Source organism: Petromyzon marinus, unplaced genomic scaffold, assembly GCF_048934315.1.
Source record: "Petromyzon marinus isolate PM22_M1 ecotype Great Lakes invasive population unplaced genomic scaffold, UKy_Petmar_22M1.pri1.0 PM_G_Scaffold_24, whole genome shotgun sequence".
In the NCBI taxonomy this organism is placed as follows: domain Eukaryota; kingdom Metazoa; phylum Chordata; class Hyperoartia; order Petromyzontiformes; family Petromyzontidae; genus Petromyzon; species Petromyzon marinus.
The window spans coordinates 1,364,123-1,435,648 of NW_027422806.1; the positions used below are offsets into that span (position 1 = coordinate 1,364,123).

A 71,526-nucleotide genomic window follows, 5' to 3' on the forward strand; every position below is an offset into this window, starting at 1 on the left:
CTATCCAGCTGGGTGGTGCTGAAGGTTGGAGCGTTGAGCTAAGCATGGGAATGTTGCGAGTTCGAGCCTAAGCTGAGGTTCAACTCAGCCCATTAACCATCCTTCATCGGTAAAATGAGTTTGATTTCATGGGAAATCAGCAGTGGTTATGTAATAAAAATGCTTGCTCCTTCCATAAGAATGTGGAATGTGTGACCACTATTTCAGAGCTTCCAACATAATATGAGCTTGTTTTGGGGGGGAGGAATGCTGCCATCATCATTATCGTCATTATCATCAGTTGACAAGACTTTATTGCATTACATCTCTCAGTTCATTAAGCTTTGCTCACTGTGTGATTAGCTTTCAAAGTAAGGTGGAATATCACAACTATGAGACTTAATACATGGACATGGCCGATATATAGTAATAATAGATATATGATGGTTCTGTTGTTGGTGGCGTTTTAGACAGATATAATATTTGGACATGGCCGATATATAGTAATAATAGATAAATGATGGTTCTGTTGTTGGCGGCGTTTTAGACAGATATAATATATGGACATTATATGTCTAAAACGCCGCCAACAACAGAACCATCATCTATCTATTATTACTATATAATCGGCCAGTTCCATGTCTTATATTGTCTAAAACGCCGCCAACAACAGAACCATCATATAACTATTATTACCATATATCGGCCACGTCCATGTATTATATTGTCTAAAACGCTGCCAACAACTGAACCATCATCTATCTATTATTACTTTATTTCGGCCACGTCCATGTATTATATTGTCTAAAACGCCGCCAACAACAGAACCATCATCTATCTATTATTACTATATATCGGCATCGTCCATGTATTATATCTGTCTAAACCGCCGCAAACAACAGAACCATAATCTAAATATTATGTCTATACATCGGCCATGTCCATGTATTATAGCTGTCTAAAACGCCGCCAACAACGGAACCATCATCTATATATTATAACTATATATCGCCCATGTCCATGTATTACATCTGTCTAAAACGCCGCCAACAACAGATCCATCATATATCTATTTTTACTATATAACGGCCATGTCCATGTATTATATCTGTCTAAAACGCCGCCAACAACGGAACCATCATCTATATATTATAACTATATATCGACCATGTCCATGTATTACATCTGTCTAAAACGCCGCCAACAACAGATCCATCATATATCTATTTTTACTATATATCGGCCATGTCCATGTATTATATGTCTAAAACGCCGCCAACAACAGATCCATCATATATCTATTTTTACTATATATCGGCCATGTCCATGTATTATATCTGTCTAAAACGCCGCCGAAACGGGACCATCATCTATATATTATAACTATATATCGACCATGTCCATGTATTATATCTGTCTAAAACGCCGCCAACAACAGAACCATCATCTATATATTATGTCTATATATCAGCCATGTACAAGTATTATGTCTAAAACGCCGCCAACAACACAACCATCATCTATCTATTATTACTATATATCGGCCATGTCCATATATTATATCTGTCTAAAACGCCGCCAACAACAGAACCATCATTTATCTATTATTACTATATATCGGCCACGTCCATGCATTATATCTGTTCAAAACGCCCCCAACAACAGAACCATCATATATCTATTATTACTATATATCGGCCATGTTCATACATTATATCTGTCAAAAACGCCGCCAACAACAGAACCATCACCTATCTATTATTACTATATATCGGCCACTTCCATGTATTATAGCTGTCTAAAACGCCGCCAACAACGGAACCATCATCTATATATTATGTCTATATATCGGCCATGTACAAGTATTATATCTGTCTAAAACGCCGCCAACAACAGAACCATCATCTATCTATTAGTACTATATATCGGCCACGTCCACGTATTATATTTTCTAAAACGCCGCCAACAACAGAACCATCATATATCTATTATTACTATATATCGGCCATGTCCATGTATTATATCTGTCTAAAACGCTGCCAACAACAGAACCATTATATATCTAATATTACTGTATATCGGCCACGTCCATGCATTATATCTGTCTAAAACTCCCCCAACAACAGAACCATCATATATCTATTATTACTATATATCAGCCATGTCCATATATTATATGTCTAAAATGCCGCCAACAACAGAACCATCATCTATCTATTATTACTATATAATCGGCCAGTTCCATGTCTTATATTGTCTAAAACGCCGCCAACAACAGAACCATCATATAACTATTATTACCATATATCGGCCACGTCCATGTATTATATTGTCTAAAACGCTGCCAACAACAGAACCATCATCTATCTATTGTTACTTTATTTCGGCCACGTCCATGTATTATATTGTCTAAAACGCCGCCAACAACAGAACCATCATCTATATATTACTATATATCGGCATCGTCCATGTATTATATCTGTCTAAACCGCCGCAAACAACAGAACCATAATCTAAATATTACGTCTATACATCGGCCATGTCCATGTATTATAGCTGTCTAAAACGCCGCCAACAACGGAACCATCATCTATATATTATAACTATATATCGACCATGTCCATGTATTACATCTGTCTAAAACGCCGCCAACAACAGATCCATCATATATCTATTTTTACTATATATCGGCCATGTCCATGTATTATGTCTGTCTAAAACGCCGCCAACAACAGAACCATCATCTATATATTATGTCTATATATCGGCCATGTACAAGTATTATATCTGTCTAAAACGCCACTAACAACACAACCATCATCTATCTATTATTACTATATATCGGCCATGTCCATGTATTATATCTGTCTAAAACGCCGCCAACAACAGAACCATTATATATCTATTATTACTATATATCGGCCACGTCCATGCATTATATCTGTTCAAAACGCCCCCAACAACAGAACCATCATATATCTATTATTACTATATATCGGCCATGTTCATACATTATATCTGTCAAAAACGCCGCCAACAACAGAACCATCACCTATCTATTATTACTATATATCGGCCACTTCCATGTATTATAGCTGTCTAAAACGCCGCCAACAACGGAACCATCATCTATATATTATGTCTATATATCGGCCATGTACAAGTATTATATCTGTCTAAAACGCCACCAACAACAGAACCATCATCTATCTATTAGTACTATATATCGGCCACGTCCATGTATTATATTGTCTAAAACGCCGCCAACAACATAACCATCATCTATCTATTATTACTATATTTCGGCCACTTTCATGTATTATATTGTCTAAAACGCCGCCAACAACAGAACCATCATATATCTAATATTACTATATATCGGCCATATCCATGTAATATATCTGTCTAAAACGCCGCCAACAACATAACCATCATCTATCTATTATTACTATATTTCGGCCACTTTCATGTATTATATTGTCTAAAACGCCGCCAACAACAGAACCATCATCTTTCTATTATTACTATATATCGGCCATGTCCATGTATCATATCTGTCTAAAACGCCGCCCATCATCTGTCTATTATTACTATATTTCAGCATCCTCCATGTATTATATGTCTAAAACGCCGCCAACAACAGAACCATTATCTGTCTAAAACGCCGCCAACAACAGATCCATCATATATCTATTATTACTATATATTGGCCATGTCATGTATTGTCTGTCTAAAACGCCGCCAACAACAGAACCATCATATATCCATTATTACTATATATCGGCCATGTCCATGTATTAAATTGTCTAAAACGCCGCCAACAACGGAACCATCATATATATTACTATATATCGGCCATGTCCATGTATTAAATCTGTCTAAAACGCCGCTAACAACAGAACGATCATCTATCTATTATTACTATATATCGGCTACTTCCATGTATTATATTGTCTAAAACGCCGCCAACAATAAAACCATCATATATCTATTATTACTATATATCGGCCACGTCCATGTATTATATTGTCTAAAACGCCGCCAACAACAGAACCATCATCTATATATTATGTTTATATATCGGCCATGTCCATGTATTATAGCTTTCGTGACTGCAGGAATTCATATTCTTTGGTTCTTTCGGTAAAGTCACGTAGGTAGAAAAAATATAATAGATCACGACGTTTCGATCGCAACACAAGCGACCATCTTCAGGTGTGAAACAAACACAGGCGGACTGCTGACGTAGGAGAAAGAGCCGCTGCAACAAGAGGTTATATAGGATATTGGTGGGCCCAACCCACTGATAAGTGGGTGGAGCTAGAGAAGGAATTTGTACCTAAATGTAAATGTGGGAGATTAGCATGTCAACGTGAGATGGCCCAATGTCAGAGAGCCGGGCAACAGGAACAAAAACCCCTAAGAGCAAGAGGTACACATGATGAGAGACACACAGAGAGTCGGAATAACAGCTGACATAGGCTGGTAGGAGGGAAAGATCACAGTCAGTTAAGAATTTACTTGGTTAATAAAGTCCTTCCAATGATTGCTCAGTTTGTACCCATCTTCTCGGTTGAAGTTGTTTGTGTTTATATATCTGGATGGCTTCATGAGCAAATCTCTGAAGGTAGCCGGTAGGTTTGCAGAGTAACTCCGTATTGGAAAAATATATTTCGTGTGAGCCCACAGCGTTAAAACAATGATCGGCAATGGCAGAGGTATTGGTCCTACCGTGTTTCAGATCTGCCTTGTGTTCACGAACACGGTCCGAGACATGTCATTTCGTTTCCCCAATGTAACTGCTGCCGCAACCATAACTCCGTTTCTAGACAACAGGCTATTGCATGTCAGGAATCACATCCTTTACAGATGGGATTAAATCACACACACAAACTGACACACACTGACACACACAGAGGATTTATAATGGTTGTCTCTCTCTCTCTCAGGGGATTCATAATAGCGCTCTCTCTCTTTCTCAATGGATTCATAATGGCTGTGTCTCTCTGGGGATTTGCAATGGTTAAGACGGAGACATCGAGATGCTGGGTTTCCAGCTCTGGGTCCATGTGTATCAGCATCTCCTTTGGCCGCGCGTCTCTTCAAGGAGGGTCCTGGCGGCATGGCCTCGCAGAGACAATCAGAACACCCAAGGCAACGAAATCAACAGGACGCAGCAAACAAAGACAGCCTGGTCAAGATGGGGAAGCGTTTTAATGTTTGCATTCACGCTCTCGAGCATCCCGGCGGAAGCGGCGAGAAGAAGCGATTCACGGACCGCCCTTAAAAGCTGGGGGTTATGATCAAGCGCTTGGAGCCAACGGAGAAAAACAAAAAACCGGGGGTCCAAATTGGTCAACGGTGGCTTCCCCTAATACAGGTTTTGTATTTATTTTGGTGTTAGATCCCTTATCAGTGACTACACTCAGACCTGTCAACCCCTTATCAGTGACTACACTCAGACCTGTCAACCCCCTATCAATGCCTACACCCAGACCTAACAATCTCTAATCAATGGCTACACCCAGACCTGTCAACCCCTTATCAGTGCCTACACCCAGACCTGTCAATCTCTAATCAATGCCTACACCCAGACCTGTCAATCTCTAATCAATGCCTACACCCAGACCTGTCAACCCCTTATCAGTGCCTACACCCAGACCTGTAAATCTCTAATCAATGCCTACACCCAGACCTGTCAATCTCTAATCAATGCCTACACCCAGACCTGTCAACCCCTTATCAGTGCCTACACCCAGACCTGTCAATCTATAATCAATGCCTACACCCAGACTGTCAATCTCTAATCAATGCCTACACCCAGATCTGTCAATCTCTAATCAATGCCTAAACCCTGACCTGTCAACCCCTTATCAGTGCCTACACCCAGACCTGTCAATCCCTATTCAGTGCCTACACCCAGACCTGTCAACCCCTAATCATACAAACTCCACTCACTCTCACTGTAGAATAGGGGGAGATAGAACAGGGGGAGATTATACAAATTATCAGACAAGCTACTTCACGTGACTTTCAGCCACGGATTATTCAATGCGCATAACTGTAGTTTGCGGCTACATGAACCAACTGTTCGATCAATAAAACACAGACACAAGACCGTGTATTATTAGGCCCACCCTAGACTTACTGGACGTGTGCGACCCACTCGGCCCAAACTCAGTCCGCTGGTCGTCTGGACCTTCATTGGTGTCTACGCCTTGGTAATTGAGACGTTAACTACCTTACCTGATATACAGGAGGTCGTGGTTGTAATTACTGGTAAAAGCATCTCAGTGTCTTGGGGTTCCCTCCCAGTTTCTTGCGTTTTTCTCCCGGCTTCCAGAGGGGCTCTGCGTCGTTCTGCTGGGCTCGCCCCGCATCGCCTCCTTCACCCGCGCGGGCAGCGACTCGAAGAGCTCTTCCTCCACCACCAGCCCCCCGCGCCTCAGCTCCGCGCACTCCCCCAGCTCGGCCGGCAGCTCCGTCAGCCGGTTCCCCACCAGCTCCAACCTGCGCAGCCTCCTCAGCCTCCCCACCAGGCCGCTGAGTTCGCACAGCTCGTTGTTGGCGAGCGCCAGCGTCCGCAATCCCTCGCACCGGAACAACTCATCGGGCAGACGCCGCAGGGCGTTGCCCGACAGAAGGAGGGTGCACAGCTGAGTCAGCAGCCACACGTCGGGCGGCAGGGCAGCGATGGCGTTGCGGCTCAGGTCGAGGACGCGCAGGTCGTGCAGGCGGAGCAGCCCCGCGGGCAGCTCGCCCTCGATGAGATTCCCGTCGAGGAAGAGCGAGCGCAGGGCCGGCGACCCCGCCCCCGCCGCGAACCGTGGGACGCTCACGAGGGCGTTGTCCGAAAGGCGCAGGACGGCGAGGCGCTCCCAGGCGGCCGCCGGCAGCGACGCGTCATCGCCGTCGCCCAGCGAGCGGAGGCCGTTGCGGGACAGGTCGAGGTCGCTCAAGCGTCCCAGCGCCAGCAGGGGCCGCGGAAGCTCGGCGGGCTCCAGGCCGCAGCGCGTCAGCCGCAGCGTCTCCAAGCCGCGCAGCTTGCTCAGGGGCGCCGGCGACTCGAGGCGCACGCCGCCGTTGTCGAGGGCGAACGAGCGCAGGCCGCCGCCAGCGACGGCGGCCAGGCCGGGCGGGAGGCGGGCGACGCTTGTCGTCAGGCGCAGGCCCCGCAGGCGCCTGAGGCCGCCCAGCGGCTTAAGGAGCGCGGGCGTCAGGGGCCCCTCCAGGGACAGCTCCTCCAGGTGGCGCATTTCACGCAGCCAGCCCGGGACCTCCGCCTTGACCGCAAACTTCACCTGCAAGAGGGCGCGGGGGGGGCGGACGCCGCGAACGGCAACGGTGAATATCGGTCCCCGACACTGCGACTTAAATAAATTTGGTGGGGGAGGTGACTTTTTGGTGATGTCACGGCCGGGTCAGTGGAGCCGAATGGACCGCTCCGACCGACCCACCCTCGCGCCCGCCCGCCCATCCACCCACCCACGCACCTCCAACTGGTGCAGCTCCTCGCTGAGGAAGGCGAGTGCGCGATTGTCAACGCTCACGGTGCAGTTCAGCAGCCGGAGTTGGTGCAGGTTCACCAACTGCACCACCGCCGCCCCCAGCGCCACCCCGTGCATCGAGTCCAGCGTCAGCACCTTCGGTGGGGGATTGGGTATGAGGGTGAGTGAGTTGGTGGGTGAGTGGGTGTGTGGGTCAGTGGGTATGTGGGTGAGTTGGTTGGGCGAGTGGGTGAGTTGGTAGACGAGTTGATGTGTGGGTGAGTGAGTTGGTGGGTGAGTGGGTGTGTGAGTTGGTGGGTGTATGGGTGAGTGGATGGGTGTGTGGGTGAGTGGGTTAGTGAGTGAGTGGGTGTGTGGGTGGGTGTGTGCGTGGGTGGGTGTGTTGGCGAGTGAGTGGGTGAGTGAGCAAGTGGGTGTGTGCGCGAGTGGTTGGGTGGGTGTGTGGGTGAGTTGGTGGGTAAGTGGGTGTCTGGATGAGTGGGTGGGTGTGTGGGTGAGTTAGTGGGTCAGTGGGTGTGTGAGTTGGTGGGTGTATGGGTGAGTGGGTGGGTGTGTGGGTGAGTGGGTTGGTGAGTGAGTGAGTGGGTGTGTGGGTGGGTGTGTGCATGGGTGGGTGTGTTAGCAAGCGAGTGGGTGAGTGAGCAAGTGGGTGGGTGTGTGCGAGAGTGGTTGGGTGGGTGTGTGGGCGAGTTGGTGGGTAAGTGGGTGTCTAGGTGAGTGAATTGGTGGGTGAGTGAGCAGGTGGGTGGGGGGGTGGGTGCATGGGTGTGTCCACGGGCACCTGTATCTGAGTGAGGCGGTATGTGTCCACTGGCACCGCTGCCAGCTTGCAGAGGCGTAGCTCGCTCTCGCCCTGCGCGTTGATCTCCAGTAGCCCCGTCAGATGCGACAGGGTCCACGCTTGATCCACGTTGACCTGCCTCAGCTTATTTTCGCTCACCTGCAGCAGCAGCAACAGCACCAGCAGCCAAGCGTGGATGGATTTTATTTGTTTCAGCAGCGAGGGCCCAATGAGCCGTACCGCCCCATGTTATACATATGTAGTGAGCAGCTTCCGAGACACATCGCGTAGAGGCCTTCTTATTTATTCTCACACTGGACGATACGTATATGTAAACATCTCTACGTAGCTACACAACCCCATCGTCGGCGTCCAACTACACAGTTACTTGACTTAGCGCAGCCAGGACTCAGGACCCCCTCATGTACACCCCGGTGCGGCCAAGCCCCGCCTCCGGCCACGTCCCCTTCCAGAATCTTCAAGCAGGTTCCCGGAGCTTGCGGTCTGACTCAGCCTTTGACCTTTACTACCGATACGCCCCCCCCCTTATAATTAGTCATTACATAACTTGCCCATAACTATAATTACCCCTCCAGGCCGACAGGTGGCACCCTGTCATTACACATAGACTAACACGGCCCATAGACTCAGACAGAGACCCAAAGACTCAACATCCCCCCGTATAGCCTCGATGGACTGTTGGGGCAAGTGCTGTTAGCGAGCACCGATGCAGGCCAGGCCAGAACGGCACACGAGGGGGTGGGTGGCCAGCACCACGCTCACCACACAGAGACCCACAGTTTGTTGTCCTAACCCCGCATCTCAGATCAGCGCGGTCGGCTCCGTCCAGTGTACGGCGTGCGTGCAGCGCACAGCGTGCTCTGCGAGCGGCTTCTCCTCACCTCGGACAGGAAGACGGAGAACTTGGATGCGTAGCAGGGGTCGTACTTGTCCACTAGGTGCAGGAGGAAGGCGAAGTCGTTGCGCACATCCGGAATGTCGTCCACCCCCGTCTCCTGGCGCGTCTCCGCGAAGCTGTACTCCTTGAGCCTGCAGTGTCAGCGCCCCCCCCACCCCCCAGCACAGAGAACTCAGTGCCCGTCGACCCTTGTCCCGACGCGGAAGATCTCCCACGAAGCCAATAGTAAAACGTTACATTTAGATCTTTGTTGCAGTGTCGCCGTCCGCGCTAACCGCGTCTCCACGATCGCCGAAAAGCCCGTAGGCCAAAGCCAGAAGGCTGCCAGACGGCGATCCGGTGCCACACAACCGCTCTGCGGCAGCACCGCCGCCCCCCCCCCTCTCACCTGCAGGTCACCACCCAGTAGACGACGTAGGCACAGGTGAGCGCGTAAACACACATCGTGGTCGCGTAGGCCATCCACATCATGCGGAAGATGCGCCACAGCCCGTGGACGCAGTAGAAGTTCCCGTAGCCCGTGATGTACTCGCCTTCCACGCAGTGGATGTGGTAGCGCATATTGGGGCAGGCGTAGCCGGTGTACGCGAGCACCACCAGCGCCTGCAGCAAGCGGGCCGCCGTCTGCAACACGTATATCCTGTGGAGCCCGCCGCCCGCCTCCGTGTGAGCGCGGAGTTTCTTCACCTTCTCGAAGAGAGCCTTGGCCTGCTCGCCCTCCTTCTTGTCCAGGATGCGATCATCCGATGGCGTCCGCCGGTCCTCGCTCTGCCCCGGGGGGGACCGGTCGGGTGGTGCGGCCTCGCCGGGGTCGACAAACTGGACGGAGGGCCGGGGCGGTCCCGGCGGAGACTCAGGAGGCAGCTTCTCCATGGGGATTTCGCCGGATCTCGGGTCGCTGCGTACGTGGGATTGCGTGGACATCGGGCAACGCGTCATGACGCAGAGAAGCACAGAGACCCATAGAGACTCACAGAGACCCTTAGAGACTCAGAGACTTATAGAGACTCACAGAGACCCGCAGAGACCCACAGAGACCCATAGAGACTCACAGAGACCCATAGAGACTCAGCGACCCATAGAGACTCAATGAGACCCATAGAGACTCACAGAGACCCATGGAGACTCACAGAGATCCTTAGAGACTCAGAGACCCATAGAGACTCACAGAGACCCACAGAGACCCACAGAGACCCATAGAGACCCACAGAGACCCATAGAGACTCACAGATACCCGCAGAGACCCATCGAGACTCACAGAGACCCGTAGAGACCCACAAAGACCCATACAGACTCACAGACACCCACATCACACACGCACACAAAGATCCCCTGTATAGCCTTAACAGACGGTAGGGGCAAGTGCTGTTAGCGAGCACTTATGAAGGCTGGAATTGTACAAGAGGGGGTGGGTGGCCAGCACCACGCCTGGTCGCCTTTGTCTCCCCAGTGGCGATGTTTACCAGGTACTCATTTGAGACCGAGTCGACCTAGGGGAGGCCCAGAACTGGTTCAGATAATCGTCGCTGGTCTTGGCCGTGAGCGGGAATCGAACCTGGGTCGCCGGGTTCATAGCGCAGGTCGCTAACCGCTTCACTACCGCTCCCCACAAAAACAAAACAAAGATCCCCCGTATAGCCTTAACAGACTGTAGGGGCAAGTGCTGTTAGCGAGCACCTATGAAGGCTGGAACGGTATACGAGGGGGTGGGCAGCCAGCACGACGCCCGACCGCCTTTGTCTCCGCAGTGGCAATGTTTTTATTCACCACACCAGGTACTCATTTGAGGCTGAGTCGACCTAGGGGAGGCCCAGGACCGGTTCAGATAATCGTCACTGGTGTTAGCCGTGAGCGGGAATCGAACCCGGGTCGCCAGGTTCATACCACAGCAGCGCGCTAACCGCTATACTACCGCTCCCCACACACACGTCACACACACGTACACACACACGCACACCGCCAACCGTAAGCCAAACCGGTTATGAAACGCAGGGGGATAGAGATATGTGTGAACGGGCTCGCTGCCCCAAACCCACGCGGGGTCCCCCTGCAGGGAGAAAGGGGAACTTTTTAGGTTTTTTTTACTTAAGGGGGGAAGGAATGACAAAGGCAAGAGAGGGGATAATAATAACCAGGAAGGAGCCGTGGGCCGTCTCTCCGTCAGCCCCCTTCTGACCTGCAGCTCCCCGCCGTGGCGGGCAGCGACGGCCGCAACGCCGCCGCCGTTGTTGCCACCCCATCAAGCGCGGCCTCGTGGACGGCGTGCGTGGTCCACTGCGAATCCATGCACTTGCCCAGCACGGACACAAAGTGCTCAATCTTGGAGCTCGTCTCCGGGAACCTGAACCAGAAGTTTCTGGTGGCCGTCAGGACGAGCGTGTGCAGCACCACGAGGTGCGGGAAGTACTTGCTGATCCACAGCACCGCGTTGTCGTAGCAGAACTGGTTGATCAACCGGTACTGGTACTGGTCGAAGCCGGTCTGGGCGAGTGTGGGAACGCACGCAGAAGGGCAAAGTGAACTGGCGTGGCGGTGATATCGCATGCCCCTCCCTTGCAGGGTGACAGAGCTGGCTCAAATCTGGCTTTCGCCTGATGATGCCGGTTGTAATTACTGGCAAAACGTCACCGTACTCAAGATCGTCAATGTTGTGGCTTTGCTCTCCAACACACTGGTGTGCTGTACTAGGATATTACACTATACACTACACTATACACTACACTATATATTACACTATACATTACACTATCACGTACATTACAATATACACTACACTATAAATTACACTATACACTACACTACTATACACTACACTATACATTACACTATACACTACACACCACACGTTATACTATACACTACACTATACATTACACTATACACTACACTATATATTACACTACACTATACATTACACTATACACTACACACCACATTATAGTATTCACTACACTATACATTACACTATACATTACACTACACTATACATTACACTACACTATACATTACACCACACGTTATACATTACACTACACTATACATTACACTATAATGTACATTACAATATACACTGCACTATACATTACACTATACACTACACTACTATAGACACTATACATTACAGTTTAACACGTAGGCTTTCGCGACCAATATTATTCTTAATAAAGGTTTTTGGGTTAGATCGCGTTTATTTTAATGTGTCGTAACCCTCCACCACCCGACACGGCCAATCAGCAAAAAAAAGTGTCACGTTGACAAAAGACAAATAATTCACTACTTTAGCCCACCGGTGTGTTGAAGAGTGAATCCACATTTACAGATTGAGTACGACGTTTCGCTGGTAAATACATCCAGCATCATCGGGCAATTCGCCAGAATAGTAAAGCCCTCGCTTGCTCCCGGTTTTATATAGAGCAGCAGGATGACGTCATCACTTAAATCATATCAGGTGCAGTGATTAGAGGCGGAGGGGGGGGGGTATTGTAATTATATAATCGATTAGTAATCAGTCATTGGTTATGATTAGTAATGAGTTGTAGATTAGTAATTCTTTAAATCAAAATGTAATGTGTATTATTTAATAATACGCTTCCAGGCCGCACTAAGCCGGTAGCTGTCAGAGCGATTAAAGTTATTCTTGTTCCTCTCAATTTCAATGGATTCTATAATTAGTCTTTGCCAGTAATAATTAGTTTTACACACCACTGCAACATTGTCAAAATCAATTGAGTGTCCTTGTTGACAAGCATGTTCTGCCACTGCCGACAGTTGTGTTTGAGATAATTTAATATTTCTCTGATGTTCTTTTAGTCTTACGCTGATGTTACGTCCCGTCTGCCCAATGTAGCAGCTGCCACATGAACAATTAATCCGATATACACCTTCTGTTGATAGTTTAGGTAATGCGTCTTTAGTGCAAGATACTAGTTTTTGAATATTGTGTACTGTACCAAATCTTACTGTAATGTTTTGCTTTTGCAAAACAAGGGCTAATTTGTCAGTTACTCCTGAGATATATGGAATTTTTATTGTTTTAACAATCTGGTCGCTTTCAGCAGTATTGCTTTGCGATCGTGATTTGGCATTCAATGCTCTGTTAATTTGAGCATTATTGTAGCCATTCTGTCGTAGTGCGTCTTTAACGTGTTTAATCTCTCTCACTAGACTCTCACCATCTGACACTGTTTTAGCCCGATGTATGAGCGTCTTGATAAGAGAGGATTTCTGAGCTGGATGATGATGTGATTCTGCATTCAGATAGGCATCAGTGTGCGTTTGCTTTCTGTAAACGCTGTGTGTTATTTTACCGTTTAGGCCATGTCCAAGCAAAATATCTAGGAATGGGAGTGTGTTATTCACCTCCATTTCCATGGTGAACTGGATGGCCGGGTTTTGTGCATTGAGATGATTTAGAAAATCATTAAGTGTATCTTTACCATGTGGCCAGACAACCAAAGTGTCATCCACATATCTAAACCAAAAGGATGGTTTTAATGTGCTCGAGGCAAGTGCTCTTATTTCAAAGTTTTCCATGTACAAATTTGCTATAGCAGGAGATAAAGGAGAACCCATTACTGCTCCTTCTTTTTGTTTAAAGAAATCCCCTCTCCATAAGAAGTAAGTGTTATTTAAACAATGGCCAGCAAGTTTCGGAATATCTTTTGGTAAACCGGTTTTCTTTACTAGTGTATCAAGTAATTTAAGCGATTCGTCCACTGGAACCTTAGTGAATAGAGAAATCACATCAAAACTTACCAGAATATCATCAGGAGTAAGTTTAATATCTTTAATCACATTCACAAGATGTTCTGAATTTTTTATGAATGAAGATGTCTTACCGATGTAGGGCTGTATTTGTTTGGTTATATATTTTGCTAATTGATATGTGGCAGAGCCAATTGTACTGACTATGGGTCGTAATGGGATGCCGATTTTATGAATCTTTGGTAGCCCATAGAGTCTAGGTGGTTTTGAGGCCCTTGGCTTAATTAGGTATTGCTCATTTTTAGGGATTAATGAATTTGCAATTATTGCAGTGGTCTTACGTTCTAAAGTATTAGTTGGATCTCGTTTAATTTTAATGTAAGTACTTTCCTCTAGTAAATTTCTAATTTTATTATCATAATCGGCTCGTGACATCACTACAGTAGTGCGGCCTTTATCAGCTGCTAGGATTTGGATATCCTTATTTACACGCAGCTCTCTTAAGGCTTTTGCCGTTACCCCACGCACAATTCCAGTGGATGAGATAATTGCTGAGGTAGAATCAGCAGTTAGACTCCTTCCACATAATGAGGCAGAGATAACTAGACATGAGGTTGCTAAAATAATTGGGAATAGCAAAGTTCCAAAAGTAAATATTAGCTCTACCAGCGAAACGTCACAGTACTCAAACTGTAAATGTGGATTCACTCTTCAACACACCGGTGGGCTAAAGTAGTGAATTATTTGTCTTTTGTCAACGTGACACTTTTTTTTTTGCTGATTGGCCGTGTCGGGTGGTGGAGGGTTACGACACATTTATAAATAAACGCGATCTAACCCAAAAACCTTTATTATGAACTATACATTACACTATACACTACACTATACACTACACTACTATAGACACTATACATTACACTATACACTACACTATACACTACACTATACATGACACTATTCCTCGGGCAACTGTCGGTGGCGCAGCCGGCCTTTCCGCTGGCAACCAGCGGTTCCCCCCCTGCACGGTGGTGCCGAGCCGGCCCGAGGGGGACCCTCACTCACCCTGTGGGCCCTGGGGTTGGCCACGAGGTCCCTCAGCACGGTCTCGTTCCACTCCTTCAGATCCACGTCGAAGCCGCTCGGCACCGGCACACACAGGATGCGCTCGTTCATGTTCTGGGCGGAGGCGGGGGAAGTGGGTACCGCGTGACCGTGAGGAGCGGTCGTCATGGTCACGTGACGCTGTGTGGTCTCCTGGAGGACGCCGCTCCACGCAGGTGGTTCACTTTGCGCGATTCCCGGTGTGTACGGGGGGGGGGGGCAACCCATATCGACCCAAGATTCGCTCTCTAGCCAGCGCTTTGAGTTAGCTCGCACGCAGAGTTGGAACCCACGACCTCCTGCGTGCCAGGCGAGGTAGTTAACATCTCGCGGCCACCGTGCTGATGAGACATACGCAGAGTCCGAATATGCAGCAGGGGTCGGGGATGGAACCTATGACCTCCTACATACCAGGCGAGGTCGTCAATATCTCCCGGCCACCGTGGCGCGATGTTATACAATATCCATGAGCAAGGCGGCGACATTGATGAATGTGCGTGGGGGGGCTCTCTGGAGCGTTGTTGGAACGACGCACCTGCAGCATCCCGGCAAAGATGCCGATCATGAACATGGGCACGGAGAGCATGTCGCACAACACGTCCCACCAGGGCTGAAGGATCTTGAGGTCCTGGTGACCCTCCAATGAGAAGGAGGAGGTCAGGGCTCCGATGGGAATCATGACTCGGGCCGAGACTGCACACAAGCAGACATCAGGCGCGCAGAAACACGCACAGAGAGACACTCGCACAGAGACGCGCACATAGAGACGCACACAGAGACACACACAGAGACACACACACAGAGACACACACACACAGACACACACAGAGACACACACAGAGACACACACGCAGACATCAGGCGCGCAAAAACACGCACACAGAGACACTCGCACAGAGGCGCGCACACAGAGACACACACACAGAGACACACACACAGAGACACACACACAGAGACACGCACACAGAGACACATACACAGAGACACACACAGAGACACACACGCAGACATCAGGCGCGCAGAAACACACACACAGAGACACGCACACAGAAACACACACACAGAAACACACACACAGAGACACACACAGAGACACGCGCACAGAGACACACACACAGGCAACAAAGACACACACAGAGACACGCACACAGGCAACAGAGACACACACACAGAGACACGCACACAGACACACACAGACACACACACAGACACACACACAGAAACACACACAGAGACACGCGCACAGAGACACACACAGGCAACAAAGACGCACACAGAGACACCAACACAGGCAACAGAGACACACACACAGAGACACGCACACAGAGACACTCGCAAACAGAGACATTCGCACAGACACACACACAGGCAACAAAGACAAAGATCCCCTGTGTAGCCTTAACAGACTGTAGGGGCAAGTGCTGTTAGCGAGCAACTATGAAGGCCGGAACGGTACACGAGGGGGTGGGTGGCCAGCACCACGCCCGACCGCCTTTGTCTCCCTAGTGGCAATGTTTACACACCGCACCAGGTACTCATTTGAGGCTGAGTCGACCTAGGGGAGGCCCGGGACCGGTTCAGATAATCGTCACTGGTGTTGGCCGTGAGCGGGAATCGAACCCGGGTCGCCAGGTTCATAGCGCAGCGCGCTAACCGCTACACTATCGCTCCCCACAAGGCAACAAAGTCGCACACACAGACACGCACACAGAGACACACACAGAGGCAGACACACACAGGCAACAAAGACGCACACAGAGACACACACAGGCAGACACGCACACAGAGACACGCACACACAGGCAGACACACACAGAGGCGCACACAGAGACACACACACACAGACACACGCACACAGAGACACACACACACAGAGACACACACACAGACACACGCACAGAAACACGCACACAGACACTCGCACAGAGACACACAGAGACACGCACACACAGAGACACACGCACACACAGAGACACACACAGAGACACACACAGAGACACACAGAGACACAGACACACACACAGACACACACACAGACACACACAGAGACACACACACACAGAGACACACACATACACACACAGACACAACACAAATGTCTCCCCGTGTAGTCTCCCTGACGGGCTGCGTGAGGCTGACAGACACACACAGACACACACACAGACACACACACAGAGACACACACACAGACACACACAGAGACACACACAGACACACACACACAGAGACACACACACAGAGACACACATACACACACACAGACACACACACACAGACACACACACAGAGACACACAGAGACACACACAGACACACACACAGAGACACACAGACACAGAGACACACACACAGAGACACACAACACACACAGAGACACAACACAAATGTCTCCCCGTGTAGTCTCCCTGACGGGCTGCGTGAGGCTTACAGAGACACACACACACAGAGACACACACACACAACACACACAGAGACACAACACAAATGTCTCCCCGTGTAGTCTCCCTGACGGGCTGCGTGAGGCTGACAGAGCCCGCGCGTCTTTGTGGGCCTCAGGCTGTGAGGGCGAGAGGTCGGCTCCACTCTCTCACTCACCGCCCTCGTTGTTGTGTCGCTCGCTCTCGTTCACGTTTTTGTTTTATTATAGTCGTAGTAGTTGTTGATGTTACAGTATTAGTTATTAAAGCAGTTCATGTTTTTATTACTATTGTAATTGTTTATATTATTGCTGTTGTAAGTTGTTGATGTTATTATTGTTTATATTATTGCTGTTGTAAGTTGTTGATGTTATTATTAGTGTTATAGTTATGATTGTAGATGTTGTTGTTATTATAGTAGTAGTTATACTTATGATTATAGATGTTGTGATGGTGGTGGTTGTTAGTCTCCTCAGAACACACAGCCGCCTTCTCCCGCCAAAACGCGACACTTTGGTGGTGGAGGGAGAGGGTCGTGGGCGAAACCAACGCGAGCAGCGGGCGAGGAAGGGGTGAATGTAACTGGCGAACTTAAATTGTTTTAATTTAGGGGGGTACACAGCAAACCCCACCGTTCACTAACGCTAGCGAGCCCCTCTTGCTTCTTGTCGCTATGGATGAAATAATTAAACATCAAACAAATTCGCTACATTTATTCAGCGCGTCTTGAGTTTTGATGCTTTTCATACCCCTCCCCCTCTTCCGGGCTATGCTTGGTATAGTCTGAAACGCAGCAGCGCCTTATCTAGTCTATGCTATTTACCATGGGCCTTAATCGGGCTATGAAATAAAGTTAATGTCACGTGCAATGGAGCTGACCAATTAAAAAAAACACCCACAAAATATCAACACCACGTGACTCGTGGTGGGAGGGGGGTTGCCATCTTGATAAGGGAGAAGCCACCACACACCCCCCTACCCAAGATGACCGCCCAAACGTTGTTTGACTGGTTGTTGGGGAGAACCTCTGATAGCCAATAGCGACTATTAGGCGACTATTCACACTCGACTATTGCGGAGCTGTAGAAGCCCATCACGCTTTTACCCCGTCGTGGTCTTTGCGCAGGCAAAGTGAGTTCTCAGGCCCGTACGGGCGTACAGCCGTTTCAATACGGGCAAACAACAATACAAATCCGTGTCGATTTGTTTGTGTTTCTTCCTTGTGATGGGACTTTGTAGGATTAACGTTGGGATTTATAAGGGGCACGGGGTGATCAGTAAGGTCTGAATTGGTCTGTAATAAGGTAGGACACTGATAAAGGGTTGACAGTTGTGTAGTGTATAGTGTAGTATAATGTATAGGATGAACGTTGAGATTTATAAGGGGCATGGGGTGATCAGTAAGGTCTGAATTGGTCTGTAATAAGGTAGGGCACTGATAAGGGGTTGACAGCTGTGTAGTGTATAGTGTAGTATAATGTATAGGATGAACGTTGAGATTTATAAGGGGCACGGGGTGATCGACAAGGTCTGAATTGGTCTGTAATAAGGCAGAGCGCCGATAAGGGGTTGACAGCTGTGTAGTGTATAGTGTAGTATAATGTATAGGATGAACGTTGAGATTTATAAGGGCCACGGGGTGATCAGTAAGGTCTGAGTTGGTCTGTAATAAGGTAGGGCACTGATAAGTGGTTGAGAGTTATGCTACTGACACTAACGGTGTGACTATGCATACGTAGTCGTTCAGAGTGTTCAACGTCGGCCTGGGTGCTGCGGTCGTCCAGGCGGGCACCGTTCTGGCCCACGCAGTGGCCGCGTGTCGCGGGAAGGCCGGCGAGGCGACCACAGATGTCTCGTGGCCACGGTGAAGCGGAGGAGCGAGCCGGGCGAATCATGGATGGATGCGCTGCGTTGCAAGAATTCCGATTTTATCCGGCGAGCGGCGGGGCGAATTTTCAAAACATTTTCAGTCAGGGTAAATATTACACTTTGGCCGCACGTCCCTGATGGCAGCACCGCATTGACACGGGCAACGCCGCTTCCGTACGCCAGAATTCACACGGGCTCAGTCGTCAGGAGGAGGACCACGTTCGCCACTGCGGTCGACGAGGGGAGCTCACGTTGTTCCCGTTAAGAAACACGATGGGAGTCTGCGGCTTCGCGCGGATTTCTGCCAATTGAACAAGGTCTCCGTGGCAGATGCACACCCGCTCCCACGGTTGGACGATTCATTGGATGCCCTGTCGGCTGTGTGGGTTTTCTACCACACTTGACTTGTCGTCGGGGTGTTGGCAGTTGCCTCTTGATGAGAGCTCTAAACCAAATCCTGTGTTCTGAACACCTCGGGCTCTAAATTTTGATTTAAAGCTTTCGTGACTGCAGTGATTCATATTCTTAGCTCTTTCGGTAAAGTCACGTTGAAGGGAAACAATAAAATAATAAAATATATATAAAAAATAAAAATTCTCACGATGTTTCGACCATAACGCAAACGGTCATCATCAGTTTGTGTTATGGTCGAAACGTCGTGAGAATTTGTATTGTTTTATATATATTTTATTGTTTCCCTTCAACGTGGTGACTTTTCCGAAAGAGCTAAGAACACCTCGGGCTCTGTTCCAGTTTAATTGTCTCCCGATGGGACTCCACTCGGCTCCTGTCACGTTCCAGCGACTCACGCTGCTGGTCCTAGCAGGCCTCCAATGGGACTCGCGCCTCGTTTATTTGGACGACGTGATCGTCTTCGGACGCACGTTCCAGGAGCAGCTGCAGCGGCCGCGATCGGTGTTTGTTCAAAGTTCGGGCAGCCAATCTTACGTTTAAACCACAGTCAAGTGTCACCTCCTGCAGACATCGGTTCGCTACTTGGGGCGCGTCGTCAGCGAGTCCGGGGATAGCCACGGACCCCAACAAAACTGCGTGCGTGCGCAACATGGCCAACCCCCACGTCGGTGGGTGACGTTTGCAGATTTGTCGTATTACCGCCACTTTGTGCCCAAATTTTGCAAAAATTGCAAACCGCTCCATGCTCTCACCGCGAAAAGGCCAAAGATTTCGGTGGGGGGGGGGGGGTGGAGGAAACCTCGTTTGTTGCGCCGGGGGACGGCCTCGTGACTGCTTTGTGATGTCATACACCAACGTGCATTGAGGCCCTTGTAAGGACTGCTTTGTGACGTCATACACCAACGTGCATTGAGGCCCTTGTAAGGACTGCTTTGTGACGTCATACACCAACGTGCATTGAGGCCCTTGTAAGGACTGCTTTGTGACGTCATACACCAACGTGCATTGAGGCCCTTGTAAGGACTGCTTTGTGACGTCATACACCAACGTGCATTGAGGCCCTTGTAAGGACTGCTTTGTGACGTCATACACCAACGTGCATTGAGGCCCTTATAAGGACTGCTTTGTGACATCATACACAAACACACCACATCCGGGGGCTCGCTCTAATGAGTTGAAAAACATTCCAAGGGGCAATTCAGTGGCCCTGTATGTACACAAGTTTTTTGGGACGACCTCCGGAGGGAGAATACTAGCGGGGGGGGGGGGGGGGTTGATGACATTAAACGCCAGGAGGTCCGTGGAGCCAGAAGCAAAGATGACCCAAGGCTGGCCCCATGAATCCTCAGGAGGCGTGAAAGTGGCAGGAGCTTTGAGCTTTTGATGCATCTAAGAGAATTAATGAAGCAAGGTAGAAATTCCTACATAACAGGTACCATGTACAAACTTCACATTCGTCAGTCCTGCACAGATTCCGAGTAGTATTCGCAATCAGCCTTAAGTTGAGATTTGCAGAAGCAAAAGCTCTGATAAATTAAGAGTTCAGTTATTGCTCAAGCAGATGAAGTATCACTGAAAGTTTTATTTTATTTTTTTTCTTAATATTTCGAGTCACTTGCAGAGTCAAGGACCTCAAGAAGGTGTACTGCACTAAGCTAAGAGTTTGTGATAAAGTTAAGACTCGTGACAAATGGAGACTTGAGTCGCACACCGATAACAAGTGCGCATTAACTTATTGTCCAAGGGATAGGCTGACCGGGTGTTCAACTCCCCCCACTCGCCTCGGCACTCTCGGAGGCCAATGGCAATTTCTGGTTCGGACTGCTGAAGGTTGGAATCGCACCACCAGGAGCAGGCAACAAGCAGCAGTGGTAGTGGTGGATGGATGAATTTTTATTATGAACGGGTGTTGATTTACCTTGCATCAACACCATCATCAACATCACTAACAACATTTAAAACATCATCAACATCAAAATCATTAACACCATCTTCAACATCATCAACATCGTCTCTCTCTCTCTCTCTGTCTCTTTGTGTCTCTCTGTGTATATCTCCCCGTCTCTTTCCCCATGCCTCTCCCTATCCATCTCTCTGTGTGGCCATGTATCTCTCTGTCTCTCTGTGTCTCCGCTGTCTCTGTGTCTCTGTATTTCTCCCCGTCTCTTTCCCCATGCCTCTCCCTATCCGTCTCTCTGTGTGGCCATGTATCTCTCTGTCTCTCTGTGTCTCCGCTGTCTCTGTGTCTCTCTCTCTATTTCTCCCCATCTCTTTCCCCATGTCTCTCCGTCTCCAACTCTCTCTCTCTGTCTCTCCATGTCTCTCTCTGTCTCCCTGTCTGTTTCTATCTCGCTTTCGGTTTGAGCGGTCGATGTCCCGCAGAGGGCGGTGGAAATGATAAAACATTTTTTTTTTTACAATGAACATTAAGTAAATACAATTAAACATCCCGGCATCGAGTTGCAGTTTGTAAAATTAACTCTCAAATTACAATTCTCGCTACGCATCATCACACGGCGGATATACGCACAATCGTCGTGTTCGGCAAAGGAATGACAAATCCTCTTCAAGTCAAAATATTAAAATATGATCGCCCGTGAAGAACCAACGGTGAACGAGCAGTTAACAATGAACACCGGCAAAGTGGCTCAGTGGAAAAGGGGGCCAGATTCAATCCCTGGTTGACTCAGCCCATCATCATCACAACTAAAGTGAGCACCACTCTGCAGGGAAGTGAACCTGCAGTGTGCCACAGCTACCGCGCTCCTTTCCTCTCGCACATCCAGCCCTCTCACTCTCTCCTTCATTTCTACCCCACACCTCTCCCTCCCTCCCCCCCGCTCACCCTCTCCTTACAGCACCCCGTGTCCCTCTCACTCTCTCCCTCCCTCCGTCTCCTGGCCTCCCTCAGGGCTCCTAATCGGAACGAATCTCCCCAACAATCTCAACAGACCCCTCTGCCTCTCTCCCTCTCCACCTCCTCTCCCGCCCTCCCTCTCTCCACCTCCTCTCCCACCCTCCCTCTCTCCACCTCCTCTCCCGCCCTCCCTCTCTCCACCTCCTCTCCCACCCTCCCTCTCTCCACCTCCTCTCCCGCCCTCCCTCTCTCCACCTCCTCTCCCGCCCTCCCTCCCGCTCTCTCCCTGTCGGTTCCTAATCGGCACGACCCTTCCCGGCAGCCCCACGGCGCCCACGGCCGCGGCGATCTGCCGCAGCGTCCGTCTCTGCTCCGCCGCCGCCCCCGTCTGCGGCCGCCCCCCCTCCACGTCCCGGCGGCCTCCCTCTCTCGCTCTCCCCACCTCTCGCCTCGTCGCCTCCACCGCCCTCTCCACCAGTCTGTCGACCGTCCTCTCGTTCTCCCTCGCGGCAATATCAAACCGAGCTTGCTGCGCCTCGGTCCTTGGCCGCGAGTCGCCGACCCTCTGATCCACTCGCCTCCTCGCGTCTGCCTGTCTGTCCCACGCAGCCCTCTCCGCCTCCAGCCTCTCTCTCCCCGCCTCCTCCCTGTTGAGCGTCCTCTCTTCGCCAATGGCTCGTCTCACCCACGCCGTCAGCAGCCTGGCTCTCTCCGCGTTGGGCATCGCCATCTCCACGTCCTCCCCGCGGGGCACCGACCGGTTCACCAGCCTCCTCACGGGCATCTCTCTCCGCCACTGGTCCCTGTCTGCGATGAGCCCCTGTCGGGCCCGCACGCCCGCAGCAGCCGGCTCTCTCCTCGGCTCCCTCTCGACCCCCCTCTCTCCCCCTCGCCTCGCTTCCTCCTCCCTGCCGCGTCCTCTCCTCGCTCCCCCTCCCCTCTCCATGGCGCTCCTCTGGATGCTGCTTCGGCCCACACACGCTTCCCGTACCGTCACAAACATCGCCATCATCGTCAAAACACACGTACACACACAGATACACATGCAGATACATACACACACACAGACACACACACAGATACACACGCAGACAAACACATATAACAATAACCGCCATTCACCACTAAGTGGCGGTGATGTCACCACGACGCTTGTGCCAGGCAATGTACACCCTGAGGCCACGTGAAGTGTCGAACGCCCGCTGGCAGGAGGTCACGGGGCAGACCCAGGTGCCACGGGTCGACTGACTGAGATGACTGGCTGATGCACCACCTGTGCCCCCTACTGTGTCAACCCGCTGTGCTTTAGCCACCCGGCGCTCCGCTCGTTGTTGTGAGCGTCGCTCCTCCGCCCTCCGTTGTTGTTGGAGGGCGACTGCCTCCAACTGCCCAGTAGCGTCCTTCACGAGCCTCCTCCACAGAGGCCGATCTTGACACCGCTGGTACCGGTCATCAGCAAGTCCACTCAGCTCCACGTCCTCCTGTACCACATCACTCCATCTCTTCTCTAGCCCGTGCCGCGCCCGCTTAGCCCCCTCAATCCGGCCGAACAGAAGCTGTTTCGGCATGCAGTGGCTGGGCATGCGGGCTACATGACCCAGCCATCGCAGCCTTGCCCGCCGGAGGAGCTCACCGATGGGACCTTGCCCAGATCTTTCAAGGATTTGTGAGCTCCTCACACAATCCAGTCTGGTTAAACCCAGGATGGATCGCAGGCAGGCCAGCCTAAATGTTTCTAACCGGCGAAGGTGTTCCATTAGGGGGGTCCACGTTTCGCAAGCGTAGAGAAGGGAGGGAATGACCGTGGCCGAGAAGACCTGAAGCTTAGTGCGGAGCGACAGACCAGGTAGCTTCCACACAGTGTTACGCAACCGATGAAAAGATATTGCCGCGCGACTGATTCGGAGTGAGACCTCTGCTGTTAAACTGGAGCCAGTCATAAGCACACTGCCCAGGTATGGGAAACTCTCCACTCTCTCCACAACTGCCCCATCACCGATTGGGAGTTGTGGGGGTGATAGTGTCCGATGGTACAAAATACCCAGGCAGGTGCTTAGTTTTGGTGGGGCTGATGGTAAGGCCCCACCTCTTAGTGGCACGCTCCAGTCCCAGCAGCAGCGTCTCCAACTCCTCCTCTGACTGAGCAGCTATTACCAAATCATCAGCATACATAACGTGGTTGAGCAATAGGGAGCCATATCCACACCATCTACACGTCAGGTACAGAGGAATGCACACGTGACTTACACGTCTATACTTATTAATATATTCATGATGTAGTGAAAATTTTTCTCAAATTCATCAGATTTGATGAACGTGCAAATGCCTTCTCGCACAGAGTGCACCTGAAGGGTTTCTCTCCACGGGCTGTTATGGCACACAATGAAAGGGCAAATGTCATAAATATGCCTGGAAGCATTCATATCTTCCAAGATGAATGTTAACTCAAAACTCCGAGCACACAATTTCGGCTGTCTGACTACAAAATGAATATTTATGAGAGCTAAATTCAGCTGACATAGCAAAGGGTGTTGAAAACAATACTATTTGTGTTATGCAGAAATGCAGAAATGAATGTTCAATCGCAAGTTAGAGGTGTGAATCCAGGCGCAGATGTCCTTGAATGCTGGGATGAACAGTTCCGACTTCAGCTGCATGTGTGTGCTGTGTTCACCTCCTGTTTCCATTCTTATAAAGAGTCCCAGAGGAAAACAAAAATAAATTATTGTTTTGATATAACCTCCGTGTGCAATAGTTAATAGACTTTACTGCAAACACAAACTTGACACTGTCACACACTGCCATGAGTAAACAGGTGGCGGTGTGACCAGAACCATGCCTGGCTACCTTCATCTGCTCAGCATTAATTCTTCCTCACTCCACCAAGTAATGAATCGAGGATCAATCAACATAGCCGAGGCTATCCGTGTCTCTGTCTCTCTCTCCCCGTGGTGAAGGTGTTCCCCTCCACACATTCAGAGTCAACAGCGGCACGCGCTTAGCGTCTTTGACCGATAGATACATTGACGCACGTATTGTTGGTTCTTTCAGTAAAGTCACGTAGATAGAAAATAAAAATAACAGATTAAATTTAATAAGATAAAGACCACTTGTGTTGCGATCGAAACGTCGTGGGTTTTTTTGCTTTATTTTAAATTTTTTATTTTTCATTTATTTTTATTATTTTATTTTCTATCTACGTGACTTTACCGAAAGAACCAAGAATATTAATGCCTGCAGTCACCAAAGTTTTAAGTCAAAACATTCACACACGTTGACAAAGCCTCACCTTGTGTTGTTGTGGGCAGGTCGCTTCTGATAACAAGAGCGGTATAGCAGCTCAAGCGGGCTTGGCCTGGTAACAAAAGAACGAAAATAAAAACTGCGTGAATATTTACAATAAAACAAAGTTACAAAGTGGCGAGCCGGGTGAAGACAAATTAAACTTAAGCGAGATAATGAAAGTGAATGCAATCATCTTCTTTGGTTCTTTCGGTAAAGTCACGTAGAATGATAATAAAATAATAAATTGATAAAATAAAATAACACAATATTCTCACGACGTTTCGGCCACAACACAAGCGGCCTTCATCAGGTGAAGGGGGCGAGACTGTCTGGTAGGACAGCGCTGGAGTGAAAGAGCCACGTTCAGATACGGCCTTTAAGCCTCAAATTTCAGCACCAGGCTTAAAGGCCGTATCTGAACGTGGCTCTTTCGTGGCTCTTTCACTCCAGCGCTGTCCTACCAGACAGTCTCGCCCCCTTCACCTGATGAAGGCCGCTTGTGTTGTGGCCGAAACGTCGTGAGAATATTATTGTGTTATTTTATTTTATCAATTTATTATTTTATTATCATTCTACGTGACTTTACCGAAAGAACCAAAGAAGATGAATCATTGCAGTCACGAAAGCTTTAAATCGAAAATTGAATGCAATCAGGCGAGGGCAGGAGGCAAGGCCCCGCGTGGCTAGGCCCCGCGTTGTAAAGTTCCAACCTGGACATCGATTCCCATGCTCGCTGCTACTCAACTGACATCCCTACGAGAGAGAGAGGCTCTACCTTGGTAAACAACAACAACCACCACCATGAGAATTTCTCACCTCGGATTTCAGTGCAAGCGTGGATCGGCAGCCTCCTGTTACCTCATGACGTCACGCGTGTAAGCAGGTAACAGAACGTCACTTCCGGGGTAAGAGACACGCCCCTCTCGTAAAGAGCGGCTCTGTAACTGAATAAATTATGTTAATGTTAACTGGCCATATGTCGAGGGATGGGGCATGGCTGCTGAACCCGACGGCTTCAACGAATACATTATGTTAATGAACCACAGTCACTGGGCGTAGCTTTGCTCAAATAAGGATTGCCACTGGATTGATATCGGCAGTGACCCAGGCGGAAGTGACATCACGCTCAAGAGCGCTGTGGACGGGGTTGGGGGAGTGTGAATACCTTGGTGACATGACGTCACTAGCGAGGTACTCTTCCCGCTGGCACTTCTTGCCGATGAGGTCATGCTGAGTGGGGACATCACAGAGCGGGGAAGGAGTTTAAGTTGATTTAGCTTCATTTTACATTGCCCCTCCCTTGTGTGCGTTAACTCAGCAACAACAACGTGGACATTGTTGTCTATACTGTGTGTGTGTACACACTGTGTGTGTATGTACACACTGTGTGTACGTGCACACACACACTGTGTGTACGTACACACACACACTGTGTGTGTGTCTAGTAGGGGGCAATGGCGGTGCATTGTCCAGTCATCTCAGTCAGTCGACCCTCATAGGCCAAATCGCTTCTGTAAAATAAGTGAATAGCAGTTCAGTGGGCTTTGCCTGGTAGGACGGGGATGGTTTAGTTGCGTGTGTGTGTGGGCGATTTATTTACCATTGTTGTACTTTGCACTACCATCACGTGTTCTACTTTGTGTTGTTTTAACGTTCTCACCCCGTGCGCCTACTGGACATCTGAAATCATCGGATTTCTCCAGTGTAAATAAACATTCTGCTTCCGAGGTGCTCGCTAACGGGCACTTGCCCCAACAGTCTGTTAAAGATTACCACGGGGGGGATCTGCGTCTTATGTTGGCCGGGCAAATGCTACGTTAATTCCCGATGCTTCAGAGACATTGCACACGAGGTTTCTTTGCTAGTGGGAGTCATCAAGTGAGTACCTCTCAGTCAAGCGTCTCAGCCGTGCCGCTGCAAACTGCAAGGGAGGTCCCCACCCCCCCACAAGACTTGTAGGGTTCATGTTGCTGTGTTGAAGGCCAGGAGCATAGACGTGGGTTCAGTTTAGTTTATTTTGGTATAGCCCTGTGAGCCTTCCGGCTCTTGAATCGGGTGCAACCACAACAAACAACAAAAATAAGAACAAAAAAAACCCGTCTTATTACAATGGGGGAATTGTAATAAAAAATAATTGACATTTATAATGCACAATTCGTCCAGGAATCACTTTACAACAATGGATTCTACGACATGTAATTGCTCGTTATTTGGTGCTGCTGCACCGGCAGTGTGGCAGTGACACAATCGTGTGACGTGTTGCTTTCTTGTTAATGGCTCGACACGGGGCTGCGACGTGACTGTGCCGGACGTGTCACGTGACGGCAACACAATCGTGTATCCGCGACGGCCCGTGTGTTCCAATGACACGCGGGCCTTGTTAGACTGATGGCCTTAATCTTAGTTGTCTTGTTGTTGTTGTTTGACTTGCATCCCACTGGGATTTTTGCACACAGCGTTGGTGGTGTACGGTGCTATCTCCGGAATATTTTGATGGTTTTTTCCTGGATTTTCTGTTTGCACAGTCAACACAAAGTCACTGTAAGATGTTTTTCTTGTTCGTGTTTTTGTTTGTTGTGGTTGCACCCGATTCAAGAGCCGAATGGCTCACAGGGCTACACCAAAATAAATTAAACTAAAACAAACCAGGAGAGAATGTCACGTGATTATGTCTTTGACGACCCAACGGGGGCGGTGACGCGACCACTTGCACCCTGTCATCCCCCACAGCCACCCCACCCTCCCGTCGTGCTACACGATCTGCCCGTCCTGACAGGGCCTCCAGCCAATCCCTTCTCGACCTTTAAGCTCGGCGGGTGGCGATCGTGGCAGGGGCGGAGCCAGGATTTTCAGCCCGGGGTGACATTCAACAAATGTAAATTTCAAGAATGATTTTGAGAGAGTCGGGCTGTTGAACCGGATGCCATCGGTTAGCGACACGCTCTGACTGGCTCCGCCTCTGAATCGTGGTATATGCAAATCTTGGCCATGCGCACAAGACACCGGGGTCAGCCCTTACCACAGCCACCGCGTCTCCCCCGCCTGCAGGCCCCAGACTTGATTGGCCGGTGGGACGTGCTGCTGGGTGGACGGCGATTCTCAAGGCCCGCGCGGCACAGGGAAGGGTGGCGTGGCCAACTCCATTCCCGTTTGCCGCCTTTGTCTCCCCATGCCGAGTAGACCCAGGGGAGACCCAGGACCGGGACGAACAGAATCCCTCACTCGTGTTAGCCGTGGCCGGGAATGGAACTGGGCTCGCTGGGGTACATAGTGTAGTTGTCTCGCTACTGCACCCACCACTCCCCCCATAATAGATACACACAAGTATCCCTTGTACAGCATTAACACACTCTAGGGGGAAGTGCCATTGTCGAGTGGCGCCGATGAAGGCCGGCACATCACACGAGGGGGTGGGTGGCCAGCACCACGCCCGGCCGCCTTTGTCTCCCGAGTGGTAATACACCCCTGCATACACACACACAACAACAACCTCGTTGGACATGTTTTGTTTTGTTGTAGTGGTTGTTGTTGTTGTTTGACTTGCATCCCACTGGGATTTTTTGCACACAGCGTTGGTGGTGTACGGTGATTTTTTCAGGAATATTTTTGCTGGTTTTTGTTTTCCATGGATTTTCTGTTTTGCACAGTCAACACAAAGTAGTCACTTTAAGATGTTTTTCTTGTTCGTGTTTTAGTGTTTTTGTTTGTTGTGGTTGCACTCCGATTCAAGAGCCGGATGGCTCACAGGGCTATACTCTTTGGTTCTATTCAGTAAAGTCACCACGTAGGTAAAAAATAAAACAACAAAAATCACGACGTTTCGGCCACAACACAAGCAGCATTCATCAGGTGTGGCCGAAACGTCGTGATTTTTGTTGTTTTATTTTTTACCTACGTGACTTTACCGAATAGAACCAAAGAGTATGGATCCTTACGAAAGCTTCAAATCTAGAATTCACAGGGCTATACCAAAATAAACTGAAACTGAATAAAACTGAACTGATGACGACCGTTTGTGTTATGGTCGAAACGTCGTGAGAATTTTTATTGTTTTATATATATTTTATTATTTTATTGTTTCCCTTCAACGTGGTGACTTTACCGAAAGAGCTAAGAATATGAACCGAACCTACTATTGAAGGCACAGCTTTGTCTGATGCCCAATCCGTTTTCGCCCCCTGGCGGACTGAATGTGAAACCACTGGCAGGTAGTCGGTGCGCCCTCTCACACCTAAGTGGAAATTCCACACTCGCGCGGCAGGGACGAGTGTTTCTAAAAGGACAAACGCCGTTGACCTCTCACCAAGTCGTTTTTTTTTGTATCGACGCCGCGGAGACGACGCGCCAAGGCGATTGTTGCCCGCGACGATTGAACCATCCACGTGACGATCGCGACGCAGTCCCCGTGTCAGTCGCTGATGGATCAATTCGGGTGCGCATCGGCCTGGTGGTGTTCTGATGCGGTTGTCGATGAAACAGGTGTCTTCCGAGGAACGCCAAAGCCAGGAGGGTTGCCATGTTTTGGGGTTTTTGAACGAGTTGGTTTTTTATTCTGGACGTCCGCGCTAATAATGGTTGTGATGGTTTTTTTCCTGCATGCCGCTCGTTCGGCCCGCGTGAAGCCTGGAAGAGTTTCGATTTTAAAGCTTTCGTGACCTCAAGGATTCATCTTCTTTGGGTCTTTCGGTAAAGTCACCACGTAGAATGAGAATAAAATAATAAAATAAAGCAATAAAATAACACAATGTTCATTGAAGCTCTGTCGTCCCGACAGGTCTGTTCCTTTCACCTGAAGAAGGCCACTTGTGTTGTGGCCAAAACGTCATGAGAATTTTATTGTGTTATTTTATTATTTTATTCTCATTCTACGTGGTGGTGACTTTACCGAAAGAACCAAAGAAGATGGATCCTTGCAGTCACGAAAGCTTTAAATCGAAAAATCGAGCTCAGTTAATTGCATCGTCGCACCGCAAATCGACGGCGTGCTGTAGTGTCTCCATCGTTACAATTCGCCGTGCGCCTGCGACTGTAATGATTTGCTATTATGGACCCGTATCCCATGGGTGGGTGAATTAATCGCATCCTTTCAAATACTCTCCCTTGGTTTAATTCTGTTATGGAATGTTGGCCGATGGTTGGTTGAGGATAGTGATGGAATGACAGCCAAGGAATGGAATGCGGCCAATAGGATGCCCATCGAGACGACGGGATATCAGCTGATGAGTTCATCTGCAGGTACTGGGTGGATTAATTACTTTTCGGGATCTCGGGAGATGGTGAGAGCTTTTTGAGAACCTCATCCAGCAGTGGATTGACCATGGATTCTGATGGTGATGGCACTGGACCACTCAGCAACTGTCGGTACAAAGGCACAATCAATGTTGAAGGCCTCTTTTTATCTGTGTTTCACAAAGACAAGATAATATAACACATCTGCTCCATTTTTCGATTTAAAGCTTTCGTGACTGCAGGGATTCATATTCTTGGTTCTTTCGGTAAAGTCACCACGTAGAAGGGAAACAATAAAATAATACAAATATAAAACAATAAAATTCTCACGACGTTTCGACTGCAACACAAGAAGCAATCATCATCAGGTGTGAAAACCACAGCAATAATTTTTTTCCAATTTTCTGGTGTGAAAACCACAGCAATAATTTTTTTGAAATTTTCTTGCTGTGGTTTTCACACCTGATGATTGCTTCTTGTGTTGCAGTCGAAACGTCGTGAGAATTTTATTGTTTTATATTTTTATTATTTTATTGTTTCCCTTCTACGAGGTGACTTTACCGAAAAACCAAGAATACTCTTCTGTTCCAGTTATTGACGTCACTGATGATTTGAGATTAGAATGTATATGCTCTGAACCCTCAGCCTTGTTCACAAAAATGTAATGCTGCTTTGGTTAATTCATGAGAACCAGACAGGAGTTAATTAAGGGTAGACACTCGGATAGTAATACAAGAATGGTTATGACAAGAATGTTTATTAACTCAATTATAATTGCCCAAACGTCGTAGCATTGAAATGGTTGTGGTGGCTTTTGAATAGTGAAAAACTCCTTTTAAAAAGGTTTTTATTTTAAAGTGCACTAAAAAGTAAAGAACTCGATTGGACAACGGGAAGTGGACGACATCGTGAGTACAAGATTTCACCACGACATCAAACAGAGGAATGAAGTTTAATAACTTTTTTGTCACAACTTCGTTCAACTCACCGTCAAGAAGTACGTCAATGATGCGGCGCCTGCTCACACATCAACGCTTACTTGAATTAATTGGTTATTTTATAAATCAATCTTCAATGTATAACTTTTCTTTGTGTGGAGTGAGGGTGCCCGTAACTCGTTCACACGGAGCAGGCGAGGCGATTCCACAGTTTAGAGACCGCGGCGTTTTTGACCTACACACAAATATATAAGAATAATAAGGCGTCCATACAAAATGTTAATCGTTTTAAGGGAGCCAATTAATTGATGCCGATTTTGATACAGGCATGCATTGTCACCGGATCTGAGTACCGTGTGCAAAATGTGGAATTGATTGCATGACGGGAAGTAGACGAAATTTTTATCACAACATTTGACCACGACAGAGGAATCAAGTTAAGTAAAACCATTTTGAACGCGAATGAGAAATCCCCCCCCCCACCCTCCAACGATGACGCGCGAGCGTTGCTAGGGGCAACCCCCGGGCAGCTTTAGCGGTGCAAGGAAATACTTAAATAATGCGAAATAGCACTAAATTGTTAATTTAACAACTTTTAAAGTTTACGGATGGGAAAACGGAATGGCGCTGGCTCACCACGGGGCTTACGGTGTGGTACCCGGCTACTTTTTTAAAAAGTAAACTCCACGGTTCGCGAGCAAGTGTGCGTCCACACAGAGACAGACAGACGGACAGACACACAGAAAAAATGCCTTTTATAGGTAAGAAAAGAAAAACGATGACGAGACTCAATGTGTGAAGAACACGGGATTTATTCGGTTCACAAGTCAACGGATATAACTTCAAAACACTTTTATCGGTCATCTTTTTCTCGAGACAGCGTTCCCGTGGGATTATTTCCAAGTCGATAGACGACACCTTTTTTTTACTCATCCTGGCAGACACACACACACAGACACACGCCTCTGTCTGTGTGTGTGTCTGTCTCTGTGTGTGTGACTGTGTCTGTGAGTATGTCTGTGTATTTCTATATGTGTGTCTGTGTGTGTCTATGTGTCTGTGTGTGTGCCTATGTGTGTGTCTGTCTGCGGTTTCAGGAAAGGGCGGTCCTGCACAGATGCCATATTTTCTGTCCGTCTGCTACAGCAGAGGTGTAGGGAATTCCAACAAGACCTACATCTCTGCTTTATTGACCTGGTCAAGGCCTATGATACCATCAGTAGGCCTGGGCTCTGGGTCGTTCTTCGTGCTTTTGGAGTACCTGACCCTCTGCTCACGATCATTAAGGACCTTCATGATGGTGAGCGGGCCCGGGTAAAACTACGTGGCCGGGAGTCAGAGCCATTCCCTGTACACCTTGGGGTGCGACAGGGATGTCCTCTGGCTCCCACATTATTTAACATCTATTTTGACCACGTGGTTCGTGAAGCCTTCAATAGCTGTACCGGGGGAATCTCCATATGGTACAGATATAATGGGAGGCTAATCGATGCCCGGGTGCGGTCAAGGGATGGCTCCCTATTGCTCAACCACGTTATGTATGCTGATGACTTGGTAATAGCTGCTCAGTCAGAGGAGGAGTTGGAGACGCTGCTGCTGAGACTGGAGCGTGCCACTAAGAGGTGGGGCCTTACCATCAGCCCCACCAAAACTAAGCACCTGCCTGGGTATTTTGTACCATCGGACACTCCACCCCCACAACTCCCAATCGGTGATGGGGCAGTTGTGGAGAGAGTGGAGAGTTTCCCATACCTGGGCAGTGTGCTTATGACTGGCTCCAGTTTAACAGCAGAGGTCTCACTCCGAATCAGTCGAGCGGCAATATCTTTTCATCGGTTGCGTAACGCTGTGTGGAAGCTACCTGGTCTGTCGCTCCGCACTAAGCTTCAGGTCTTCTCGGCCACGGTCATTCCCTCCCTTCTCTACGCTTGCGAAACGTGGACCCCCCTAATGGAACATCTTCGCCGGTTGGAAACATTTAGGCTGGCCTGCCTACGATCCATCCTGGGTTTAACCAGACTGGATTGTGTGAGGAGCTCACAAATCCTTGAAAGATCTGGGCAGGGTCCCATCGGTGAGCTCCTCCGGCAGGCAAGGCTGCGATGGCTGGGTCATGTAGCCCGCATGCCCAGCCACCGCATGCCGAAACAGCTTTTGTTTGGCCGGATTGAGGGGGCTAAGCGGGCGCGGCACGGGCTAGAGAAGAGATGGAGTGATGTGGTACAGGAGGACGTGGAGCTGAGTGGACTTGCCGATGACTGGTACCAGCAGTGTCAAGATCGGCCTCTGTGGAGGAGGCTCGTGAAGGATGCTACTGGGCAGTTGGAGGCAGTCGCTCTCCAACAACAACGGAGGGCGGAGGAGCGACGCTCACAACAGCGAGCAGAGCGCCGGGTGGCTAAAGCACAGCAGGTTGGCACAGTAGGGGGCACAGGTGGTGCATCAGCCAGTCATCTCAGTCAGTCGACCCGTGGCACCTGGGTCTGCCCCGTGACCTCCTGCCAGCGGGCGTTCGACACTTCACGTGGCCTCAGGGTGCACATAGCCTGGCACAAGCGTCGTGGTGACGTCACCGCCACTTAGTGGCGAATGGCGGTTGTTGTTGTTGTCTGTCTCTGTGTGTGTCTATGTATCTTGTGTGTGTCTGTGTCTATGTATCTCTGCGTGTGTGTCTGTCTTGGTGTGTTTGTCTATGTGTCTGTGTCTCTGTGTGTCTATGTGTCTGTGAGTATGTCTGTGTGTGTCTGTTTGTGTATTTCTATGTGTGTCTGTGTGTGTCTACGTGCTCTGCATGTGCCTGTCTCTGCCTGTGTCTATGTGTCTTGTGTGTCTGTGTCTATGTATCTCTGCGTGTCTGTCTTTGCGTGTGTTTGTCTGTGTCTCTGTGTGTGTCTGTGTCTCTGTGTGTGTCTATGTGTCTGCGTGTGTCTATGTGTCTGTGTGTCTATGTGTATGTGTCTACAGTGACACGCGGTGGCGGTAGTGATGGCGGTAGTGGTGGCGGCCGTGTGGTGCGTGTCGAACTTCTTTCACGCCGTACGTATCGTAAACATCGCCACAGGGGAGATTAAGGTGGCTGCGGGTGCTGGCGATGATTACTGGGCGCCCCCCTGCCCGCCTACGCCGCTAAACGTCGCTCGCCAGTCTGTTCCAAGCTATGGGGTAGGGGGAGCGAGATAGAGAGGGGGGGGGGGGTGGTGGTGGTGGTGGTAGACCTTTGTCTTGCGGCGTGTAAATATTGTTGCGTGCGTGCGGGGTTTGTCCATGTGGTGGCGGTAATGGTGAGTCGAGCAAAAGCGGTGAAAGTTTTTGGGGTCGCTCCGAGCTCACCCTGTCACCCATCGCTCTCGAGCTCCCTCCTAGGGGAGGATGACGAGGTTGACGAGGTTGACGAGGTTGATGATCCTCATCGTTTGTGGTTGTGAATGCAGAAATAAACATCAGAATCTGGTGGTTTCATTCTGACCTCCGATCCTGGTCAGCAATTGAACGTCGGGAAACCCTCGCGCCGAGGGGCCCCACCAGTGGGCGTGGCCGTGCCCCACCAGTGGGCGTGGCAGTGCCCCCACCAGTGGGCGTGGCCGTGCCCCCATCACGTGGCGTGTGTAGTGACGGCAGCTACGCTCGGAGTGGCTGGATAATAAAGCTTGAAACGCACAGCAAACCACGTGGCCTCGGTGACACGCGATGCGAAGAGGACAGGCAGCCTATACAAAGACAAAGGCACCCCCAGTAGCCTCAGCACACTTTTGTGGCAAGTTCTGTTGGGAGTAGCAATTAAGGGCAGCACTGTAGGGCACTCCGGGGTGGGGAGATAGGGGGGTGGACAGCACCACAGGCCATCAGCCAGCTGCAGAAACATTCCCCTCCTCCACTCACCCCACTCACCCAGTCACTCCTCCACTCACCCCTCCACTCACCCCACCACTCATCTCACTCACCCCTCCATTCATCTCACTCACCCAGTCACCCCATTCACCCCCCCACTCACCCCTCCACTCATCTCACTCACCCCTCCACTCACCCCTCCACTCATCTCACTCACCCCTCCACTCACTCCTCCACTCACTCCTCCACTCATCTCACTCACCCATCCACTCACCCCTCCACTCACCCCTCCACTCACCCCTCCGCTCACCCCTCCACTCATCTCACTCACCCAGTTACCCACTCACCCCTCCACTCACCCCTCCGCTCACCCCTCCGCTCACCCCTCCACTCATCTCACTCACCCCTCCACTCACCACTCCGCTCACCCCTCCGCTCACCCATCCACTCACCCCACTCACCCCTCCACTCATCTCACTCACCCAGTCACCCACTCACCCCTCCACTCACCCCTCCGCTCACCCTCCGCTCACCCCTCCGCTCACCCCTCCGCTCACCCCTCTACTCATCTCACTCACCTCTCCACTCACCCCTCCGCTCACCCCTCCGCTCACCCCTCCACTCATCTCACTCACCCCTCCACTCACCCCTCCACTGATCTCACTCACCCCTCCACTCACCCCTCCACTCACGCCTCCGCTCACCCCTCCGCTCACCCCTCCACTCATCTCACTCACCCCTCCACTCACCCCACTCACCCCTCCGCTCATCTCACTCACCCCTCCACTCACCCCACTCACCCCTCCACTCATCTCACTCACCCAGTCACCCACTCACCCCTCCACTTATCCCACTCACCCCTCCACTCACCCCACTCACCCCTCCACTCATCTCACTCACCCACTCACCCCTCCACTCACCCCACCACTCACCCCTCCACTCATCTCACTCACTCACCCCTCCACTCACCCCACTCACCCCTCCATTCATCTCACTCACCCAGTCACCCACTCACCCCTCCACTCACCCCACTCACCCCTCCACTCATCTCACTCACCCACTCACCCCTCCGCTCACCCCTCCGCTCACCCCTCCACTCATCTCACTCACCCCTCCGCTCACCCCTCCACTCACCCCTCCACTCACCCCTCCGCTCACCCCACCACTCATCTCACTCCGCTCACCGCCCAGCCCCCCAGTAGCCCGAGCTGCTGCTGCTGGGGGGCGTTGTCCCCCAGCGCCGCGTTGGCCCTCAGCAGGAACCTCGTGCGGTGACGCCGCCTCTCCCCCCCCCCTCCCTCCCCTGCCAGCAGCGCCCTCCTGCACCACCACCTCGTCCGCCTCCTCCTCCTCCGCGTAGGCCGCTGCCAGCAGCAGCTCCGCAATGCCTCCCACCGTGTCGCCGTCCCTCAGGGCCCTCCCCGGGGGGGTCGCCCCCCCCCCCACCGCCCCCCCCGCCGCGTGGATCCGCGCCGAGCGGCGCACCGGCGTCACGAGCCGCGGCCGCGAGGGGGGGGCTGCCGGCGCTGCGGTGGAAGGGGGGGCCGTGATGTTAGGGGGGGCAGCCAGGGTGGTGGTGGTGCAGGAGATGTTGGCGGCTGGGGTGGTGGTGGTGCAGGAGATGTGGGCGACTGGGGTGGTGGTGCAGGAGATGTGGGCGGCTGGGGTGGTGGTGGTGCAGGAGGTGTGGGCGGCTGGGGTGGTGGTGGTGCAGGAGATGTGGGCGGCTGGGGTGGTGGTGCAGGAGGTGTGGGCGGCTGGGGTGGTGGTGGTGCAGGAGATGTGGGCGGCTGGGGTGGTGGTGGTGCAGGAGGTGTGGGCAGCTGGGGTGGTGGTGGTGCAGGAGATGTGGGCGGCTGGGGTGGTGGTGCAGGAGATGTGGGCGGCTGGGGTGGTGGTGCAGGAGATGTGGGCGGCTGGGGTGGTGGTGCAGGAGATGTGGGCGGCTGGGGTGGTGGTGGTGGTGCAGGTGTGGGCAGCTGGGGTGGTGGTGCAGGAGATGTGGGCGGCTGGGGTGGTGGTGGTGGTGCAGGAGGTGTGGGCGGCTGGGGTGGTGGTGGTGGTGGTGCAGGAGGTGTGGGCGGCTGCAGTCACGAAAGCTTTAAATAAAAAATGTTCGACTTTAAATTTAAAAAAAAATTCGACCAAATTAAATTAAAAACTTAAAACATTTTTCGACTTAAATAAATTAAAACAAATTAAAAAAAAATTTCGCCCTCAAAATCACTCGAACCTTGGGCAGCTGAGGCGCGCGAGTTCACTTCGTCCATCGTAGACATCGCCGGAGAAGTTGTTGTTGTGCTGTTGTTTAGTTGTCGTTGTATAGCTGTTGTATAGTCGTTGTTTATTTGTAGTTTAATGTTTAAAGTGGTAAAGTTAAATGGTTAAAGTCGCAGCCTAAGTGGAGGCCTTCGAGGCGGCCATCGACAAATTCTGAAATTTCGCGACCCTTGCCCCCTGAACTTGCCTCCGATTGGCTGCGGGAGAGGACATACACACACGAGTGTACACCATCACACCATCACACACAGTGCACACCACCACACTATCACACATACAGAGTGCACACCACCACACTATCACACACACAGAGTGTACATCACCACACCATCACACACACACACCTCACGCTTTCTCTCTGTTTAAACGTGAAAACTCTTAAACTCTTAAAACACCAACCCTTAAACACTAACCCTTAAAAGCCAACTCTTAAACACCAACCCTTAAACGCCAACCCTTAAACACCAACCCTTAAACACCAACCCTTAAACACCAACCTTTAAACACTACCCTTAAACACCAACCCTTAAACACCAACCCTTAAACACCAACCCTTAAACACCAAGCCTTAAACACAAACCCTTAAACATCAACCCTTAAACGCAAACCCGTAAAAGCCAACCCATAAACGCCAACCCTTAAACACCAAACCTTAAGAAGCAACCTTTAAACACCAACCCTTAAACGCCAACCTTTAAACACCAACCCTTAAACGCCAACCTTTAAACACCAACCCTTAAACGCCAACCTTTAAACGCCAACCCTTAAAGGCAAACCCTTAAACACAAACCCTTAAACACCAAACTTGCACGCCACAACCTGGACGGTAGAGGGCATTCTTTACCTCACGCTTTCTCTCAAAAGTGGCGACCTCACACTCCTAGCGGGTCGTCCTCCTCCTCGTCGTCCTCGTCGTTAATTGAGCAACAAAAATAAATTTTCCGGCGTCTGCACCCCCCTCACGAATTAAAAAAAATGGCGGTGGGTGAGGGGGAGGAGCCAAAACAAATTGGCGGGAAAACAAAAAAACTTCGCGTCACGTGGGAAGGGAGACGCCAAATCCGATTGGCTCCGAGGCGGGAGCGACTTTGAGGCAATTTTTTTTTACAGTACGAAATTACAAAACTCAACATCGACAATAAAACTCGCGTTGGCATTCGCGCCGGTGTAAATAAATGTAAAAAAAATAAAAGTTGTATTGTTGACGTACCATATTTAAATCAAATGTTTTTACTCGAACGCGATTCCGTTGTTTCGATTCATTCTCGTGCTGAATCGTGTCGAGCTATGATTACGAAACGCGAATCGTGATCCGAGTTTGCTAAGCCAATGGGAGCGCAACGCTGCTAAAGGCAGCGTCCAATAGGAGAAGGCGATGGTGGGAGGTGGCCGGGTGCCGCTTGGACCAATCAGTGAGCAGGGTGTTCAATGTTTCCCGCTCTTTCGGGGTTTTTTTTGTTAATCACAAAAACAATATTTAAACCCCGGGGTAAAAGTTATGGAGAGCATTGTTTTAAAAAGTGTGTAGTCGGAAAAGTTTGCACGTAAATTATATTGAAACAGAGGAGCAATAACAATAATATAACTCCACCAATATCTTCTACAATGGATTCCAATGTTATCCCAAAGGTAATCGATTCCAACAGCTATAAACACTACCACCAACTCGACTCCCACTTTATCCCCATTGAAAATCGATTCCATGAGCACCATTCACCAACAATCGATTCCCATGTTATCACAACGGGAATCGACTACATACCATCAAAATTCTCCAACAATCGATTCCCATGTTATCCGCAAAGGAATCGATGCGAGTATTTTAATCGAACCGAGAATCGATTTTCCCTCCACGTGAGGTTCATGGAGATGGGGAAGTTCTACGGACCTGGTCGACTCCTCCACCTCCTCCTGCCTCTCCTCCTCCACATCGTCACTTGCAGCCACGGTGAGCCGAGCGGGACAGAGGTCGATACATCTGGTACCAAGCTGTGGTGTACGTGGGGAGCGGTGGTGCAGTGGTTAGCGCACTGTGTGAGTGTGTGGGGAGTGGTGGTGCAGTGGTTAGCGCACTGTGTAATTGTGGGGAGCGGTGGTGCAGTGGTTAGCGCACTGTGTGTTTGTGGGCAGTGGTGGTGCAGTGGTTAGCGCACTGTGTGTGTGTGTGGGGAGTGGTGGTGCAGTGGTTAGCGCACTGTGTTTGTGGGCAGTGGTGGTGCAGTGGTTAGCGCACTGTGTGTGTGTGGGGGGAGTGGTGGTGCAGTGGTTAGCGCACTGTGTGTGGGGGGAGTGGTGGTGCAGTGGTTAGCGCACTGTGTGTGTGGGGGGAGTGGTGGTGCAGTGGTTAGCGCACTGTGTGTGGGGGGAGTGGTGGTGCAGTGGTTAGCGCACTGTGTGTGTGTGGGGAGTGGTGGTGCAGTGGTTAGCGCACTGTGTGAGTGGGGAGTGGTGGTGCAGTGGTTTGCTCAATGTGTTGTTCACTCATCTCCCCAGCTCCGCCTTCCCCATTGAATGTACGTTTGGAATCTCGAGACCTCCTTGCAGACCTCTGCTGGGACCCCGGTGAAGTTGACCCCAAAGGGGATAGACCCCCAATTGTTGAGCCTTCAACCATCGACTCCACCACCACCACGGCCAACTCAACTTTTCTGGACGTTACCTACACAGTTCAGAGCAAACTGTGAGATGCTCCCTCACTCACCCACCCGCTTGATCACTTACCAACTCACTCACCCACTCACCAACCCACTCACTCAACCACCCACTCACTCAACTACCCACTCACTTATCCACTCACTAACTCACTCACCCACTCACCCATTCACCCACTCACCTATTCACCCACTCACTCACCCACTCAGTCACTCGCCCACCCACTCACCCACCTACTCACCCACCCACAAACCCACTCAACCTCCCATCCATTCACGGCTGAATTCACTCACCCACTCATTCACTCACCCACCCATCCGTCACTCACTCAACTCACTCACCCTTAAACCCACTCACCTAATCACTCACCAACCCACTCACCCATTAATTCACTCACCAACCCACTCACTCACTCAACAACAACCGCGATTTGCCACTAATTGGCTGTGACATCATAATGGCACTTGTGCCAGACTATATGCACGTTGAGGCCACGTCAAGTGTTGAACGCCCGCTGGCAGGAGCATGCTGGAGTAGCCCACCGATGGGACTTTGTCCAGATCTTTCAGGAATTTGTGAGCTCCTCACACAATCCTGCCTGGTTAAACCCAGGATGGATTAAATTTCGATTTAAAGCTTTCGTGACTGCAAGGATTAATCTTCTTTGGTTCTTTCGGTAAAGTCACGTAGAATGAGAATAAAATAATACATTGATAAAATAAAATAACACAATAATCTCACGACGTTTCGGCCACAACACAAGCAGCCTTCATCAGGTGAAGGGACGAGACTGTCTGGAGGACAGCGCTGTGTTATTTTATTTTATCAATTTATTATTTTATTCTCATTCTACGTGACTTTACCGAAAAAACCAGGATAGATTGTAGGCAGGCCCGCCTAAATGTTTCGAACTGGCAAAGATGTTCCATTAGGGGGCTCCACGTTTTTCAAGCGTAGAGAAGGAAGGGAATGATTGTGGCCAAGAAGACTTGAAGCTTCGTGCAGAGCGACAGACCAGGTAGCTTCCACACAACGTTACCGATGAAAAGATATTGCCACGCGACTGATTCGGAGTGAGACCTCTACTGTCAAACCTTAGCCGGTCATGAGCACACTGCTCAGGTATGGGAAACTCTCCACTCTCTCCACAAATGCCCCATCACCAATTGGGAGTTGTGGGGGTGGAGTGTCTGATGGTACAAAATACCCAGGCAGGTGCTTAGTTTTGGTGGGTCTGATGGTAAGGCCCCACCTCTTGGTGGCAAGCTCCAGGTTCAGCAGCAGCACCTCCAACTCCTCCTCTGAGTGAGCAGCACTTACCAGACCATCAGCATATGTAACATGGTTGACCAATATGGAGCCATCCCTTGACTGCACCTGGGCATCAATCATCCTCCCATTGTATCTGTACCAGACGTAAATTCCACCGATACAGCCATCAAAGGCTTCACAAACTACTTGGTCGAAATAGGTGTTAAATAATGTGGGACCCAAGGTGAACAGGTAATGGCTCCAACTCCCAGTCACGTAGTTTTATCCGGGCCCGCTCACCATCATGAAGGTCCTTAATTATTGTAAGCAGAGGGTCAGGGACTCCGAAAGCATGAAGAGCAACCCAGAGCCCAGGCCTACTGATGGTATCATAGGCCTTGACCAGGTTAATAAAGCAGAGATGTAGGTCTTGTTGGAATTCCCTACACCTCTGCTGTAGCAGATGGACGGAAAATATGGCATCTGTGCAGGACCACCCTTTCCTGAAACTTGCATTGTGGCTCCGCAAAGCCTCTCCTCAGCATGCCTGGCAGGGCGATGTTGAATAATCCTTGCCAGGACGTTTCCCGGCACACTGAGGAGTGAGATGCCCCTGTTGTTGTTACAATCTGTGCGGTCTCCCTTCTTAAAGAGGGGGGACCACCAGGGCATCCTTCCAATCCTGCGGAACCCGTCCAGTGGTCCAGACTATTGTTATGATGTCATGTGCACAAATGCCACCCTCCCTCAACATTTTGCTCGGGGCCTTTCCTGGTCTCAGACTCTGGATTGCCTTCAGTAGTCAACAGATGGCACCTCACCCAGCCACTTACAGGGGGTGACTTCCAACATTTGAGGCACCGCAGCCTCAGCAGGGTCATCCCCACTTTGTCCCACAATGTTTTCCAGGCTGAGGGATTTTCCCTCCCGCAGGACCTCACAGAAATGCTCAGCAAATCTGCAAACCTGTTCCTGGGGGTCGGAAATTGAATCACCGTTCTTTCCGCTAAATATGGAAATAGGTGTGGCGCTGCAAGTTACTTTTTTGACGGAGTTATTTGTGATCGCGGGCCATTGAGGCAGATTCCATCTGCTCAGCAACCCGCGACCACCACCAATCCTTGGAACACCTCACGGCTCTCCGAACCTCCGAGCGAAGGCTGCAGTAAGCCTCCTCATTCTCTGACGTGGGATGCTGTAGACGATTAGAGTGGGCCTGTCACTTTTCTCAGCCAGCCTGAACACCTCTTCTGTCAGTGAGGGTCTCTGGCGAGGTCTGGACCGTATTCCCAAGCAGCCATTAAAGCTGCATGAGTCACAGTCCAAAACCTCGCCCATTTCCCCTCGACATCAGGAGTGGGGGACAATGCCAACCCCAGCTGCAAGCGATGATGAAATTCTCACTTGCAACTTTCATCAGCTAACTGAGACCAGGCCACTGGGTTTGAATGGGGTCCTGGGTATACACCCACCATTGGAGTAGAAGAATGGCAGGCGCATCTTCCAGATGGCAAGTCGATGGTCAGTGAGCAAATCAGCTCCATGGTAGGTCCTTGTGTCAAGGACATGGGCCAGCATCTGCTGTTCCATCACTATGTAGTCCAGCAGATGTTCTTTGCTTGGACCTGGCATGCATCCATGATGTTGCGTGGATGCGCCGATGCCAGAACAGCGTGTTGGTAATTACAAGCCTATGGGCTGCACAAAAATCGTGCAGCCTTCTACCGTTGTTATTGAGCTGATCTGGCCCATGCCTTCCAATCACTCCAGACCAGGTGCCAGCATCATGACCAACTTGGGCATTAAAGTTGACCGACAATGTGAATATCCCGAGGGGCCACTTTAGCTAGCACTTGTGACAGGAGCTCATAGAAGGCATCTGACTCATCGGCCTTGCCTGCGTCCCTCCACGGATGTTCGTCTTCGGTGGGGGCATAAGTAATGACGACCACCGCTCCTCACCTCTGGTTGATGGGAAAGCGAGCCCAAAGTAGCCTGGGGCTTACAGCTTCCCACACCTCACCGCCACACTCCCACGACCCCTTCATTATTTTGTTCATAAGAAGAGCCACTCCCTGTTGTTTGGCAGGCTCCTGCCCCGAGTAGAGGACTGTCCACCCCTCATGGTGGCAGGAGCCAGAGCCGGTCCACCGGACCTCCTGAATACCGCAGAGATCCAGGCGGTACCAGTCCAGCTCCCGACAGAGGAGTGGCAGCCTCTCCTTCGCAGTGAGCGTTCGAACATTCCACGTGGCCATCCACAGTGGTTTTTTGCTGTTTCCAAATGGGGTTTTGTAAGGAGACGTCATCGACGCCTGTCCCGCCGGGGCACTAAACAATGCGCATAATTTGATATTTTGTGTGTTGTTTAGTGGTAATTAATTGAAGGTGGAGCGGTTAACAGCCCCTTGCACACGTTCAGAGCTCCCTTTGACCATTGTGGTGGCTACAAACGCCCACTCACTCACCAACCCACTCACCCACCCACTCACTCAGCCACGCACTCAACAACCCACTCACCAACCCACTCGCCCATTAATTCACTCAGCCACTCACTCGACAACCCACTCACCCACTCACTCACCAACCCACTCAATCAGCCACTAACTCGACAACCCACTCACCTACTCACTCACCAATCCACTCGCCCATTAGTTTACTCACACACACACGTCTCTCTCAGTCACCTGCTCACTCGCTCCTCACCACTCCTCACCATTTCCTTTCCATGTTTCTGTCTGCGCAGTTTTGGACAAGTCCACTGGCAGATCGTCTGCTCTGCCACAACAGAGACGCGGTGCAATGTCTCCTCAGCGCTGGAAGATCCCACCGACCGCTACCACCTCCGCGTCAGATCCACCGCCTCATCATCACCACTGTCCTCACCCTGGGTCGTGGTTGAGGTCGTGCACTTGAAGACAAGTGAGTGGCGTGAGATCGGCCATGTGCCGCTGTCTCTGTCTCTGTGTGTGTCTGTGTGCCGAATGGCGGTTGTTGATGTTGTGTGCTCGCCAACAGCACTTACCCCAACTGTCTGTGCAAGCTATATGAGAGATCTTGTTTTTATGTGTCTGTGTGTGTTTCTGTCTCTCTATGTGTGTCTCTTTGTGTAACTGTTTGTGTCTCTGTGTGTGTGAGTGTCTGTGTTTAGGTCTCTGTGTGTGTGAGTGTCTGTGTTTGTGTCTGTCCATGTGTCTGTGTGTCTCTGTGTGTGTGAGTGTGTTTGTGTCTGTCCATGTGTCTGTGTGCCTCTGTTTGTGTGAGTGTCTGTGTGTCTGTGTGTGTGTGAGTGTCTGTGTTTGTGTCTCTGTGTGTGTGAGTGTCTGTGTTTGTGTCTGTCCATGTGTCTGTGTGTCTCTGTGTGTGTGAGTGTCTGTGTGTGTGTGTGTGTGAGTGTTTGTGTCTGTTTGTGTCTCTGTGTGTGTGAGTGTCTGTGTTTGTGTCTCTGTGTATGTGAGTGTCTGTGTTTATGTCTCTGTGTGTGTGAGTGTCTGTGTTTGTGTCTCTGTGTGTGTGAGTGTCTGTGTTTGTGTCTCTATGTGTGTTACTGTCTGTGTTTGTGTCTCTGTGTGTGTGAGTGTCTGTGTTTGTGTCTGTCCATGTGTCTGTGTGTCTCTGTGTTTCTCTGTCTGTGTCTGTTTGTGCCTCTTTCTGTCTGTGTCTGTCTGTAACTTTCCCACTCACTCTCACTCACTCTGTAGAACAGGGGGAGATCACACAAACTCCAAACATACAACAGCAGGCATCGTCAGGGTCTGGATTCGAACCAACGGCCTCCGGCTCACTAGGCGAGGGAGATAACACCCCCCCCCCACGCGTGACTCCCCCCCCCCGGTGTCTCAGCTGTCCTCAGTGCTCCGATATTCACCCTGAAGCTCACCAAGAAAAGGACGGTGGAGGAGGGTGATGGCGACGGCTGTGACGACGGCGGTGACGACTGCGATTGTGTGGTGGCTGGGAAGGTAGACGCGGTGGTTGACGCAGAGCCGGAGGTCTGGGAGCTGTCAATGTCGGCCTACGTTGAGCGTTTGTTGCTGAGAAGGATGGTGGGGCACCGACTGGATTTCTTTTTTCAAGCGGAGTACTCGGCAAAAGGGGGCGCTCCGAATGCGGTGAGCGGTTGCGGGGGTTGTGACGGGGGTTGGAAGGTTGTGGGGGGGACGTGAGTGGTGATTGAGAAGCCTTGGGTATCGGAGGGAGTAGCCAAACCTTGTGAGTGGGTAAGTTAGTGAAAGAGTTAATGAGTGGATGAGTGAGTGATGCTACTCTACTACTGATGATACCTCTGTAGTGTACCACTTCTGAGACACTAATCGTAGGAGGCAACACGTCTATTCTACACATTTAACAATTGTTCACACACGGGATAACTACAGACTGGTCAGAGCAGCCGGCACGCTGCCTGACGATGAAGACGTAGCACATTGGGTTCCACTCCACCGACAGACAGCCTTTATCCAGCCTCAGGACTTCCCTTTTATGCCCCCCCGGTGTGGCCTGGCTCCGCCCTTGGCCACGCCCCCTTCTGGAAACCCACCAGAAGGCTCTGGGCCATACCTCACGTGTCCCCTCGGGCACCCTTGCCACACATCCCTTACCCCGGCCTATCACGTGCTCCACCAGCCGGCCGGTTTGCCATGTCCTCATATGCCCCCTACTGCCAGCAGTGCGCATCATGCACCCGAGTAACCCACTCCGTGGCATTGCATTCTCTGCTGCCAGAACGGCCGCTGCACCCTGCTCTGCTGGCAGGTATGGCTGTGACGCCCACATCTCCTCTCTCTGTCGGTAACCAGCACCACGTGCCATAGTGACCCATTCTGTGTCACTTCACTACGACTGTAGTGAGTCCAACTGAGTCGCAGACGTTATTCTTTAGAGGCAACACATTTGTTGTAACACGTGACATACAAAGGGGTAACTGCCCCTTTACCAGATATAGCCTAGGGGTGGTGACCACCCAGCTAACTAATCTATACGTCGGAGTTACAGCTACGAAGGGTCGGACCCTCACTCGGGTCCCCGGCCACATGTTGATGCCTTGTAGGACGTAGAGCTTCCAGCTTGTAGACGTGGAGCTTCCAGCTTGTAGACGTAGAGCTTACAGCTTGTAGACGTAGAGCTTCCAGCTTGTAGACGTGGAGCTTCCAGCTTGTAGACGTGGAGCTTCCAGCTTGTAGACGTGGAGCTTCCAGCTTGTAGACGTGGAGCTTCCAGCTTGTAGACGTGGAGCTTCCAGCTTGTAGACGTGGAGCTTCCAGCTTGTAGACGTGGAGCTTCCAGCTTGTAGACGTGGAGCTTCCAGCTTGTAGACGTGGAGCTTCCAGCTTGTAGACGTGGAGCTTCCAGCTTGTAGACGTGGAGCTTCCAGCTTGTAGACGTGGAGCTTCCAGCTTGTAGACATGGAGCTGCCAGCTTGTAGATGTGGAGCTTACAGCTTGATGACACGACTATTGATGATGATACTACTACTACTGATGATGATGCTGCTACTCCAGGTGAACTTCGTCAGTTGCCACCACGCGGTGTGTCCGCCTGGAGACGCTGATGAGTACTGTGCCCGTGCGAGGGTCATCGCTGACTTCCTGCGGCGGAAGGCAGGGGAGTGGTCTCCGCTGTCCTGTGTGTCCGTCCCTCCACGACACAGCGCCGTGGGTGAGTGGGTGGGTGAGTGGCTGGGTGAGAGAGAGAGATGTTTGTGTGTGTGTGGTGATTGCAAATCCTTTGATATCGGAGTAAGTTGCCAAACCTTGTGAGTTGATGGGTGAGTGAGTGGGTGGGTGGATGTCTATGTATCTGTATGTATCTAAATTAGTCTCTATGTATCTTTATGAGTCTCTATGTGTCTCTGTATCTCTTTGCAGAGTATCTGTGTGTCTCTGTGGGTCTCTGTGTATCTCTATGTAGGGTCGCTATGTATCTCAACCAGCCTCCATGTGTGTCAATGAGTCTCTGTATCTCTGTAAATCTCTGTGTGAGTAGTTTATGGGTCTCTGAGTAGTCAATGAGTTTTCTGTGTGAGTAGTCTATGGGTCTCTATGAGTGTATTCATCGGACGACTAAAGTTATTAAACTGAGTAAAGTTATATTCTTGGTTCTTTCGGTAAAGTCACGTTGAAGGGAAACAATAAAATAATAAAATATATATAAAACAATAACATTATCACAACGTTTCGACTGTAACACAAACAGTCATCATCAGGTGTGAAAACCAACGGCAAAAAACATTTGAAAGAAGTGGCGGTTTGTATTTATTTTTAAACGTTAACACCACGGACAGCGATTTGTCAGTTTGTTTATAAGGACGAGTCCATCTATGTTCGGAAAAGAGGAGGGGGAGACGAAAAATTAATGTATGCTGTCTGAAAGCCACCGTAAACGTGAACAATCAATTAAGACCCGAAATGGTTTATCAAATCCTTCCAATGATTGCTAAGCCAGAATCCATCTTCTCGGTTGAAATTGTCTCTGTGTTTGTATATGTGGATAGCCTCATGAACGAATCTCTCGTGGTAGCCCGATGGCTTGCAAAGAACCTCTGTCTTGGAGAAGTCAATGTCATGTGAGCCTACTGAATTATAACAGTGATCTGCCACGGCCGAGGTGTTGGTCTTACCGTGTTTAAGGTCTGCTTTGTGTTCACGAATGCGGTCCGAGACATGTCGTTTGGTTTCTCCAATGTAACTACTACCACAGAGGCAACTTGGTTTGTAGACACCAGGGTACTGTATGTCCAGAATCACATCTTTTACAGACGAAACCAGATCACGGATGTTATGTAATGTGTTGAAACTGACCTGGATCTTGTGTTTATTCAAGATTTGGAGATCTTTTTTGTGATCCCCGCAATGTAGGGTAAAGTAATGGTTTTGAAAGGCTCCTCAAGAGGGTCATTCTTCATGGTTTGAGTGATAGCTTTGCGGATTGTATAGTCGGAGTAACCATTAGCCTTAAGAGCTTGGTGTACGTGCTTGAGTTCACTGCCTATGTGTTCCTGGTCGGATATGCATTGGGCTCTATGGTGCAGAGTCTTGATGAGATAATTCTTCTGTGATGGATGGTGGTGGGAATCCGGTTTCAGATATGCATCCGTATAGGTAGCTTTCCTATAGACAGAGTGGCTCATTGAACCATCAGGTCTCTTTTTTATTAAGACATCCAAAAAAGGTAGCTTGCCATCTTTTTCGACTTCCATGGTAAATCTGATGGCTGGGTATATGGAATTGATGTGGTCGAAGGATTGGTCTAGAGCAGGCCGGCCATGTGGCCAGATGACAAAAGTGTCATCCACGTACCTCTTCCATAAGGTTGGGCCGAGAGTGGCAGTCTGGATGTCGTCAGTCTCAAATTTCTCCTTGAAAATGTTGGCTATAACTGGAGATAGGGGGGAGCCCATTGGGGTTCCCTCAGTTTGTAGAAAGTTCCATTCCAAGTGAAGTATGTATTGGTTAAGCAGTGTCTCACCAGGGGGGGTACCTCAATGTTTAGTCCTTGATGAACCAAGTCTTCAATGATTGCGATGGTGTTAGGTACAGGAACTTTGGTGAATAAGGAAACTACATCAAAACTGACAAGCAGGTCGTCTGGGGACAGGGAAATACCCTTGATTGTCGATACCAGTGAGTAGAATTTTGTACCGCAGAGGTGGTTTTTCCAGTGAAAGGACGCAGGATTTCAGACAGAAAACGAGCCAGTTTGTAGGTGGGGGAGTTGATAGAGATGATGGGACGGAGGGGTGTATCTACTTTATGCATTTTTGGTAAGCCGTATAATCTTGGTGGCCTGGCAGCAGAAGGTTTCAACAAAAACTGTTTAGATTGATCAATTAATGCGGTTGAATCAGAAATAATTTTGTTGGTTTGTGTGACGAGGCTGTTGGTGGGATCTCTTTTTATTTTTGTATAGCTGCCATCGTCGAGTAATTCTTTCATTTTGTTGTTATATTCTATTTTATCCATGATGACAGTAGCATTGCCCTTGTCAGCTGAGAGGATTACAATGTCATCCCTCTTTTTTAATTTGTATAATTCAAAACGCTCATCTTTGCTGAGGTTGCTAGCTGGCATCTTAGCGTTTTTGAGGGTTGCAGCGATTTCAGATCTTGCTACGTCTGCAGCGATGTGACCCAGGCCCTTGAGAACAACGTCTACTTGGGCAATGATATCAGTAACTGGTATGTGTTTAGGGGTGACTGCAAAGTTTAGACCTTTAGCTAAAACGGATTTCAGACCATCGGAAATAGAACTGTTACTACGATTAATTACGACTTTGTTAACGTCTAACTTTTTGGTGTGTGGGTCCGGTCTTTTGTTGGAGAGGAGGTTAAATTTGGAAATCAGGTTGTCCTTACATTTGGTTGACATAGTAGCAGCTGAAGAGGCAGTCATATTGTCTACATGTTCCCAATCTGATGTGGACATTGTTGCCGTCAATGATAAGTGTGATTTGTAGAGTGTCTTGTCTAACTGATCTAGTTCGGTGCGTATAAGTCAGATTTTCTCTGAGATAAGAGCTAAGCTAGTTTTGAAAAGAATTCGTTTCGCATTAGAAGAAGTTACATCAGCAGAGGTCAGTGTAAATGCGATTGGTATTACCCCAGAGTCGCGACATCTCTTCAGAAAGGTGAGAGACTCGATCAGCTGAGCCTTCTTATCCCGGAGTTTGTTGAAGGATCTTAAAGTTATGTGGAAACCCTCCCCGTAGAGGTGGTTAAATTTTGATTTAAAGCTTTCGTGACTGCAATAATTCATATTCTTGGTTCTTTCGGTAAAGTCACGTTGAAGGGAAACAATAAAATAATAAAATATATAAAACAATGAAATTATCACGACGTTTCGACTGTAACACAAACAGTCATCATCAGGTGTGAAAACCAACGGCAAGAAACATTCGAAAGAAGTGGCGGTTTGTATTTATTTTTAAACGTTAGCACCACGGACAGAGATTTGTCAGTTTGTTTATAAGGACGAGTCCATCTATGTTCGGAAAAGAGCAGGGGGGAGACGAAAAATTAATGTATGCTGTCTGAAAGCCACCGTAAGCGTGAACAATCAATTAAGACCCAAAATGGTTTATCAAATCCTTCCAATGATTGCTAAGCCAGAATCCATCTTCTCGGTTGAAATTGTCTCTGTGTTTGTATATATGGATAACCTCATGCACGAATCTCTCGTGGTAGCCCGATGGCTTGCAAAGAACCTCTGTCTTGGAGAAGTCAATGTCATGTGAGCCTACTGAATTATAACAGTGATCTGCCACGGCCGAGGTGTTGGTCCTACCGTGTTTAAGGTCTGCTTTGTGTTCACGAATGCGGTCCGAGACATGTCGTTTAGTTTCTCCAATGTAACTTCTACCACAGAGGCAACTTAGTTTGTAGACACCAGGGTACTGTATGTCCGGAATCACATCTTTCACAGACGGAACCAGATCACGGATTTTATGTAATGTGTTGAAACGGACCTGGATCTTGTGTTTATTCAGGATTTGGAGATCTTTTTTGTGATCCCCGCAATGTAGGGTAAAGTAATGGTTTTGAAAGGCTCCTCGAGAGGGTCATTCTTCATGGTTTGAGTGATAGCTTTGCGGATTGTATAGTCGGAGTAACCATTAGCTTTAAGAGCTTGGTGTACGTGCTTGAGTTCACTGCCTATGTGTTCCTGATCAGATATGCATTGGGCTCTATGGTGCAGAGTCTTAATGAGAATTCTTCTGTGATGGATGGTGGTGGGAATCCGGTTTCAGATAAGCATCCGTATGGGTAGCTTTGTGTGAGTAGTCTATTGGTCTCTGTGAGTAGTCTATGGGTCTCCGTGTGAGTATTCTGTGGGTCTCTCTGTGAGTAGTCTATGGGTCTGTGTGTGAGTAGTCTATGGGTCTTTGTGTTTGTAGTCTGTAGGTCTCTCTGTGAGTAGTCTGTGGGTATCTGTCAGTAGTCTATGGGTCTCTGTGTGAGTAGTCTATGGGTCTCCGTGTGAGTAGTCTGTGGGTCTCTTTGTGAGTAGTCTATGGGTCTCTGTGTGAGAAGTCTATGGGTCTCTGTGTGAGTAGCCTATGGGTGTCTGTGTGAGTAGTCTATGAGTCTCTGTGTCAGTAGTGTGTGGGTCTCTGTGTGAGTAGTGTGTGGTTCTCTGTGTGAGTAATTTGTGGGTCTCTATGAGTAGTCTATGGGTCTCTGTGTGGGTAGTCTATAGCTCTCTATGAGTAGTCTATGGGTCTCTAGTAGCCTATGGGTATCTATGAGTAGCCTATGGGTGTCTGTGTGAGTAGTCTATGGGTCTCTGTGTGAATAGTGTGTGGGTCTCTGTGTGAGTCGTGTGTGGTTCTCTGTGTAAGTAATCTGTGGGTCTCTATGAGTAGTCTATGGCTCTCTATGAGTAGTCTATGAGTCTCTGTGTGGGTAGTCTATGGCTCTCTATGAGTAGTCTATGGCTCTCTATGAGTAGTCTATGGCTCTCTATGAGTGGTGTATGGGTCTCTGTGTGGTCTCCCTGCCCAGGCCCTCCCGTGGGTGTCGTGACGGAGGGCCAGGCCTTGGCAGCCATCGGCCAGAAGGTGGCGCTGCTTCACTGCCACCTGCGGGTTGCGGCCGCGGTGACGCTGACGCAGGTGAACTGGCTGAAGGTCACCGTCGGTGATGACGGCCGGAAGAGGGCCAGCTTGGCGGTGCTCAATCCACGACACGGCACGGCATACCCAAACTCTCCCCTCATGGGCCGTGTGCGCTTCCGCGCCGGGGGGCGCGGAAGTGCACGCGGCGACTTCTCGCTGGAGCTGCTGGACGTGCAGCACGGCGACGGGGGCCTCTTCCTCTGCCACGTGGCCACCTTCCCCACCGGCAACTTCGAGGGAAGCGTCAACCTCTCCGTCGTCGGTGAGAATCGGCGCTCTCCGTTGTCTTTCTTCGCCGGCACTGTGGCCACAACTTTGCCACAACTTTTTTCGTCGGACGAATAAAGTTGTGGCAAAGTTGTTGCGGTCGTTGTTGTTGTGGTCATTGTGCCACACAGAGAAGCCGACGGTGGCATCGGCGTCAGCGGCGTTTACGGCCGGCCTGGTCTGCCGGGCCCCCCGGGCCGGTCAGGCCGGCAGGTCCTGCTGGGCCACTGTCGTCGCCGTGGGCCTCGCCCTCGCGGCCGCACTGCTCTACCGCCGCCGGCTCCAAGCGGCCGCGTGAGTCGCCCACCTCGTCACCTTCCCCGCCACCTCACCCCCTCGCTGAGCCTCTCACCTTTAACCACCGCGGAAGTGCACCACCCCCTCCCGCTGCCCGCTTCCCCGCTCGTCCCGATGTCGCTGGAATGTCACTCGAACGTCAGCGGCGCCCCTCGCGGGCTTCCTCGTGCGACGAATTACCGCTGTGCATCCCGCCCACCCCCCCCCCCCCCCCCCCCCCCGGCGCGTGTGCAGGGAAGAGCCCCGCGCCTCCCGCAAGCCACCACCAGGCGGCAAGGAGGACGACCGTGGCCACGTGAGTGGGGGGAGGGGGGCGCGCGGGATCGGAGCACGTGGGATCGGAGCCAGCGGGATCGGAGCAAGCGGGATCGGAGCAAGCAGGATCGGAGCACTCGCCGCTCGTGTGTGTTGTCTTGATTTAAAGCTTTCGTGACTGCAGTAATTCATATTCTTGGCTCTTTCGGTAAAGTCATGTTGAAGGGAAACAATTAAATAAAATATATATAAAACAATAAAAATTCTCACGACGTTTCGACCATAACACAAACGGTCGTCATCAGGTGTGAAAAAAAAACCAACGGCAAGAAACATTTGAAAGAAGTGTCGGTTTGCATTAATTTCATAATAAAGGTTTTTGGGTTAGATCGCGTTATATATAAATGTGTCGTAACCCTCCACCACCCGACACGGCCAATCAGCATGGAAATGGAGGTGAATAACACACTCCCATTCCTAGATATTTTGCTTGGACATGGCCTAAACGGTAAAATAACACACAGCATTTACAGAAAGCAAACGCACACTGATGCCTATCTGAATACAGAGTCACATCATCATCCAGCTCAGAAATCCTCTCTTATCAAGACGCTCATACATCGGGCTAAAACAGTGTCAGATGGTGAGAGTCTAGTGAGAGAGATTAAACACGTTAAAGATGCACTACGACAGAATGGCTACAGTAATGCTCAAATTAACAGAGCACTGAATGCCAAATCACGATCGCAAAGCAATACTGCTGAAAGCGACCAGATTGTTAAAACAATAAAAAATCTATATATCTCAGGAGTAACTGACAAATTAGCCCGTGTTTTGCAAAAGCAAAACATTACAGTAAGATTTGGTACAGTACACAAAATTCAAAAACTAGTATCTTGCACTAAAGACGCATTACCTAAATTATCAACAGAAGGTGTATATCGGATTAATTGTTTATGTGGCGGCTGCTACATTGGACAGACGGGACGTAATATCAGCGTAAGACTAAAAGAACATCAGAGAAATATTAAATTATCTCAAACACAACTGTCGGCAGTGGCAGAACATGCTTGTCAACAAGGACACTCAATTGATTTTGACAATGTTGCAGTGTTGTGTAAAACTAATTATTACTGGCAAAGACTAATTAGAGAATCCATTGAAATTGAGAGGAATAAGAATAACTTTAATCGCTCTGACAGCTACAGGCTTAGTGCGGGCTGGAAGCGTATTATTAAATAATACACATTACATTTTGATTTAAAGCTTTCGTGACTGCAGTGATTCATGTTCTTGGTTCTTTCGGTGGAGTCGCGTTGGGGGGGAAGCAATAAAATAAAAGAATATCTATGTTTATTGTTTCCCTTCGGCGTGGCTTTGCCGAGGAAGCTAGGAATATGAATGCACATTACAATTCCTTATAGGGGAAACACATACTAATTAACGGATTACTAACATAGCATATAATCACTAACACATTACAACTAATTACTAATCTACAACTCATTACTAATCATAACCAATGACTGATTACTAATCGATTATATAATTACAATACCCCCCCCCGCCTCTAATCACTTCACCTGATATGAGTTAAGTGATGACGTCACCCTGCTGCTCTATATAAAACCGGAAGCAAGCGAGGGCTTTACCATTCTGGCGAATTGCCCGATGATGCTGGATGTATTTACCAGCGAAACGTCGTACTCAAACTGTAAATGTGGATTCACACTTCAACACACCGGTGGGCTAAAATAGTGAATTATTTGTCTTTTGTCAACGTGACACTTTTTTTGCTGATTGGCCGTGTCGGGTGGTGGAGGGTTACGACACATTTATAAATAACGCAATCTAACCCAAAAACCTTTATTATGAATAATATTGGTCGCGAAAGCCTACGTGTTAAATTGCATTAATTAATTTATTTTTAAATGGTGTATTTATAAAAAACGTCAACGCCACGCACAGCGATTTGGCAGTTTATTTAGAAGGACTAGTCCATCTATGTTCTGAAAAGAGGAGGGGGGAGACGAAAAATTAATGTATGCTGTCTGGAAGCCACCGTAAGCGTGAACAATCAATTAAGACCTGAAATGGTTTATCAAATCCTTCCAATGATTGCTAAGCCAGAATCCATCTTCTCGGTTGAAATTGTCTCTGTGCTTGTATATGTGGATAGCCTCATGAACGAATCTCTCATGGTAGCCAGATGGCTTACAAAGAACCTCTGTCTTGGAAAAGTCAATGTCATGTGAGCCTACTGAATTATAACAATGATCTGCCACGGCCGAGGTGTTGGTCCTACCATGTTTAAGGTCTGCTTTGTGTTCACGAATGCGGTCTGAGACGTGGTGTTTGGTTTCTCCAATGTAACTAAGTTGCCTCTGTGGTAGTAGTTAGGTCTTAATTGATTGTTCACGCTTACGGTGGCTTCCAGACAGCATACATTAATTTTTCGTCTCCCCCCTCCTCTTTTCAGAACATAGATGGACTTGTCCTTCTAAATAAACTGCCAAATCGCTGCACGTGGCGCTGACGTGTTTTATAAATAAATAAACAGTTAAAAAATAAATAAATTAATGCAAACCGGCACTTCTTTCAAATGTTTCTTGCCGTTGGTTTTTCACACCTGATGACGACAGTTTGTGTTATGGTCGAAACGTCGTGAGAATTTTTATTATATATATTTTATTATTTTATTGTTTCCCTTCAATGTGACTTTACCGAAAGAGCTAAGAATATATATAACATTTAATCTTTAGCCATCCTTGTTAATAAAATAATCACTGACGCGTTTATGTTTTATAAAATGTATTTGATGTTCGTGAACTTGTAACTCTTGAATTTTTGTAAATATTTTAACATCTATTAAAACATGAATAGTGAGTCCAACTGAGTGGCAGATGTTGTCTTTAGGAGCAACACTTTTATTAAACTATTAACACAACATACCCCAGGCGAGGTGTCCACCCGACTAACAACGCTACAGCGAACCACACCTATGGGTTTGCGATCCCGTTCCGTACCACAAGCTGGGTCCCATACCGCTTGGCTGGAGGCTTCTTTAGCTTGACGTGGATCTCCTGCCTCTCCAACAGTAAGAACCCCGAGCTCCTCTCAGGGGAACCCCCTTATATTGGGCAGGGCTGGGGCTGCCTCCGCCTCTCTCTCGCCCTTACCCGAAGGCTCTCGAAAGCTCTTCCCGGACCATGTGACCACCCACTGGCCCCCTCTACTGGTGGCCCCCCTCCAGTATCATCCGGTCACGTGTCCCCAAGTCAGCCAGAGTATCACGACCGATCGTAACCCTGGCTGACTCTCGCTCCCTCAACGGGAGCCCGCACCGCACGCCATGCGTGGTGTCCACACGCTTAACCAGCGCTCGCCCAAGCCCCCACTAGGGCTGGTACTACACCCCGTATCCGTGGTGTCCACAGCAACAATGTAACATCTGCCGTGGCCTCGCAGGCCCGGCACGACACAGCGATATTCTCAGTCACTACACAGGTAACATTCATGGTGTGAGACGTATTCCCTAAGGATTTTTAAGACGGGGAGATATTTATATGGGGGGGGGCAATCGTGACGCTAGCACGTTGATGTTAGAGGTTTGATATATATTTGTGTGTACACTTATTTGTTAATGGTTTCATAATAATTAAATTGTTATTGGCAATTTGCAGTGTTAATATTGTTAAACTCACCTTTTGCCCGTCCAAGGACAGGTGTATTGCAGTAAATCTGAAACATTCAAGCGAAAGGCAGATCGCGGCGTCTTATTAATTGCATCAATTCGTGTGCAATTTGTGAGGCCGCGGTGACACAGACCTGTTTCACGTCAAGGTTATAATCCCTTGTTTATCGTGACGACCTTTTTACTTTGATGTCTCAACAACAGCGTTACGGAGATCGCGTGACGTGATGAGGGTTCTGCCTTAGTAGTGAGGGTTGTAAGTTGACGCTGAGGAGGAATGAGGCGTCTCCCCCCCCCCCCCCCCATGTGGAGTGACGTCACCTGCTCGTGACTTTACCTATCCACGTGACTTTAATGAGAGACCCAACAATGTCGTCGATGCCACCGTCGTCACCAAAGTTTTAAATCGACATTTATCGTCGGTATGTTTGGCTGCCACAATTGAGGCCTATATGCTTATTGGTTGCTTACAGTTCGGGATGAACTTTCATCTTAAGGCCTCGATCTGCTCGGCAATGTATCGTCACATTCCCGAACACAGCACGAGGTTGAGTTTCCTTACTGCGCCAACTAATCGCTCGGATGTGGACAAAGCAGTCGCAGGTGGTGACTATGACGAAGTAGCATGATTTTTGAGAGCAATTCAATTGCAAGATTGATCTCCGGTATGTGTGTGTGTGTGTGGGACCCGAGTTTATGTTTGAGTCTCTAAGGCAGGGGTGGGGAACGTTCGGCCCGTGGGCCGTATGAGGCCCACAAAATCATTTGGGTCTGGCCCTGCCAAGGCAACCCCGGTCGGGACTCGAAATTAAATAAATCTAGGAGCAAACCTGGAAAAGCAGTTGCGAGTAGCAGCAACATCAATACCAACTAACATCATCACACGCCTCACCAAAGAGAAGCAGTTCCAGCCATCGCATTAGGGGCGAGTTAATAAATATAACGGGCAAATTTGTAAGTGGATGATTTTGTATGGCCCGCGAATGATGTTATATAAATATCCAAATGGCCCTTGGCAGAAAAAAGGTTCCCCACCCCTGCTCTAAGGCTTCCAGTGATTTATTTTCAACCGACATTGCTTCAAGGAAGGCAAGAGGGCAGCTTTACAAGAGGCACTTAGCATAACAAGCTGCAACCATAACCTGCTATACCAGCTGGGTTGTGGCGAGTGTTGTCATGGTGTCATTGTGCATTGTACGATACCAGTTCTCGCTATTAGGTACGACGATTGTCGCGATATATGAACGTTCCGTCACGGGAGACTATCAGAAACCACAGACTCGGTATTCATATCCGTTATTAACCTATTAATGTTCGGTTTTGCACGACTGCTACAGACGTCAAAAAAACTTTACCATCAAAATATACGAAATGTATAAACACTTGAACACGTGGTAGTAGTAGGAAGCTTTTGCGACCAATTTTGTCCATGAGGGGGTTTTTTGGGGGGGTTAGATCACTTAAATATGTCGTTAAACCCGCCACCACCGACAGCCAATGAGGAAGGTTTGTCATGTGAACAAGACGTGCCAATTCGTTACGAGTGCAGCACGACACCGGTTGTGTGTTGGGGAGCCAAATCTGGCTGTCGCCTGACGATGCCGGCTGTAATTACTGGTGAAACAGCATCCTCAAATAGTAAATGTTGTGGATTTACCCTCAAACACACCTGTGTGCTGTACTATTAAAGAATTGGCCACGTTCTAATTACCCTCAAACACACCGGTGTGCTGTACTAGTAAAGAATTGGCCACGTTATATTTACCCTCAAACGCACCGGTGTGCTGTACTAGTAAAGAATTGGCCACGTTCTATTTACCCTCAAACACACCGGTGTGCTGTACTAGTTTTGAGGTGCAACTGACGACACGGACACGGTTTTTTAGTAGGGGCTGATGCCAAGGTTTATTAAGGGCTACTGCCGGTAACTTATTAAAGGCTTACGCCCAACAGGTGACAACCCTAATATCTCCCCAGGGGAAAGGGTACTGGGAGGTCCCCAGCTCCACACAGGCTATACGTGATCTCCCCCCCCCCAGCACCGACCGAGGGATCACCCAACTCGGTCGGCCGAGTGAAGTATCACACTCGCCTGGCGCTGATTCCCCCTACCCTGGATCCCGACCCCCCAACTCTCTCCGTTCCTGGCCCTTCACGACGACCCCCTCTACGTCACGGGTTCCCCCTTATATATCCCCCGTAACTTCTGACGTCATCCCTTTTCACTCCCTGCGTGACATGACGTCCTCCACTACTCCTCTACATTACCCCCCCCGTGAAAAAAACCCAGCCGACCCGTCTGCAACAATTATGCGAACCCCAAGGACGCATGCGTATAGAGACAACCCCGGCTGCTAGTAGAACACAACACTAGGGCAGCACGGGATCAGAAAAGTCTGGACAGTCACCACCCGGCAACGTAAGTGGCGACATGGCAGGGGATCGAAGTAGACGACTTCGCGGGCCGTCAGTGTATGCGCACGCCCCTTGAGTGCGTGCCCGCCGCCGGCCCGCTCCCCCGTGTGTTGTCGGCCGCCTGAGGCGACGGTGCGCCGGCCAAAGCCGAGCCAGCCGGCACGTAGCCGAGCTGAGGCGTCGCCGGCGGCACCACTGGCAGGGGCTCAGCTGGCGCCTCTAACGGCGGCCCACTGCTCCCTGTGGCGTCGGTGTCCGAACCGGGCGGTGGCCTGGAGGCCGGGTCGCCGCCGGGTCACCCCCCAGACGGCCCGCTGTTGGCGGCGTCACTGTCGGTGGCTCTGCGGGCATACACAAGGGCAGGGCATCCCTCGCATTTCCACAACCCCCGCGGCCCGGCTCGTCGGACACAGCAATCGCCGACCGCTCCAAAAATGGGGATGAATCAGGGAGCCCCGGTGGCACCACCCGCTTGAGCGGCGACGGGTGCACAGTCCAGTGACGACGGCCCCACCGGATGCGGACACATTGCGGACAGCGGACCTCCACGACCTCGACAGGGCCCTGCCATGGGCGATGTAATTTAGGAGACGTACCCACCGGCACTTGGGGGCAGTGCAGCCACGCCAACTGGCCCTTTTCCCACGGGTGGTCGACAGCCTGGTGTTTGGGCAGACGCCCGGAGGCCGCCTATCGGCTGGCCGAATTATCTAACGCCGCCAACCGCGCCTCGCGCAGCCGATCGAGCGCAATCCTCATCTGGATGGGAACAGGCGAACCCTTTTTGGCAGGCCCGAGGTCCAGTTGGATGTGCATCAGGGGTTCGGGTTCTCTTCCATACATGAGGTAAAATGGTGAGAACCCCGTCGAGGCATGAGGAGCTAACCTGTACGTGGCCAGCACCCCCGGGATGGACAGGTCCCAGTCCAATTGGGACGTGCTCACGTGATGACACAGCATGGACGTGAGCGTGCGGTTTAATCGCTCTACCATCCCGTCGGACTGGGGGTGGTAGGGCGAGGTGTGGACCTTCTTCGTCCTTCTTCGTCCCAAGGAGGTCACAGACCTCCTTGAGCAAACGGGAAGAAAAATTCCGCCCCTGATCCGCCAAGAGCTGTTCTGGCGCCCCTTTGTCAAGGACGTACCCCTGAACAACGCCTCAGTGATGGACGAGGCCGATTGGTCCACCAGAGGCCACGCCATAGGCCAACGTGTGAGATACTCCACGCCCACCAAGAGGTACCTATGGCCCCGTTGGGATGCAGGGAATGGCCCCAGAATGTCGAGTGCCACGAGCTCATTGACATGAGAAACCCGGATGGACTGCAGCGGCGCCCGATCCTGACCAACAGGGGCCTTCCTCCGCGCACAGTCGTGGCAACCTTTCAAAATCAGAGCCACATTATCCTCCACACCCAGCCAATAGTAATCCCGTTTAAGGGTCAACAAGGTCTTATGGTAGCCGAAGTGCATAAGTTTCTCATGAATGACCCGGGTCAATTTTCCTCGTAAGCCAATGGGCACCACCACACAATAGCGTTCCAACTGGGCATCCCAACGCATGAAGAGGCCGTCATGTACGACGATCACCGGGGCCACCGACGGAGCTGAGCTACGGGCCTTTGACCCAACCCGGCGTCGCAGCCTCAGCAGAGAGGAATCCTCCATCTGCAACTTGGAGCATACCTCCCGGGGGAGTCCCAGGCCAAAATCAACAGGCAATGCAATGCCACACCCGGAGGGGGTGCCGCTTCGGCCGATGCGACCAACTGGGCCGCAGTGTTCACTGGGGCCTTACAGCGGCTGGAACCCAGGGCACAAGCGCACCCGCTGTCCGGGGGCAGCCTGGAAAGGCCGTCTGCATTCCCATGCCGAGTCCCCTTCCTATGGATGACATCGAAGGGGTACTCCTGGAGCGCCTCGAGCCAGTGGGACAGCTGACCCGAGGGCTGGTCAATTCACAGGGAATACTGCAGGGCTGCATGGTCAGTCCGGACGGTGAACCGGCGACCATACAAATACGGCCGGTACAGCTGGACAAAAAAAACAAAAGCCAGCAGCTCCCTCCTGGTGACGCAGTACCGCTGCTCACTGGGAGACAATAGGCCACCACCTGTTCCACCCCATCGATCACCTGGGCCAAGACGGCTCCAATGCCCGTGTTACTGGCGTCGGTGTCAAGAAGGGTTTAGAGAAATCGGGATACCCCAAGGGCGGCGCATCCGCCAGGGCCGTGCGAAGCGCCATAAAGGCGTTTTCCTCCTCCATCCCCCAGCGAAATTTTGTACCTTTGGCCGAAAGTGTGTGCAGTGGCTTCGCAAGTCGCAAAATCGCGAACGAAACCGACGATAGTATGATGCTAAGCCGGTTCCGGCGTTGCGCCAACAATGGCGGCCGGTTCCTGCATCGCAGCGACACTGGCGGCTGGATCCGGCGGCGCATAAAAAATGGCGCCCGATTGCTGCGGCGCACCTGGCGGCGCGTTGGCGGGAATTATGGTTTTGGCGGGATTCGCGATGTCGGCGATCCCGCGGTTTTGGCGAAAATCACCGCCCGCCGAGTGTACGCGGTCCCCCACCTCTGCCAAAGCGACGGCGAGCTGCGCCATCGTGAGCTGCAGCGTCTCCAGCCTGGCCGCGATGGCGCACCACTCGTCCGACGGCGGCGCGGCAGCTCCCCCGACCGCCGCCTCTTCTGGCCCCGACTGGACCATCTCCACGGGGAACATCACCGGGCCCCCGGTCTCCGGGATCGTCGCCAGCTCGCCGACGTCCTTGTCGCCCTGGTGCACCCTAGGCGTAGTCTTTCGTTTCGCGCTGGATCTAGGCATTGTGGCGCGGAACGAAACCACTTCTGGCACCAGTTGTTGAGGTGCAACTGACGACACGGACACGGTTCTTTAGTAGTGGCTGATACCAAGGTTTATTAAGGGCTACTGCCGGTAACTTATTAAAGGCTTACGCCCAACAGGTGACAACCCTAATATCTCCCCAGGGGAAAGGGTACTGGGAGGCCCCTAGCTCCATCCAGGCTATACGTGATCTCCCCCCCGCAGCACCAACCGAGGGATCACCCAACTCGGTCGGCCGGGTGAAGTATCACACTCGTCTGGCGCTGATTCCCCCTAACCTGGATCCCGACTCCCCAACTCTCTCCGTTCCTGGCCCTTCGCGACAACCCCCTCTACGTCACGGGTTCCCCCTTATATATCCCCCGTAACTTCTGGCATCATCCCTTTTCACCCCCCTGAGTGACATGACGTCCTCCACTACTCCTCTACACTAGGAAAGAATTGGCCACGTCTATTTACCCTCAAACAAATCGGTGTGCTGTACTAGTAAAGAATTGGCCACGTCTATTTACTCTCAAACACATTGGTGTGCTGTACTAATAAAGAATTGGCCACGTTCTATTTACCCTCAAACGCACCGGTGTGATGTACTAGTAAGGAATTGGCCACGTTCTATTTACCCTCAAACATACCGGTGTGCTGTACTAGTAAGGAATTGGCCACGTTCTATTTACATGACACCATACCAATTGGTTGGCGGGTTTAACGACACTTATATTGAAGTGATCTCACCCAGAAAATAAAACCGTATGGATATATAACTGTCTTGGTACGAAGCGTACCAAATGCCACTAGGTTTGTATTTAAATTCTAGTATGCATTATCTCCACAAGGGTGCACACACACACATACATTGTACCCAGGTTCAATGAAATCTTATCGCAAAGAGAAACATACTCTTTGGTTCTTTTTGTAAAGTCACGTAGGTAATAAAATAAAATAAATCACGACGTTTCGATTGCAACACAAGCAATCATCATCATCAGGTTGGAAAACCATGCATCGTTAGCCCAATTAGATATTAGACGACAAACTGATTCATCTTCATCGCACTTGTGGTGGTCACGTGACTGATAGGCGTGACCAGGTTGTGATTCGCCGTGGACGTTGATTTATTGGAGACGTTATCGGAGCCATTGGTGATGATGGCTTCTGCCTTTTGGCAGTACAGGATTCGCTGCAAAGTGGCGACCATCTCTTTGTCCCGAATCGAGTAGATGATGGGGTTCATGGCGGAGTTGAGCTCCGCTATGAGCAAGAAGTACTTATCAAAGGCCAGGACATTGCAGTCCGAGCAGAACGAATCCAGCAGCAGAATCACCAGGCCTGGCGTCCAGCACACGATGAAGGCTCCTGAGAGGCGACGGCACGAGACACACGAGTCAGGCATTTTGATAGCAACGTGTGGAACAAGATCAGCGTTGTTCCCTGAAACCCGTGGAAGGTCAAGGCACAACCCTGCAATGGCTTGCTCCACGACTGCTGCAAGGAGGGCCCCTCCACTAGAGGAGAACTGTGGAGAGGCCCTTTAGAGGGTTCTTTTCCCACCTGCTTTTCCACCGTTGGCCAGACGAGGAACCACACTTTACCTCGCTACACCCAGACCTGCCGATCGACAAACTGTGGCTAGACCCCTACGTACTGCCGGGTGGACAGAGGCGGTGGGGGGGGGAGATAAAAAAAAAACTTTGCCCCGTTGTTTCAACCGCTGTGCTAGAATAGTCGTCGTACGAATGATAATTCGCAGGCCTTCGTCAATCCTCTGCGTACTTCAACCTAGCCGGTGCAGTTTGGTGAAACGACTGGGGAGGTGCCGCACCTGGTGCCGATAACGACTCGCCACCGTTAGCCGTGGTTCGAAATCGAACAGCAGTCGCTGGGTTCATAGCGCCAGTACGCTAACCACTGGGCCACTGTTTCCCCTGAAGCTGTTCGGCATGCGATATGAGCCATGAATGTTGCCCACAACCAAAATCACCCAGAGAACATTCACCAAATCCGATCAGAAGCTGAGCAGAGTGTTGAGCCAAGACGGTGCTTGGTTAGGCGACTGTCACGCACGTCAGATTGATGTAGCCTGCCCCGGAGGCTACATGGTGGCCAGTGCAACAATCTCCATTGTTGTACTACACTTTCTATGCTCCCACGTCTATTTACCCCACCTTTACACAACCCACACTACAAAATGACTCCCTACACATGCACCGGATCGACACAAGGGGCTGTACACACGCACACACGCTCGAAGACGAATGTGAATCGTGTTGTCGAATATGAGCACCTGCTGCCCAGACCTACAACACTTACCCAACATGATGGTGACCGTTATGAGCAAGCTCATGGTGGCCTTTTTCCTCTGGGTGGACCTGGAGGTATTCTGCGGCACGGGTATCGTGTTCCTCCACACGTGCACGAAGATGTGACTGTAGAGTCCCACCATGATCAGGAATGTGGAGAGATTGGAGCCGGCCCAGAAGATGACGTAGCTGGTGCTGTACAGGGGCGCCATGGTGGAGCATGTGCTGATGTTGCAGATGCAGTTCCAGCCCATGCTGGGAATGGCACCGGTGATGATGGACATGAGCCAGATGATCGCAATGACGACCGCGACGCGCCGCTCGCTCATCCGCGAATGCATCTGCATCCGGAACACCGTGATGTGCCGCTCTATGGCTATGGCCAGAAGGCTGGCAACGGAGGCCGTGAGGCTCGTGTTGATCAGCCCCTGGCGTAGCATCCAGGTCGGCAGCGACAGCTTGTGAGTGTTGGGTCCCGTGTTGAACATCAGGTAGACGTACGCCGCTCCCGCAAAGAAATCCGCCACGGCCAGGTTGGCCATGAGGAAGTAGATGGGGTGGTGGCGTTTCTTGTTGATGTATACGGCGAGCATGACGAGGACGTTGGCCAGCATGATGAAGAGGCACATGGTGATGCCGAGCACCATGACCAGCACGCTGGTGATAGACCACTCGTCGTACAGTGGCCTTTTGATGTTGTTGTAGAAGAAGGTGATCGTCTCATTGTGGTGGCAGCTGCCGTCCATCTCGTTCTCGCGTTTTGTTTCCCACGCCGACACCCACCTGCAAAGCGAAGATTCATTAAAGTTAAGAGAAACGTTACACTCTTGTCCCGAACCAAATGTTTTTAAATGGACCGATTTATATTAAAAAAAGGCGAATTGAGTATTGTTTTTTGCCGTGTAGTCAAGTTACAAGGTAATTTATGAGGCGGCTATATTGTGCTATGATAGACGACTGTTGCCTGAAACATCGCCTGTTAGATGTTTTTTTCCGTTTTTAAGGTCCACGGTGTTATTGTGACCCACTACAGCCTATACAGTATACAGTGTTTACACACAGTATACACTACAGAATAATAGTATATATACATACTGTGTACACTACAGTATACACTACAGCCTATATATATACACGTGTACCAAGGCCGTGTGAGTCTGTGGGTCTCTGTGTGAGTGTGTGGGTCTATGTGTGAGTCTGTGGGGCTCTGTGAGTCTTTGTGTGAGCCTGTGGATCCTTGTATGAGTCGGTGGGTCTCTGTGTGAGTCTGTGGGTCTCTGTGTGAATGTGTGGGTCTCTTTGTGTGTGGGTCTCTGTACGAGTCTCTAGGTCTCTGTGTGAGTGTGTGATGTTTTTGTGTGAGTCTCCGGGTCTCTGTGTGAGTCTCTGTGTGAGTCTGTGGGTCTCTGTGTGAGTCTGTGGGTCTCTGTGTGAGTCTGTGGGTTCGTGTAAGTCTCTGTGTGAGTGTGCGGGTCTCTGTGTGAGTCTTTGTGTGAGTCTGTGGATCCATGTGTGCGTCTGTGGGTCTCTGTGTGAGTCTGTGGGTCTCTGTGTGAATGTGTGGGACTCTGTGTGTGTGGGTCTCTGTACGAGTGTGTTGGTCTCTGTGTGAGTGTGTGGTGTTTTTGTGTGAGTCTCCGGGTCTCTGTGTGAGTCTCTGTGTGAGTCTGTGGGTCTCTGTGTGAGTCTGTAGGTACTCTGTGTGAGTCTGTGGATCTCTATGTGAGTCTGTGGGTCTCTGTGTGAGTTTGTGGGTTCGTCTGAGTCTCTGTGTGAGTGTGCAAGTCTCTGTGTGAGTCTGTGGGTCTCTGTGTGAGCCTGTGGGTCTCTGTGTGAGTCTTTGGGTCTCTGTGTGAGTCTGTGGGTTCGTGTAAGTCTCTATGTGAGTGTGCGGGTCTCTGTTTGAGTCTGTGGATCCATGTGTGAGTCTGTGGGTATCTGTGTGAGTCTGTGGGTATCTGTGTGAATGTGTGGGTCTCTCTGTGTGTGGGTCTCTGTACGAGTCTGTAGGTCTCTGTGTGAGTGCGTGGTGTTTTTGTGTGAGTCTCCGGGTCTCTGTGTGAGTCTTTGGGTGTCTGTGTGAGTCTGTGGGTCTCTGTGTGAGTCTGTGGGTTTCTGTGTGAGTCTGTGGGTCTCTGTGTGAGGCTGTGGATCTCTGTGTGAGTCTGTGGGTCTCTGTGTGAGTCTTTGGGTTATTGTGAGTCTGTGGGTCTCTGTGTGAGTCTGCGGGTCTCTGTGAGTCTGTGGGTCTCTGTGTGAGTCTGTAGATCCATGTATGAGTCTGTGGGTGTCTGTGTGAGTATGTGGGTCTATGTGTGAGTCTGTGGGTCTCTGTGTGAGTATCTGTGTGAGTCTGTGAATCCATGTTTGAGTCTGTGGGTGTCTGTGTGAGTCTGTGAATCCATGTTTGAGTCTGTGGGTGTCTGTGTGAGTCTGTGTGAGTGTGGGTCTCTGTGTGAGTCTGTGGGTCTCTGTTTGAGTCTGTGGGTCTCTGTGTGAGCCTGTGGGTCTCTGTGTGAGTCTGTGGGTCTCTGTGTAAGTCTGCGGGTTCTTGTGAGTCTGTGGGTCTCTGTGTGAGTCTGTGGGTTCGTGTGAGTCTCTGTGTGAGTGTGTGGGTCTCTGTGTGAGTCTGTGGGTCTCTGTGTGAGTCTGTGGGTTCGTGTGAGTCTCTATGTGAGTGTGTGGTTCTCTGTGTGCGTCTGTGGGTCTCTGTGTGAGTCTGCAGATTCATGTTTGAGGCTGTGGGTCTCTGTGGAAGTCTGTGGGTCTCTGTGTGAGTCGGTGGGTCTCTGTGTGAGTGTGTGGGTCTATTTGTGAGTCTGTGGGTCTCTGTGAGAGTCTCTGTGTGAGTCTGTGGATCCATGTGTGAGTCAGTGGGTGTCTGTGTGAGTCTGTGTGAGTCTGTGGGTCTCTGTGTGAGTCTCCGGGTCTCTGTGTGAGTCTGTGGGTCTCTGTGTGAGTCTGTGGGTTCGTGTGAGTCTCCGGGTCTCTGTGTGAGTCTGTGGGTCTCTGTGCGTCTCTGTGTGAGTCTGTGGGTCTATGTGTGAGTCTATGGGTCTCTGTGTGAGTGAGTCTGTGGGTCTTTGTGTGAGTCCATGGGTCTCTGTGTGAGTATGTGGGTCTCTGTGTGAGTCTCCGGGTCTCTGTGTGAGTCTGTGGGTCTCTGTGCGTCTCTGTGTGAGTCTGTGGGTCTATGTGTGAGTCTGTGGGTCTCTGTGTGAGTGAGTCTGTGGGTCTCTGTGTGAGTCCATGGGTCTCTGTGTGAGTGTGTGGGTCTCTGTGTGAGTCTCCGGGTCTCTGTGTGAGTCTCTGTGCGTCTCTGTGTGAGTCCGTGGGTCTTTGTGTGAGTGTGTGGGTGCATACTCTTTGGTTCTATTGGGTAAAGTCACGTAGGTGAAAATAAAATAACAAAAAATCACGACGTTTCGGCCACAACACAAGCGGCCTTCATCAGGTGAAGGGACGAGACTGTCTGGAGGACAGCGCTGGAGTGAGAGAAGCCACGCTTAGATCACGACCTTTAAGCTGTGTGAGAAGAAAAACACAAAGTGCCTTGACAAAGGAATTAGCATATAATTTAGCATTGAAATGGCTCATTGAAATAGCTAAGTTAAAGTATACACATCGGCAGAGGTACCCCTTGACAAAGGAATTAGCATAGAATTTAGCATTGAAATAACTGAGTGATTAGCTTGTAACTGGTCACAGAAATAGCTATGTTAAAGTCAGAGCATATACATTCACTGAGGCACCTAGTACTCATCAAACAGGAGAATTTAGCGAAACACAACCACGCTCAGACAGCGGACCTTTAAACTGTGTGCGAGCAAACAAGGTGTTCTGACGAAGAAATTAGCATAAAAATTAGCATTTGATTGGCGGATTTTAGGAAAGAGGTGGTGTACGTGCCGGTGGACTTGCCGTTTGGCGCGGGGGGGGGGGAGTTTACCTATTGATGGTATACAAGCACGCACACACACACGTGGGTCGGTAGTGGGGGTGGGTAGGTGGGTCGGTGGTGGGGTTGGGTAGGTGGGTGGGTGGTGGGGGTGGGTGGGGGGGCCACTCCGCCTACCGCGTACTTCATAGACGCCGCGCACTCACACACGCTGACCAACCCACCCACCCCCACCCACCACCACGACCACCTAACCACAACCAACCCACCACCTACCCATCTACCCACCCCCACCACCCACCCACCTACCCACCCCCACCACCTACCCACCCACCCTCACCACCAACCCACTACACAGCACCCACCCACCTACCCACCCCCACCACCGACGCACCCTCACCACCTACCCACCCACCCCCACCACCGACCCACTACACAGCACCCACCCACCTACCCACCCCCACCACCGACGCACCCCCACCACCTACCCATCCACCCCCACAACCGACCCACCTACCCACCCCCACCACCCACCCACCTACCCACCCCACTACCGACCCACCTACCCACCCCCCACCACCTAACCACCCACCTAACCCACCCACACCACCTACCCACCCCCACCACCTACCCACCTACCCACCCCCACCACCGACCCACCTACCCATCAACCGACCCACCTACCCACCCACCACCGACCCACCTACCCACCCACCGACCCACCTACCCACCCACCACCAACCCATCTACCCACCCACCGACCCACCTACCACCCCCACCACCCACCCACCTACCCACCCATCTACCCACCCCCACCACCTACCCACCCCACCACCTACTCACCCCCACCACCCACCCACCTACCCACCTACCCACCCACCTACCCACCCCCACCACCCACCCACCACCTACCCACCACCCACCCACCTACCCACCCCCACCACCTACCCACACACCTACCCACCCCCACCACCCACCCACCTACCCACCCCCACCACCTACCCACCCCCACCACCTACCCACCCCCACCAGGCTGACCCCCCCATAGTCTTCGCTGTTATAAACTGCTTCACCACGCTGTCGCTAAACAACGCGCACTGCTACTTAAGAGGCTGTACAAAGCTACAACACCGTGCTGCTTTGTACACCACGCAGCCCCGAAACACCGCGCACTCAGAGAGGCTGACCACCCGAGTCCTCGCGATGCAGAGTCTCACGATCTGTATGTAGACTGCAGGAGGAGGAATCCGAGGAGCTATGAAGCTCTTTTCCACACACGTCCAGTAGGGGGGGGGGGGGCACAGGGGTCAGTAAGCGACCACAAACTTCAGCAAACTGATAACCGCGTGCTCTTACCAAAAGGCTCCACAAACGCCGCGCACTTGCTAATCGCGCTCTCCCGATTAAAAAAAATGTTTATTGCCCAGAGCATCATCCTCTGCATAGACGAAGCACACCTCTCACCCCCTCCCCCAAACGCTCCCGAAGCAACACGAAAATTCCCACTTGCCGCCATCAGCTCTGGAATTCCCTCCCGTCCCCTCTTCTCCTCATCCCCACAATTTCTTGATGACAACGACCTCAGCTCAATTCAAGACACATCGAACCCTAACTACATTCTAACTACATTTTGACATTTGCCGATAGTTGCTGACTGCTCGTTTGACTTTTGTGCCTATGCTCAGCAACTGTTTAACAACAAAGTACCCGAAACTAACTCCTACGTATACACACACGTGTACACACACGCGTGTACACACACGTATACACACACACAGGTGTACACACACACGCGTGTACACACACACGCGTGTACACACACGTGTGTACACACACACACGTGTACACACACGCACGCATGTACACACACACACACGTGTACACACACGTGTACACACACAGGTGTACACACACGTGTAAACATACACGTGTGTGTACACACACGCGTGTACACACACACGTGTACACGCACACACGTAGACACACACGTAGACACACAACAACCGCCATTCGCCACTAAGTGGCGGTGACGTCACCACGACGCTTGTGCCAGGCCATGTGCACCTTGAGGCTGCAGTCGCGGGAAGTGGGAAGGACGTCTTGGACGAGTGTGATCCTTCTACAGATGTCTCTGCATTTTTCGAAGCGATTTTTTTCTTCGGATATCTCGGGATTTTGTTTGACTCTCCAGATTTCTCAGGAGTTTCGCAGACTGTATCCAATACTTTTCAGATAGTCTCTAGATTTCCCAATATTTTATTTTTTACCAAAGCTCTCCGATTTCCTGCAGATTTCTCTTTGCCGTACTATCTCCAGATTTCTCGATTAACAAACAAAAAAATATTCTCAAGAATTGCCAGTTACTTTTGCATCCAGATTTCACAGATTTTCGAAAGTTAATCCACAGCTGAAAAAAAAACATGTAGCAGGAACGCTTAGTAAACGTCACAACGTTTATGCTCTCGTGGGGGCTGACGCCCCGCTCCCCGTGAGAGGGCGGGATGCCCCCCCCCCCCCCCAGCTGCTAAGCCCTTGTGTCAACACGGCGACCCCCTCGAGTGGTTATTTATTAACTCGCTGGCAGCTGCAGAAACTCCGCAGCTGTACGGATACTCATTAGTTTGCGCTCTCGGGATAACCACCCAGTTTCAGTTTCATTTATTTGGTGTATAGCCCTGTGAGCCATTCGGCTCTTGAATCGGGTGCAACCGCAACAAACAAAAAACAAAAACGCGAACAAGAAAACATTTTAAAGTGACTTTGTGACTTTGTGGAAACAGAAAATCCAGGAGAAAATCCTGAAAAAGCACCGTACACCAACGCTGTGTGCAAAAATCCCATCAGTCTAACTCCGTACTACAACAAACATGGCCAAACCAAACCCACTAATTTATATCACCCACACACGGCAGTGTGCCAATCGCTGTTCCACC

The 71,526-nt window shown here is 50.3% G+C and overlaps 3 protein-coding genes and 1 long non-coding RNA gene across 6 annotated transcripts; 1 reads left to right on the forward strand and 3 right to left on the reverse strand.

Moving 5' to 3' along the window:
- Positions 1–5,174: 5,174 nt before the first annotated feature.
- Positions 5,175–17,929, reverse strand: LOC142913280 (volume-regulated anion channel subunit LRRC8E-like). The gene is made up of 9 exons (XM_076060818.1): positions 17,587–17,929; positions 15,528–15,685; positions 14,954–15,067; positions 11,364–11,668; positions 9,576–10,085; positions 9,171–9,318; positions 8,269–8,427; positions 7,473–7,622; positions 5,175–7,280 (listed from the first exon to the last, which is right to left on the reverse strand). The coding sequence occupies exons 2-9, from the start codon at positions 15,669–15,671 to the stop codon at positions 6,270–6,272; spliced, it is 2,541 nt and encodes an 846-aa protein (XP_075916933.1). The 5' UTR covers positions 15,672–15,685; positions 17,587–17,929; the 3' UTR covers positions 5,175–6,269.
- Positions 17,930–32,794: 14,865 nt separating this feature from the next.
- LOC142913281 (uncharacterized) lies at positions 32,795–39,359 on the reverse strand. Its single transcript, XR_012934597.1, has 4 exons — positions 38,953–39,359; positions 38,062–38,305; positions 37,013–37,354; positions 32,795–35,155 (listed from the first exon to the last, which is right to left on the reverse strand). It is a non-coding gene; the product is annotated as an uncharacterized LOC142913281 (long non-coding RNA).
- A 560-nt stretch (positions 39,360–39,919) lies between these two features.
- LOC142913282 (uncharacterized) lies at positions 39,920–56,330 on the forward strand. Of its 3 annotated transcripts, none has more exons than XM_076060820.1 (8): positions 39,920–40,056; positions 40,641–40,788; positions 44,758–44,933; positions 45,855–46,123; positions 47,510–47,666; positions 52,507–52,881; positions 53,018–53,180; positions 53,418–56,330. In XM_076060820.1, exons 1-8 carry the CDS (start codon positions 39,972–39,974, stop codon positions 53,614–53,616), a joined length of 1,572 nt encoding a protein of 523 aa, XP_075916935.1. In that variant the 5' UTR covers positions 39,920–39,971; the 3' UTR covers positions 53,617–56,330. The 3 variants fall into 3 exon arrangements, with proteins under 3 accessions (XP_075916935.1, XP_075916936.1, XP_075916934.1); XM_076060821.1 differs by having other exon boundaries at positions 40,653–40,788; XM_076060819.1 differs by having other exon boundaries at positions 39,923–40,056; positions 40,602–40,788.
- Positions 56,331–62,468: 6,138 nt separating this feature from the next.
- On the reverse strand, positions 62,469–65,474 carry LOC116937302 (lysophosphatidic acid receptor 1-A-like). The gene is made up of 2 exons (XM_032944363.2): positions 64,706–65,474; positions 62,469–63,751 (listed from the first exon to the last, which is right to left on the reverse strand). The coding sequence occupies exons 1-2, from the start codon at positions 65,439–65,441 to the stop codon at positions 63,420–63,422; spliced, it is 1,068 nt and encodes a 355-aa protein (XP_032800254.2). The 5' UTR covers positions 65,442–65,474; the 3' UTR covers positions 62,469–63,419.
- Positions 65,475–71,526: the final 6,052 nt, after the last annotated feature.

Excerpts from the sequence above, each read along its gene's own strand:
- LOC142913280 (XM_076060818.1), bottom strand. The coding sequence starts at position 15,671 with ATGATTCCCATCGGAGCCCTGACCTCCTCCTTCTCATTGGAGGGTCAC. Across the intron at positions 11,669-14,953 it reads CCAACCCCAGGGCCCACAGG|ACCGGCTTCGACCAGTACCA; the intron begins GTGAGTGAGGGT and ends ACACTCGCCCAG. Across the intron at positions 8,428-9,170 it reads TCTCCGTCTTCCTGTCCGAG|GTGAGCGAAAATAAGCTGAG; the intron begins GTGAGGAGAAGC and ends CTGCTGCTGCAG.
- LOC142913282 (XM_076060819.1), top strand. The coding sequence starts at position 39,972 with ATGGAGATGGGGAAGTTCTACGGACCTGGTCGACTCCTCCACCTCCTC. Across the intron at positions 40,057-40,601 it reads CATCGTCACTTGCAGCCACG|CTCCGCCTTCCCCATTGAAT; the intron begins GTGAGCCGAGCG and ends TCATCTCCCCAG. Across the intron at positions 47,667-52,506 it reads TCCACGACACAGCGCCGTGG|GCCCTCCCGTGGGTGTCGTG; the intron begins GTGAGTGGGTGG and ends CTCCCTGCCCAG.
- LOC116937302 (XM_032944363.2), bottom strand. The coding sequence starts at position 65,441 with ATGGACGGCAGCTGCCACCACAATGAGACGATCACCTTCTTCTACAAC. Across the intron at positions 63,752-64,705 it reads AACGGTCACCATCATGTTGG|GAGCCTTCATCGTGTGCTGG; the intron begins GTAAGTGTTGTA and ends GTCGCCTCTCAG.